Here is a 72,089-nt window from a genome sequence, read left to right as displayed (position 1 = left end):
GCATGAGATGAGTTGTTGTGTTTCTCTCTTTGGGGAGGTTTTGATTTTTGCTGTATAATAAAATGTAGCTGTAGTATTGTGAACACTTTAGTACATGAAACGAGAGTATGCGGCATTACCTTGTCATAAACTTCTGTTGCATTATGAATAATGGGTTCCATGGGAATGTTTTTGTACTTAGTCTAATAAGACAGTAAGTTTTATTGCTTTCGTGGCGTTACTTTTCTTTACAGTGTCACATTTTGCATCTTATTCGTAAAACCAAGAAAAAAGTGTTTCTAGACAGGACAGTTTGACGGAAATGGTGCGATGGCGCTTTTTTTGTCTTTTTAATTCTCAACACACCTGTCACTAGTTACTATTCGTTTTATTTAGTACTTTGGGGCAAGTGTGAATGTGGGGTAGATGTCATTTGCTTGTTCATGATTGGCTCTGCAGCTGTCTCCACTGAAGTAGGGAGGGTTATCTTTGCGTTTCCCCACAGAATTGCAGACTGCATGGGCTGGACAAACACGAAAACAATAGACCGAGCGAGGCGGGGGTACCGGGTATTTAAGTGATGCGCGCACTGACCAGCTCAGAAACAATTCTCTTTTTTGGCCGACCTCTTTTTACTTTTCATAGTCCTTTTCATCCAGGTGCATTGTCAGTCAATTCCGACAATTTAATGTATCACCGCGGTGTTTTACTGCAGTTTCTCTTATCATTTACACTACTTTTTAGATACATCATTATTGTTATTACTAACATTGTAAATGTTATCCACTGTTTATTATATTCGCTTTCGTGTCCTGCATGGCCAAGGTCCTCTATGAAGGACTGAAATGTGGAATTAAATTTTTAAATTCAATCAAAGTGGGAGCGACACATTATTTCATATTGTTTCCCTCAAAAGCAAGTTATAACCACCCCACACCGACGTTGTTCAACCTGTGGAGTTTGTTTAGTCAACAAACTCAAACTTAATTTCCCATCCTTGTGTTTTACAGCAAACTTCAGTCATTTCTGTGAAAGGTCACTGACTGAATTTAATCTCATCGTCGCCCAGGCCCCGACCTCACTCTCGGGGAAGGGCAGGAATAGCCAGGTTTTCACTTTTGAGCTTGACATAATGATTGCATAATATGTTGTTGTTGTTGTTGTTGTTGTTGTTGTTGTTGTTGTTCGCCGCCAATGCTCAAGTTCAAACAAGTTTCTATGTAAACGTCCAAACTTACATTGCATCATACCACTAATATAGCCTTCTTTCGTTTTTTCTTTCTTAACTGTACTCTTCATGTGGCATTTCGTTGATTCCACTTCATAGACATACGCTACACAACCTTCAGTTTTCCCGCACAGTTTACAGCATTTCTTCTCTGACTTCACAAGAGTGAACGTCTTCCCTTCGGCGTTATTTATTCCAGATCCTTTATATAGTACACCTTCTTGGCCTCCCTTGCACTTGCCACCTGCAATAAAGACACAAATTCTAGAGATTTGTTTTAAGGTTAAACAAACCAGTGAGAGTTGAAACACGTCTTGTCACTTTGGAAAGCAACAAGAGGCGACGGATATGTGTATATATACAATTCGAACTTAGTATGTATTTAAAGCGAACAACACTAAGGGACGATCATACAATTTCACACAAGCTCATGCAATAAACGAACTTCGTTTAGTGGGGAGGGGGTCTGGCGTCAATGTAATTGCTGAACTTCATTTTCGCACTTCTAACCAAATTTCTAAACCTTTCACGCCTTGATAACCGGTTCTGTATGTACTGAGAGGATCAATAGTAAATTTATTTCTAATGTGAGATATGCAATACTGGGTTTCCTATAGTATTTTACTGTGTTTACCATCATGGTTTTACATTGCATTGCTCGTAGTGTTGTGACTGCTACAACCATGGTTTCATCATGGTTTACATCATATAATAAACGTGTCGATGTTTCACTTATGAATGTTTATTTAGGAGAAGGGGGAGTTTTATACACACACACACACACACACACACACACACACACACATACATAGTATACATACATACATATATACATACATACATACATACATACATACATACACACACACATACATACATACATACATACATACATACATACATACATACATACATACATACATACATACATACATACATACACACATACACACATACATACATACATACATACATACATACATACAATTCAGGCCATCCGGCAATTTACACATACATATAATTATCTTTTCCGGAATTTATAAATATAGTGTTTGACTTACTTCTTTTACCTTCAGCATCTATCAAACACCACAATACCTGTAACGAAATGATAGAAGATATATATATATATATATATATACATACTCGCAAGGCTGCTGAAGTCGCCAAACAAAAGATCAAACATTGGACTTGTTGACTTTATCAATCGATAAAGTAGTAACTTACTAAATAAACTCTTGGAAGTAAACAAACTCGTAATATTATCGTGTTCGTGTTATTAACATTACAGTGTTATATTACCTTAGCCGTCAAAAAATATAGAATCAATAATTTTGATGGAGTTCTTCTCGCGGCCCGGAGTATGTCGTGAATTACATTTATTGATTAATATTTTGTGTTATACGTTGTTATTGTTAATATTGTTGCCGTTTCTAATGAACTCATTATATAGTCATACGTCATACATAATCAACCAATCAGCACGCAGCCCGACGATAAGACAGACGATCAAATCAAAGTTTCTTGTGTGATGTAAGTTTCAGTTACAAGTTGGAATATTGCGCGTGCATTCTTATGTGATGTAAGTTTCAGTTACAAGTTGGAACACGCATACATTAAAGTACAGAGTTCACAGAGTTCCCAGTGTATCTTACTACTTGCTTGTATCGTCATTTCTATTACTGCTGTTTTCGGAACCCCTTTACTATTGTGAATCATCCACAATTTATATATATATATATATATATATATATATATATATATATATATATATATATATATATATATATATATATATATATATATATATATATATATATATATATATATATATATAACTCGGTGAGTATCAATCTGCTAAGACAGTGCTATATACCGCAGTGGCAGAGCGCAATAGTTTTGGTAGTTCTGGAACTCTTTCTTGGTTGTAACTCGGAGTTACAACTGTCAGATCTGATGATCGCACGATGCGTGCTAAATGCATATATATGGAGATCGCTGTTGCGATCATCAGGGGACTGACTGAAGGTATAGTTCTCTGACATTTCAAATTCAAAATTCAAAAATTCCATTTCTCTTGATATGGTTGCCGCAGTAGAAGTTGGTCAAGATGTATGTGTCGGCACTTTGAGATTAATTCTGAACGTTTATTAATAAATGTGTGTGTCATTAAAGTAATATAATTTATCAAATTTTAGCCTACGTACAGCTTCACATATATTTGGATATACATATGTTAAGTTGGAGTATGGCTAAAAGTATTGCTGTCATAAATGAAGCTTGGTTGTCATTAATCTTCTCTTTTTTTGAATATTGTTTCATATATAGCACATTGTCATTTTGCTAACGATTCACTGAACATTAATTGTTGAGTACATTTCCTTTTTCCATATATAGTGATATACTGTCCATACATGGTGATATCCTGTCCATACATGGTGATATGCTGTCCATACATAGTGATATGCTGTCCATACATAGTGATATAATGTGCACAATCTGTAAGAATGGAGGTCACTTTTCTTTTATATTGCGACATCCTTACCTCATCCACAGAACAGAAATATATTGAATTTTGTCTGGAATGATAAAACAACTCTACTATGCTTTTGTACTTGAAAATGTGAACAACATATATACCAAATCTCATAACTATCCATACCATAGTATAGTATAGAACAGATCATATGTGACGGTATGTTCTTTTAAGTGCGCTTTGGTATTTGAGAATATTTAAGTTGTTATATATGCATGTGTTAAGTATTTATTACAATATGGTACAACAGTCTATCAAAAAAGTACTAACACAAATACTGCAATCTCACAAACATCTAGTACTACGTAATCTTAATAAAATTGTTAATACAATAATCTGACCAAAAACGTGACTACAATACTGCAATAACACAGAAAATTATTAATGCAGTATTCCTAATATAATGGTGTGTTAAATTACGAGGGTTTATTTCATCAGACTTTACTTTGGACTTCCATATGTTAGTTATAGAACTTCTTCTTCAAAGATAACTTCTTTTTCAATGTTCCTCAATTGCCACACAAAACAATTCAATGTAGTTATATCAAATGTGCATTGGACAAGTTAAGTGTAGGAATGGTATATACTCACCAAAATTGCAGTGACAAATACCAACTTCTGTGCCAGGAATGCCATACTTTTCAGTCCCGAGTCTCAACCAGTGTGTACGTGTGGACAACAGTAAAATCAAACTATTTGTGAATTTCAAGTTGGATGTAGTGTCTCATATATGATCACAAATGCTAAATAGTTTGAAAACTGTACCAATGAAAAATGCCTTTACATATCAAATATCGTAAGTATATTGAGTTGTGATTGGTCAACGTTTTATTTATAGTAATAGTTTTTTGGCATGTTTCTTTTTCTGTAGACAGCGTATGGTGTCGTGACCTTTGACCTATTTTAAAGAGATTTCAGACACAGACATGGTGATTGATTGATTGAATGATACCGGGTCAAAGTTCGTGGCGTTTTAACATGGTATCACATCACGTCACATCACATCATATCACATCACATCACATCAGTTAGAAAATAAACAACTGCACCCATTAAAATCATCAAGTCCATGTGTATTGTTTTCATAAGAAGCCTGTTTTTACTGCACTGTGAAAGAATATCAATGCGTCTCATGATTTGGCAGAGGATCCTGCTGTGTTTGTCGTGTCTCTGTTATTGTTAGTCTAGAGTTGAAATATGTATACCTTTGTGTGAAAATCGTGATGTCCTATGAGTGAAACGCCAAGCCAATATCATTGTAGCTAATAACTTACAATAGGGTGTCAGCACTGAATTGGTTAAAGTTATCTCCATCACCCTTATACGACTTGACCACTAATTGAGTCAATTCCAATGATATATTATTCACCATTAAATGGAGTTTTTCATCTCATAATGTTCTCTGATGTCACACCCTGCTGTTTCAAGTCATACGCCATTAATATACCACTTACAAGCCAAGTTACACGGGTTCAAGAGAAAATACAGGATTGCTTTTGAAGTCTTCCTATCTTACGACAATGCACGTGTGCGTCAATGACACATGTAGTGCTCGAAACTAGAGTCAAAGTGTGAGATATCGCCGCTATTTTCGAAATTTGCTCTAAAAGGCTGTTGCTGGTATAATTACAATATTCATAGACTACAATGTTCTGTTTCGGTCAACAGGGAAAAACTCATAACATGAGGGGTTGTCACTACGACTGCATGTGAATAAAAAACTCCCTATGTCACTTGTATTTCACATGACTGAACACAAATTGGTATTTGGAAATAATATCTAAAAGTTTCACATATTCTCAGAGAGCCATGCTATGTGAATGTTCTCTGAACTGTATATGTAATTACAGAGTTTACGAATATTTAGACTCACAAAGAGTAGCTTTAAGCCAATAGAATAAGAAATTAATATCTTAACAGCCATTACCATTTCATATATATTGTTTTGATTGATTGATTGATTGGTTGGTTGGTTGGTTGGTTGGTTGGTTGATTGATTGATTGATTGATTGATTGATTGATTTTTTAAATTTTGTTTTGTGTACAGCAATTTAAAGGTAGATGAACTGCAGACACATCTAGTTCTATTTTTTGGATCATTACATCATCAATTGACAGAAGCAAACATGTTGATCATGAGTGTGTATATCTTCAATATGAAATGATAGGATCTTGGAGTAAAAATCTTACAGTCACTAAACATATTTATAAAAATATGTAGTAAATTATACAAATGTTTGGCCTCCTAAAACACATGTTAGAATTCATTTAATAAAGCCAAAAAAAATCTACTTAGTTCGTGTTCATTTGGAGTATTGTTCACCTGTTTGGTCACCTCAATATAATTCATATTAAGAACGTACGTATTGCAAAATATTCAAAAGAAATTTTACGTTATTTGTATATCAAATGTCAGTGTGGGTATGTGTCACACGACAAGGATTGGCTGTCATTATAGAGAAGACAAAAACTAGATTTAACATTCCTGTATGGTATTTTGAATAGGAAATATCATTGTTCAGCCTTATTGTCTTGTTTTATAATTATTTTTACAGCCAAAATGTAGAAATGGTTTTATTCGGAAATATTAATCTTTTATACCAAGGGTTGTAGTAGCTTATAGTAAAATTATCAAGAACACTGATATTTAGTAAAAATTCTTTTACCAAGGATTGTAGTAGCTTATAGTAAAATTATCCAGGACACTGATATTTTAACAAAACATTCTTTTATACCAAGGGTTGTAACAAAATTAGCCAGGACACTGATATTTAAGGCAAATTGCAAATGATTAGAACAGCTTTAATGATTTTGTAAGTTATTTTATTTTATTTCTTTTGGCTTGTTTTTTGATATGTCAACAGTAAATGTTCGTGATATTAATTTTCCCAGTCATGTATTTGATAATGTCATTGTCTTAAGTTTATATCTGTGTCGATTGTATATGGTTATTATATGTACACTTGTCGTCATTATTTTGGTAAATAAATAAAAACAATAATAAAAATCCAATTTTCCTGTGTGTATGGTTTAGAAGATTGGACATGTCAGTGAAGTGTGTGGAGGTGTACCAATTGTATGGATTTGTAGACTAGTGTTACCATCTGGTGTTTCCACCTAATTTGAGAATTGACCCAAAACGATACTTCAAACACCCATGTCCATAAAAATGCCACTCCATACAATTACTCATAGGTTTAAAGAACCATCTAGCATTTTAACCCTGTAGAAGACAATTTAGTATCACTACTACCACCGACTTTCCATTTCGAATTCATTAGTGTATATGCAAGACAAAAATATTATTATTGTTTATGAAAATAGTATGTGCGAGACAAACGATGCAGTATTACTGGTATCTCTAGTTTACAGATAGTAATACAAATTTGTAAGCTGGTATAAAGCACAGTATAGTCTTCTATAAACATACAATTGCTGTTTTACCAACACGAGGAGCAAAGGTTAGGTTATTATATGTGAATGAAATGTTGTACAATAATTACTATGGTACAATTGAATTTATACAAAATTGCAATTTAGATTCACTGTAATTACTACAAGGGTCTTCAAAGCTACATACAATAAAGTGTCATTTTATTTCCCCAACTACCATCATTTTTTAATAATACCCATTTCTCACTTTTTTAGAGATTAGATAAGGTAACATATCTCTCAGACTGAATTAATTTACCAGGCGCATTGCCTCGTGAAAAATAGTCTATGCGAGAGATAAAAGATTTACTGGTATCCACCTTTCAGTTAAAATTCATTTCTCATTTTAGTCACAATTTGACGAATATGATGACGTGTCGTGTACAGAGTATCCTCCACCTAAAATAACCATTCTGACTGTATAATCCAACATGGCTCTTTTGGTCATGTGATTATTGTATTATCATAATGAACATTTGTCTCTCGTTCAAGATCTATCGGATGAGACAAAGAACTGTTACTATTAAAGTATGGTTTTATGAAGGGGGGGGGGCGTGCGCATCGCTGTCAATATTTCGGTTATAATTCGTTCCACATTTTAGGGAGCCTTCAGTAATTACAAGGGGCCGGGAATGAGGGATGTGGGGTAACTTTTTCAAATCAGTTGGGGGGGGGGGGTAAAGGGGAGGATTATCACATTTTAGTTTGACTCATTATAATGTCTAATTTTGGGAGTTTGGCATCCCACTCGACTCCCTGCCATATCGGTTAAGGATAGCGTTAGGGTTAGCAGTTAGGGTTATTAGGGTTAGGTACCTTATCATCAGACCAAGTCAACCAAATCGCTACAGACATATGGTAATAAGCCAGATGGGATGTGAGTCACATCATGTGACGAGAGAAGTCACAGTTGGTCTCACAGGAACAGTTGGGTAAGATACATTAAGTACTACGTCATTAGGAATAATGTTGCCTCGGTACCGACAATATCGGGAGTGTGCCCATGTAGTGTTTAGGAGTTACTGTTTTGGCCGTCATCTGAGCCAATGAGATCCAAACACAGGTACTGATTAATACAGTGCCGATTTCACACAAATACACTACGGTGGTAGTAATTCGGAAATAACCAATACCTTTAAAACTTTCAACGTGGTGGCAGCGGTGGGATTAAAATCAGTTAAACCATCGATTCTGGGACTAGTGTCCTTCTGCATATCTGACACTGAGCATTTAAACCATTTTTTTGAAATATCTAATAGGGAGAGGGTCATGTTTTACAGAAAGGAAATTGAGGGATGGTCACTTTTGAGTAGGACAAAATCGGTGGAGGATAATATTTTATCACTTAAATACCTCCGCTTCGGTCTATTTTTTTCGTGTTTGTCCAGCACATGCACTCTGCAGATCCTTGGGGAAACACAAAAATAACCCTCCCTACTTGAATGAAGACAACTGCAGAGCCAATCATGAACAAGCAAATGACATCTGCCCCACATACACACTTGCTCAAAGTACTAAATAAAACGAACAGTAACTCCCATAAATAGTAGATTCGGTGACAGGTTTGTTGAGAATTAAAACTAGAAAAAAAGGCGCGTCGTCGCACCATTTTAGACAAACTGTCCTGACCAGAATTTGTGCCAGAAACAACAATTCTTTTTTTCTTGGCCTTTATCATAGTTCCTGTCCTTTTCATAGGTATGCATATGCCATCTCCTAGCCCATTTTACAACTGAGAATGTGAGAACACATTTTTGAAATGAAGATTTTTTACTGAATACTATATACCAGTATCGATTGTGAATCTGCAACCTAATACCTTATAACACTAGTATTCTCGTTCGTTTATGCAACCCTGGGAGTTATGGGGCACCTTAAGTTGCACCAAGTTTGCACACGTACACTCAGTGCGATGCGAGTCGCCTCGTCATTGCGAGCCTGGGGATTGACCTGACCTGACCTGACCCGACCCAAGATGGGGACGATATATGATTTGAATACTTTTATCAAATCCGAAATAATTCTACCGTATTTGTAGGAGCTGTCGCCATATCAAGTAAGGAAATCATTTTTCACTTCAAAATTGTCTAAAATATTTTGGGAAGGTGCACCAAATTGTTTATGAATGGCGGATTTAACGCGTGTAGCTCATCATAGTCGTAACGTTCCAAACAAAGTTGACAAATCCATAAAGTTTTTGTGCTTTTTATCGTTCCTATGTTTAACTGGTGGCAAACCTACAATTCCTGTAACGTAAACGCAAATAGACGGAAGCAATTCAGATCTGAATCGCAAATTTGGGTGAATTTTTCTGCTAAAAAAGTAAAATTACGCCGTACCTGCCAAAAAATCGAAACATTTCCTACGGAGCCTTCAAGACCAAAGAAAAACACGTCAATAGTATCTACATTTTATTGTAAAATTTGTATTCTGATAGAAACATATCTTGGGAAACAAATACCTGTGGAAAAACTCCTCAATATCACAGCACACGCTACAATTTAGTATTGCAGCTAGACCCAAGCCTGTGGTAGTATAGTATATTATAATATACCTAGTCCCTCGAGTGTAATAAACGGTAGTCCTGCTTGCATACGGAGGAATTCGGGACTCGATTCTGACAAATTGTCCCTCCAGAGTCAAGTCAGTAATACAGACTCGTGCACCGTCATGGAAGCAGGACTAAATAAACGGGTGCTATAGCCCCGTGGCCAGGCAATATGTGTTCACTATAGACTATAGTACCCCAAATGCAATGAAATGCATTCGATTTTCACAAGTCCTGAGACCCCGACCCAAGGCTACCCGGATATAATGCACCCCATGATATATTTATTTATTCTACTTCTAACGAGATAGTTGGATCAATCTATTTAAAAAATCTTCATCAGGACACAGATACGAAGTACATACTTTGCCTAAAGATCATTTTTCAAACAAATATATGGCTGCCCTTCAAACAAAAATATCAGAAAAGATATGTGCTTCACAATCATTCATGGCCAATAGTATGTATGCCACTAAGCCACTCGTATTACAATGAGTATCATAACAAGAACGGAAATGGTTTTGCTGTTTCCTGCCTTTCCAAGGCACTACTATATACTAGGTCCACATCCGTGCACTCTTATTCATTGTATATACTTGATGAATGACATATGCCACTATTAGTGTAAATACAAATGTTGATGTTTGCTGATGATACGACTATTTACAAATAATTTAGTGAAATTGGTGCTAAACTCGGGGGAATTGAACAAAAGCTAAACACAGCTATGAAAAATGTAACCACCTGCAATAGAATGGTTGAATGCAGATGAAAGTCCAGACTGCATAATGTTAAGGTACCAAAGACTTGCCAGGCTTTGTTAATGTTGTTTCACATTCATTCTTCAAGTAGGAAGCCATGATAAAATTGTTTTATGAATTTGAATCCAAAATAAATTCCTAATCCGTATCCATATTGCCACTTTAATATAATTGACAAGTACATACATTCACACAGTTTGAGTACTGATGCCCTGGACTGAAGGTTAAAGACTGTACAGAACCACTCCATGGAATTGCATTAATTTAGTACCTTCACAGTTTCAAGTCAGAAATCAAAGGTCCTGCCCTAATGAAATGCAATTTGAACAACAATTGGGACCACTGTTGATTGAGAAGAGGGCTGCAATGCTCTGTTCAGAGTAAATGAATGAATGAATGAATGAATGAATGAATGAATGAATGAGTGAGTGAGTGAGTGAATGAATGAATGAATGAAATCAAGCAAGGCACTGAGACTATGCATATTTCTGAAGACTTAAGTCACCAAGTATTGTTTTATTTACAAAATAAACAGTAACATGTACTCTGAACTTACTTGTGTGATATATTAAATTCACATTTCTGAAGCTGTTAATATAAACAGACAGGAAATTAAAGGCTAGTAATTATATCCAATGTTCTTGAAAGTTCCATTTAGTGATACCAATTTCCTTGCATTATTGATTCCTATGTCGGGGGGGGGGGGGTATTGGGGGCAGCAGAACTTTGTCTTGGTGCAATCATGCATTTAAAATTTGGAAAGGTGGCTAATTTACAAAAATTAGCATGCAATTATATCCATTTTATATGTAATGTCATATCTTTTGAAAGTAGCTGTCATAAAGATGTCAAAGTAAAAAAAAAAAAAACTTATAAATAAAAAAAATTGGATGGTGCTTTCTCAAATAAGCAGCACAACAAATAACCCTCTTCCTTATCCAATTATTTGCCCTAAAGTCTGTGCAGTTACAACAGAAAGTAGAACTAACATTTTGAACAGATTTTTTTTCTGCCATTCCCACAACTTTTATGGCCCTACTTTATGTCTGAACTGAGCTTTCACATACATTCCTACAAATTCAAGACATGTAAGGTTACTTTTAAAGATCATCATGTACATGTTTTGCATTTGAAAGCTTTCCTTTTAAAAAGTTCACCACTTCCCCTGATAAGCTGTCTTTTCTCTTGTCAATAAATTCTGCAATATCTGTATCAGTTTTATGTAATCTCAATAAGAACTCTTCAATGTCTGGAGACAATCTTGTATTTAGTGATTCCAACAAGTTTTCAACGTCCTTTTGTTCTTTAATGTGTTCACCAAAAATATTAATGGCACCTAATATACAGGAACAAAGAAAGAAGAAAAGTTTCAATAAGTTGTCCTACTTCTCAAAACTTGTGCAATTCTAAAGCATCTTTTACACGATAGTAAAGAATTTTGAAAGGTTCAAATCAAACAGAAATCTTGTCATTCATGTTTATTTTGCTACTAGCAATATCAATATTTTAACTGTCTCTGAGATATATATATATATACACACAGTATAGATTTTTACATACACACACACTCATATAGGGCTGGGAAGTTACTTTCTATTTTTGTCTGTTATTGCAATTTATTTTTCAAAACCTCATGTCAATATAATAAACTAATTAAGTAACTAACTATATACATACTAGTATGTACACGCACACACACATACATACATACATACATACATACATACATACATACATACATGCATGCATACATGCATGCATGCATGCATACATACATACATACATACATACATACACACACATACATTACATACACACACACACATACATACATACATACATACATACATACATACATACATACATACATACATACATACACATACTGTGTACACTATACAAGTAATATTCATGATGGATTATTAATGTGTTCACAATCATACAAGTTACATGGATAAGATTCAGATTTGCAGAATGACTTAATATAGACATTTATGAATGATGTACCTGACAATAGTCTTCACAACATTTATATAATCAGTGTCTCCTAATTGGTGATATATTACCTGTTTCAAATTCTTCTAATTCTTCATGAAATGTTTTGACAGGAACAATTTTCAAGTCAGAAACAGTTAGATAATTATCTCCATCCATATCAAATTTTGAAAAGACTTCTTCATCCATTAACGGTGTCCCAGTATGTTCTGACTGTAATAGAATACAGTGATCCCTTGTTCAATTCTATATGGAGTTAACACACAATGCTAACTTAACTTAGTGTCATCATTGTGAGACAGGTATAGAAAAAACTTCTGAATCAGTAAAACCACTTAAAAATGTGGACAATAAATAATCATTGGCTAGCTCACACACACACACACACATCCCCCCCACACACATCCCCCCCCACACACACACGCATGCATGCACACACACATACATGTATGCACAAACACACCCACACATGCATGTATACATGTACACACACACATACACAGAGACACACACACGCATGTATGCACACACACACATACACGTATGCACAAACACACCTACACATGCATGTATACATGTACACACACACATACACACAGAGAGAGAGACACACACACACACATGCATGCACACACACACACACACATACACATATGCACAAACACACCCACATGCATGTATACATGTACACACATACACACACAGACACACACACACATGCATACACATACACATATGCACAAACACACCCACACATGCATGTATACATGTACATACATACATACACACACACAGACAAACAGACACAGACACACATATAACATATGCCACAAAGAATAGTATGTTGTACTAGTCTCAAGTACATTTGCTATGTCGTAACTATTATTTTTTCAAAAAGACAATCTTAGGAATTGGTAATGTGGTTAGTATTGAAGGAATTTATAAAATATTATAACAAGAATATAAGTACTTACTATCAGTAATTTCTGTACTTCCTTGAAATCTACTTGTCCACCATTGTTTTCTATCAATTTGATGATCATAAATCTACAGAGAAGTTCCAAGAAAGATCAATGTTATTTCATTTCTCAATAGCAATGATCATAACTGCCAGAATATGTCTTTCAAGAACATAGACTAGACTGAAAGATATATCATGTTGCTCCGCCCTCACCAGCCTGATTGATGTGTAAGGGCACCCAATCACGGCGTACCTCACAGACTATTTTATAAAATGTATCATTATATATGCTTGCCTGCTCTCAGTGTCTGTATTTTGTCTCTGTAATTTTTAACTAAAAACGTTGTGTGAGACATAAAAAAAAACAACATCATGCTGCCTAATTGAAACACTATAGTCACTCTGGTTTGTTAGCAAAATACAGATTTTAAAGATTAAATTAAAAAATGCCATGTAGATTTATATCACCTGAATTGTTCTGCTGGAGTAAACTGGAAGTCGTCTAAAGATACACCTGGTCCGGTCTCCATAGCAACTTGACAGTCACTGTCATTGAACTCAAGGTCAGGGGTCCACCATATATTTACTGCAATATTTCTTGATATTGATGTCACTTGATGGATCCAGCTAAATTAAGAAATATTGTTATATAGAACACAAATTAAGTGTACATTTCAGTTCAGTACCTCCACTGTTGATCAGTTACCCATACTTTTATACTCATATGAAATATATATATATACATACATACATACACACACAAACACACACACACACACACACACACAGTGACACACACACACATACATACATACATACATACATACATACATACACATACATACATACACATACATACATACATACATACATACATACATACACACACACACACACACACACACACACACACACATTACACACACTATCAGTTTAAGGCAAGACAAATAACACTTACCCATATGGAACATACATACAGTCACCAGTATCAAGGTGAGCACTCCACCATGGAACATGTTGAAGACCAGGATATGCATACATATCAACATGATCTACATCTACAGAACTGTAGTCACCCTCTTTATGATCTAGTTCAACATGATGGCTATCTCTCTGAAATGTTTACAAATTATGTACCATTACTGAAATGCACATTTACAGAACTATTGTGACTGCAAAATATTTATTATTTGAAATTTGATATGTAAGTCAATGTATTTCACTTACCCTATAATAGTGTGACATAAAAGTCAATTCATATCATCTAAATAGTAAATCCCAATCTTATTGCTTACATTCTCATATTATTTTAAAATGTATTTTTGTGCAAAAATTCTTCAAACAGTGGGTAGGAATATGGAAAAATATGTTTAAAAAGTTCACAGTGACAGTGTTTTGTGATAGAGGAAAGTTTGGTAAAGCCGGCAAAGACCCTCATCACTATGATTATTATAGAGTAACAAAAGCATTTTAGGGGTTAATTGCTGCCGTATGTTGAGATAGTGAAGACTTGCATGGCACCAGGGTCTTCACTGCCATGGTAGTGTGTACACTAGCATTGACTTCTAAGGTTTATTAGTTACAGTGTGTTGTGAGTAGAAAGACTTGCATGGCACCAGGGTCTTCACTGCCATGGTAGTGTGTACACTAGCATTGCCTTCTAAGGTTTATTAGCAGCAGTGTGATATGATAGTGAAAAGACTTGCATGACACCAGGGTTTTCACTGCCATGGTAGTGTGTACACTAGCATGGCCTTCTAAGGTTTATTAGTTACAGTGTGTTGTGAGTAAAAAGACTTGCATGGCACCAGGGTCTTCACTGCTATGGTAGTGTGTACACTAGCATTGTCTTCTAAGGTTTATTAGTTACAGTGTGTTGTGAGTAAAAAGACTTGCATGACACCAAGGTTTTCACTGCCATGGTAGTGTGTACACTAGCATTGCCTTCTAAGGTTTATTAGTTACAGTGTGTTGTGAGTAAAAAGACTTGCATGGCACCAGGGTCTTCAATGCTATGGTAGTGTGTACACTAGCATTGTCTTCTAAGGTTTATTATTAGTTACAGTGTGTTGTGAGTAAAAAGACTTGCATGGCACCAGGGTCTTCAATGCTATGGTAGTGTGTACACTAGCATTGTCTTCTAAGGTTTATTATTAGTTACAGTGTGTTGTGAGTAAAAAGACTTGCATGGCACCAGGGTCTTCAATGCTATGGTAGTGTGTACACTAGCATTGTCTTCTAAGGTTTATTACATGTAGCTGCAGTATGGTGTATGTGAGTGAAAAGACTTGCATGGCCTATGGACTGTACTGTCATGGTAGTGTATAGTACTAGTGTGTTGGAATAGTTTAAAAAGATTAAAATGGCCCCATGACCTTTACTCATAAACACGAGCATATAGCATTGAAGGGTTGAAGTATTTTCTTATTGAAAGCATAAAATAATTCTAAATGTTACATGACTTACAATATCAACAAAGAACCATTCTTTGGTGCCACTCATCATACAGTTAATGTTCTCCACCGTGTCCATGTGAAGAAATGACTTTGTTCCACCACTGCTGAACCAAAGAACAGCATCCTGGGTAATTAACAAAGAAAAAACTAATTGATTTATTTATCCTTTTACTGAGGGTAGTTCTCTCAACCTAATGACACAAAAACAAAAATAATGGAACTGAAGCTACATAAATGGTTGACTTGTTAATGTTATATTCCTAGAGTGTATACAGATATTTCCTTCTTTTTTTTGGGGGGGGGGGGGGATATATGAAATTCTAGATAATGGTACCGATCCTATTGATTCTTACTTTGAAAAATTTCCCTAGGGTTAAAGTTTCAGAGTATAGCATACATGTACACAGAAACTTCCACAGACACTCTTTTATTAGGTTCCGTCTACAATTTCAGCTTTAAACTGTGACACCAGATGTTGATCATAATCGTTCAGTGAGTGTACACCCTTTTAATGTATGTGTAGTATCTGTTTTAAGTCATCTTATTGTTTGTAATTTTACATATCCAGAGTAACCAAGAGACAAACTTTCATTTATTTTTCATAAAATGAACAAAAAAAAATATCTTGATTTTTGCTGTTGATGGCTTTTTTGTTAGAAGTGTACTACTATTATAGGAGCAGTGTACCCTCTAAGCCAATTTGACACACAATTTCTAGTGACGTACCAAATATCATGTTCCCCTATGATCTCTTATCATATGGTGACCAGTGTGCCCTCTAAGTCAATTTGATGTGGCACTGACACACACAATTTCAAGTGACGCACCAAAATTTGGTGTTCCCCTATCTCTTACCATATGGTGACCAGTGTGCCCTCTAAGTCAATTTGATGTGGCACTGACGTACATAATTTCATGTGACACACCAAAATTTGGTGTCCCCCTATCTCTTATCATATGGTGACCAGTGTGCCCTCTATTCTAGTCACACACCAAAATTTGGTGTTCCCCTATCTCTCACTATGTGGTAACTCACAAGAAATGTCAGTTTTTATCATTTTGACTCACAACAACAAAATTTGGCTATCATTAGAGGACACACAGATAATTATAGGAGTCATTTTATTATTATTATTATTATTTTAATTCTTAAACAAACATGCTACACTTCTGCCTCTACACACTTTACAACAAACTAACAACAAAAAATGAAAAATAATACAACAGCTACGAAAACAGAAAAAAAGAACCACCACTGGTCAACCGTTCTCTCAATGTGAAAGATAATATTTAAGAAGACAGCCAGTAGATTATTAGGCCAAAAAATGGAATTGTTTCTGGTCAGAAAAGTTTGTTTAAAGTGGTGCGACGATGCAATTTTTTTTTTAATTCTCAACAAACGTGTCAATTGGTCTACTATTTATAGCAGTTACTGTTCTTTTAATTTAGTACTTTAAAGCAAGTGTGTATGTGGGGTAGATGTCATGTGCTTGTTCATAACTGGCTCTGCAGTTGTCTTGACTGAAGTAGGGAGGGTTATTTTTGTGTTTCCTAAAAGATCTGCAGGCTGCATGGGCTGGACAAAAACACACAAAAAAAGACTGATATGGGGGTATTTATGTGATGTGTGCAATGACCAGAAACAATTTCTTTTTCATTTTGCCCTTCTAGTGACATGTGATATAAATACAATTTATAAATAGAAATGAATAGACAACGACATATTACCCAAACCATGGGACTTACAGTTACACGTCACTATTATACTGTTAATCTACATATTTTTGCTAGTAGAAAATTTTGCAATTTATAGTTCTCAGACATAATTTTACTAATTAAAAGAGTGGTACATGTGTGTTCATGTTTTAGAAGGCAGTCACTACATATTTTTACTAATTACCAGACTGGTACATTGTGTTCATGTACAAGAAGGCATTTTAGTCACTACTTATTTTCACTAATTTTTACTAATTACCACACTGGTACATTGTGTTAATGTACAAGAAGACATTTTAGTCACTACTAATTTTTACTAATCACCAGACTGGTACATTGTGTTCATGTACAAGAAGACATTTTAGTCACTACTTATTTTTACTAATCACCAGACTGGTACATGGTGTTCATGTACAAGAAGACATTTTAGTCACTACTTATTTTTACTAATTACCAGTCTGGTACATTGCGTTCATGTACAAGAAGTCATTTTAGTGAATACTTATTTTTACTAATTACCAGTCTGGTGCACTGTGTTCATGTACAAGAAGGTGTTTTCATCACTACATTTATTTTTCCATACATACATCACAAACACTAAGTAATTAACATATTATCATCTAAGTGCACCTGTAATTAACATATCATCATCTATTAAAGTGCACCTGTAATTAACATATCATCATCTATTAAAGTGCACCTGTAATCAACATATTATCATCTAAGTTCACCTGTAATTAACATATTATCATCTAAGTTCACCTGTAATCCTTTTGTAAATCCACCGCATGTAATACAAGGAAGTAAGTTGTATTCCTTCCATAGTTGGTCTGGTAGAGTGTCAACCAGGTAGCGATCAGACGAGTTGTACAAGTCCAGGAATTCTGCTAGTGGCATAGGATCGGCAGAACGTTCTCTGTTCTCCTTTTTACCATAGTCCACTCTAACGATGACATCACCATACTGAGATCTGAAAAAAAAATTTCAGTGTTTACATATACTTAATAGAGGAGTAGAAATGTGTTTAATTGATGTGCAATGGCAGTTGAACTTCTTTGTTTGTTTTTGAGTAGTGCGCCCTCACAGGCCTTACGCATACATAGCATTTTATTTTTGTGTGCATTCCAATAGCAACTATATTACATGTTTGATGGAAAAATCTTGAATCAAAAATACATTACAAGAAGCATAGTCTCCAAAATATGATTGATGAATATTTCTCACTGACATTATTTTTAACCAAAAATTGGTGCTTTCATTTCCCCTACTATTAAGTGAAGATGAAAGTTTTAAGAAGACAATTACAGACAAGCTTTTTCACATAATACACCATAGAGGGCGTCCTACTGACTCGTCTGCTTAGAGTCAGATCAGATTGTATTGTGACACCAACTTGCCCCTTTCAGGTTTTTAAACGACCTCATTTTAGACGATACCTAGTTCTACATTAAGGAAAGGGAATTAGGCAGGGAAATTACAGGTGCAAGTTGGGAACTAGCTAAGAATTATGATGTGGATGTCATGTCTCGATCTGAGACCCCCATTTTAGACCAAACAAAATTGAAAAATAGTGAGAGTGGACCCCATTTTAGACTCTTCAGCACAAAAAAATCCACATCTTAGACCATGTAGGGCAAGGAACACATTCCAAATGTATATCTAATGAGTGGGAGTACCCCCCTCCCTCCCTCCCAGCAGATATAAGCCATAGCTGGCTAGGGCTAGTTCTGTGAATACAGTATAGTATACCTTAGATAGTCATCACTCCATAGGTTAAATCCTGGTGACATTTTAGCAGCACCTTTGAAAATAACAGGTTTGCTGGCTTTTACATAATTTTCATAAAACTGTTTTGGACTGGGGATCACTTCCAGTACTTCAACATGACCCTCGGCTGGTTGGTGTGATCCTAAAGGCTGCAGGTGTCCTTTAGGATGGCTTGATGATGTGTTACCGATTACACACAGGTGGATATTTAGGGCAAGAAAGATGGCAGTTGTGACAACAAATTTGGAAATGAACATATTGATGAAATTTCGTGCGTTAGAGGTGATTAACGTTCATTACAGCACGACCTTGGCAGTCTTTTTTCTTTCACATCGAACTGTAAATGTAATAAATCATGAAAAGAAAATAATCGATGGTTAAAATAGGTATTATTATATATGTACTGGAGATACTAGTGGTATTTGCACTGCAGTGCAATACCAAAAACATTACTGCATCATAACATGCATGCAAATGATATGAGGCCATGATCACTCATTGTACACAAAAGTGTGTGATTGTAGTATCATTTTTATGGAAATTTCATCCTGCTAAACATAATAATAAAAAATAACAGAATCACACGAAACACGAGTTCCAGTGTGGGTATATTTGCACTCATGCTTGTAGTGTTTTCTAGCAGTAACTTTTCATGGAAATATGATCGAAAGAGCTTTCTTTTGAGCCAGTAAAGATAATTATAAAAGGGTAACATTCTGACAACTGCTTCAAAGTTTCATTGAAACCATAGTCTAAAGGTTATCCATGGCAAGAGAAATCTTGAGATTGAAGCCATGGATAGCCTCTAGACTAGTGTTTACAACTCCTTTCAATATTTACCAATCTATGAACAAAAGATTTTCATTTTAGCATATATTTGATCAATGCTGTTTTGCCTATCACTTGATATCTCATTTATGATTTAAATCAACAGAGGAATTCAATTATAGATTTTCGGTTGGACTGCCGGCTATATTACGGTATACAGAGTTGTGACCATTGTGAGATCAATGGTTTGACTGCAGACATAGTTTATCGCCCTCTAGTGGCAATTGATAGATTGACTACCACTCTTTTCAGGTCACTTTGTTATATGCAGTATTACTGTAAAAATTGTCTTTTAGGATAGGAAAGAACTGAAAAATCTAGTATCGCTTAATTTCAACAATTGTGATATGTGGAGAAGCAAAGATTTTACACATTTGATTAATCTTTTGCAATTCATTGAGTTACAAACAAGGACTTGGTATATGTTATTTCACATTGATTTTTCAAGTAGGACGCCATGATAAAATTGTTTTAATCCAAAATCCAAAATAAATACCCCAATCCTCATCCATATGGCCACTTTAAATTAATTCTCAGATTTTGATAATTGTATTAAATTAACGCTTGCACAGTTCCTTGTTGGGTTTAAGTGGAACAAATAAACAAGAATGTACAACAAAATTATTGTACATACGGTAAATGTAAGAGTTCTGCCTGTGACTACTGATGCTTCAGTAGTAGTAGTAGTAAAATTTATTTAAGAACAGGGTAGCCAGGAAACAACAGAAGCTGATTTCCATCTGGGCCCTGTTACCACACACACACAAAAACAATGCGAAAGCAACGTTTAACAAAGACAAGATGAAAAAGTAACAATATCAGGAAGTAGTAAAATATAAGAAACAAGTTATTTTAAAACAAAAATGATGAAAATCACACAAACCATGTTGCACTGTAGCTACAAATGTTTTTTGAAACTGCATGTTTTGTCAGTATAATGACCTATATCATAATTCATCATTATACACCCTGGACAGTATTCAAATACATGTGGGTATATACATATTTGTATAGCAATACATGTAAGTATGGTAAAATATATCCAATCAAATTGACTTTGGGGTTTGCAACCAAAAATCAGCACCCGGTTGAATCACAATTTCAACTTTAATATGAACAGATGTAATTATGTGTTATGTAATGCAAGTTACAAACCAGTGTTTTCCATTACAATTGTTATAAATCATTGTGGCCTTCTGATTGAATTGCATTGTTTTATATGACATTGTTATTTTGGTTCAAGAACCTGTGAATATGTATTAGGTGGCTAGGTATTACCACGTTCCATGTTGGTGAGTGGTTGGTACACAGTCACACGAGGTATAAGGATGGTCAAACTCGTATTATAATCCAAAATAATGACGTTATTAGCATATTAGGTATTTGCGGATACTACGGTCTTCTCCACTGTCTATGCTGGAATGGAGTTAAAATTGTACCTAGCACGTGTGCCGCGCTGTGACCGCGATCGACGTACCAGATCAAAACACTGTCGACTCGTACATAGAAGTATCACTTCCATGGTTGACATTAAAATCGAATTCTGTCGAATCCTACCTGATGTTGTTTGCAAATCTGCGGGTCATCAGTCAAGCTCCACCGGTGCTATCGTCACACACGACGATACAGTGTATCAAAGCATGAACAATGAAGGAAAAGTTTAGCATGAGACTACGACACTTTTATAATAGACGGGCGAAATGGGGTTTCGCTGCATGCAGACTGTTGTTGCGATCACAGTGGATCAGCTTGACCCAATAGTCAAAGGTACAGTTACATGTATATATTTTAATAAATATTTTCCTTGTTCTAGCTAGAAATTTATTCTTGCCACAATAAACCCAATTTTGATTGTGATTTCCGGTTTCCCCATCAGCTAAGTGTTATCGCCCAGTGCACCCCAAGTGCTTAAAGTATTTTAGGATACTAAAAACATCACCGGTCTAAGGAGTCAATCTGTCAAAATGGTGCTGACGTGAAGATCTTACAACGTATGTGTACCTAGCTCCGTCGTAACAAGGGTTGGATACAACGTCTGCGTCTTTCGCGCATGGGATTTGTCTTACAAAGGATACCAGGTAGGTTACAGTATGTGAGATACTTCCATGGTGTGTAGAACATACGTATGTTAGGGGTGATCTATGCAGTTACAACGTGTACAGAGATGCATGACTGATGCCCAGGGGACTGATGTGATGATGTGTTGATGAAGAGTGAGCATTTCTGAGACTGGACCGAGTCTATTTGAAGACATCGAGGTCTTCCCATAGATAGCTTATCGACCAAGGTGTAGTGCCAGGGTCCTATGATAAAGTATGTGGACTGATCAATCAATCAATCAATCAATCAATCAGTCAGTCAGTCAGTCAGTCAGTCAGTCAGTCAGTCCGGAGTCAGTCAGTCAGTCAGTCAGTCAGTCAGTCAGTTAGTTAGTTAGTCAGTCAGTCAGTCAGTCAGTCAATCAATCAACCCACCCAAAACCCACCCACACTATCAGAAAGTTGGATATTCCGGTACAGAATGTTTGCAATAATTGATTTTGTAGCATTTGATGTTGACTTTCTTTTCTTTCTGTTTTTGATCTCTTTTTTTTTTTCGTTCTGTTATTTAACTGCAGTTAAAATGACAGAATGATAAAAGATCAATTTTAAACAGAAAGAAGATGAAGATGGCAATTAGTCGTAGAAATATTGGAAAACTCTGATATTTTGTTGCACTATTGATTGATGAAATTAAGTTTAGTTGAGAATTCTACATGGTGAATGAAACTTTATGAGCAGACCGAAAAAAGCCTCAAAATCAAACAAACACTACAATTATTGCAGCTAGGTACAGAAGGCGTAAAACTGAAGTATGGATTGTGTTTTGGAAATACATGTAGACTATTGCAACTGTTGAAAGTCTAGTACATTAGTATTAGTTTGGTAGTAATAAAGAGTAACAACAACAAATAAAAGGGAAATTGTTGGGTGACATGTAAGTGTGTAAACATAAAATGGAATATATAAGTCTTATAGGTTTATGCTACAATTCATAATTCTAAAGTTATTTGAATAAAGTGACCAACATCCTTAATTACATCATTAGTTTAGGTATTAGCTCAGGATCACAGCACATAATTTACCAATTGAAAGACTACGATACCAAGGAATTCCCCCAGATAAAAGAGTATGTCATTTACGTAATACTAATTACTATTGGTGATGAAATTCATGTATACTGGATTGCGGCAATACATCTGTAATCGAAGCTAAAACTAATTTCAAAGAACAATCAAAATTTATGATCAAAGTCATTCAAAATTTCTCAAAAAGAATATTTATCTATTGTTTTTGTTGTTTCTGTATGTTGTATTTGACTTTAGATAATGTATTTTTGTACATTATTTCATGTCAAATAAAATATATTATACTATTATTAGGAATATAAACATCTGGAGACAGCTTTACGATGGAAATGTTATTATATTCTTGATAAGAACTCTCACTCCTTCAACGATAACAGCTTTTGTGTTTACTACTGAGATGTTGATAAGTTGATAATATGAAATATGGTGCTGGGTTTCTGGTAGTATTTTAACATGTTTATAATCATGTTTCATATTTTCACGGTTAGGATCACATTTTGGACATTGCAGTAAGAAATGGATTTTATTTTTAATTTCATAATGTGGACATTGTGTACAAAGCCTATTCTCTATTGGAGTTTATGGTCAACTATGTCTACCCTTCTCAAATGCTAAAGTGTGATTTGCTTGTTCTGACACAAGTCATAGAAATTCTTTGTTTTTGAGTTAAACATGAACAAATACTGTAAACCTGCATATTTTCACAACTAGAAAATTTTGCGATTTTACAGTCTTCATGTAGTTCACAAAGATTAATTTTCACTAATAACCATACTGGTACATTGCATTATGCAGAAATATATTTTTTCGCTACTACTTATTTTCGCGTTTTTGTTTTGTAGCGAAATTAGCTAAAATAAATCTTACGCGAACATTTCCAGGTTTACAGTATTGTTCATAGTGTAACACTGTAAGAGACCATAAATGTTGGATGTGTTCGAATAAGCTTTCATGTACAATGAAATGTGACCAATAAGTTAGTAATGGTGAAATCAGGGAACAGCAGGATAACCAGTAAGTTGTTGTGTATTTGTACAAGTAAACTACGTGATTGCTAAGTCTCTATGGGGTGACAAAATGAAGTAGTGACTGCCAGTAGCTATAAATGTAATATACATGTAATGGTGTCAGTTGAAATATTTGGACTCATATTTCAAGCACTACAGACCCAGTGGTGTAGACATGGGTTGTTGTGACTCAATTAATTACAAAAATAGGCAAAATATATTTTAAAACGTTTGTTATTGTAACAAATATTTTGCACATTTTTTCATGTTTTGCAATTTATTGAGTTACAAACAAGAACTTGGTAGATGTTATTTCACTCTCTTTTTTTCGAGAAAAGCATAGTAAAGTTGTTTTATGAATTAAAAATCCAATAATGGCCAATTCAATAACTGAATTCCATGTAGATGTGATAGCAATAATATAGTGTACGTCATTATCCATACAAACATAGAAATTCATGTTTGGTTCACCAGACAAAGTATAACATGTACAATGTACATCACGGCATGAACAGAGGACAAGACAAAGAGAGTATAGATTTTATGCAAACATATTGAGTGCTGCAAAAAGATTAAAACATATCCCAAGGTCATGAATAACAATGACAAAAATGTCTGTCTTATCTAAATGTGTAGTGCTATCCTGCATCAATCTTGAAGATGATAGGGTCAGAGATGATTCAATACAGTGTTACAATGAGTATGTGACTGACGTAAATCACTTTCTCTATATGCTACACTTGTTTTATAGCATTCATGTTATAACACTGAAGTAAAGCACTTTCTCTATATGCTACACTCATTTATAGCATTCATATTACAATGAGTAACACTGATGTAAAGCACTTTCTCTATATGCTACACTTGTTTTATAGCATTCATATTATAACACTGACGTAAAGCACTTTCTCTATATGCTACACTCATTTATAGCATTCATATTACAATGAGTATTACACTGATGTAAAGCACTTTCTCTATATGCTACACTCATTTATAGCATTCATATTACAATGACTAACACTGAAGTAAAGCACTTTCTCTATATGCTACACTCGTTTTATAGCATTCATATTACAATGAGTAACACTGACGTAAAGCACTTTCTATATATGCTACACTCATTTATAGTATTCATATTACGTATTAGCAAATAAAACAGTATACTTTTACACTTGATATGGGTGCTATAAACAATTGTGGTACACACAGAAAATGCATTACTTTGGTGTTATGGGTTGTATTAGCAAATGAAACAGTATACTTTTATACTTGATGTGGATGCTATAAACGATTTTGGTACATACAGAAAATGCTTTACTTTGGTATTATGGGTTGTAGCAACCACAGCCTCTTTTACAGCACTGTCTAAGATATTCAGCAGCTGTTATTTCGCAGTGTCGTGGAAGACATAACAGCTCTGGTTTGTGAGAATGGTGTATGAGGATAGAGCAAAATATTCCGTGTTCCAGACACTTTCCTAATTCAACAGATAGAATCGAATGATAGGTGATTGATGCCAAGCCTGAAATAAACCATTACAGAACACATGTACATTGGAATTGCCTCATCCATCACATCTCATCATTGTTTCCATGACGACCATACAGAAATGACCTTTAACCCCTACATGGATCAACCAGACAACTAGTCACATTTCCCACCTACAAGTGTAAAGCTAAACAAAATTTTATTTTCTAAATTTCTTTAATCTCAACTTTAATTTATATTAGACTGTAGTCAACGAAGAGGTTTTTACGGTGACATGATGTAAAAATTTTCATTTTGCCATTTCATTTATTTTTTTGTCAAAGAAATAATTTCAAATTTTGATATCAATTTGTCTACTGAAACTACTATCCCCATGCTGACTCTGTTGCAGACGTATTAGTATACCCATGGCAAACACTTTCTGTTAATACAAAATGCTGTCATTATTGAACTAGGTTCACATAGTCAGTTATTGAAGTCGTAAATAACATGATTCCAGCTGTTCTGTACATTTTCAATAATGGGGGGAGGGGGTGGGGTGTTTGACCCAATTTAGTTCTCATCCTACAAAATCTGTTTTACTTTCATTGGATGTTTTGTACCCCTAAATACAGATTTTGCTTTTGAAAATGTCAAATTAAGATTTTGCTATAGTAAATGCATGGCATTAAAATAAAGTAAAGTGTCAACAAAAGAACTATATTTATTCACTACATACTGGCTTTACATATTCACAGCACTACATACTACTACACACTGATTGGAAATCGATTGGGTGTTTTGAAGTAATTTTCAGTATTGGCCAATTTAGTTAGAAGGGAGTGGAGGTGGGGATGGGGGCTGACTGAGGCCTACATTTGTAAGTATAAGAAGTTAGGTTTTTTACTACATTGAACTATTGATCTCACCCCTAAGACAGTCACTGCATTCTGCATGTCTAATATTACAAAGGGTTAACTTCATATAGACAGATGTTTGTATGACCTTTACATAACAGCTTCAATATTTTACATGTATAAGTTATGGTGACATGTTTTGGTCATAAAAAACATAACAAACATGTAAGTCTTTAAAGGGACACAAGCTTCATATTTATATGTTTTTGGTAGCAATCTTTGCTTCATGTTTTAAAAGGTATTTGCAGTATTGTACTTACTAACATACTTGATTATCACTTGCACTTGACTGAAGTCAACTTATATAGTATAAAAATATTCCTGTATCTCATAAACGAACCGATGACGTAATTTATCAAAAATTGTTTGCTACATCATGTTTAAAAGATATATACAGTATTGTACTCACTGAAACATACTTGATTATCACTTGCACTTGACTGGGAACAGTGAGAGCAAAATCCCCCAAAATGATTTGATTCTAGACAAGTCTGTGAAATACATGTACACTCTGTCTGGGCACCCTCACAACTTGGACTTCTACATGCTGTATCCAGGCACCCTCACACATTGGTCTACACATTGCCGATAAGAGTAATAGGATATTCTACAGTCTAAAATATTAAATATACAAGGGAAAGAATTATTAAAAAAAAGGGGGATCAAGACAACTAAGCTTTCAGAAAATCTATGTGTATATCCCAGGGTTTAATATCAGCAAACACAGTTTCCATCTCGGATTTCTAGGTTTCATAGTTTCTGATACTATAAGCTGTATGTTTATCCTATCTAACTATCCTTCTATGATATGCATAGTACCAGATATGGAAAGACTTAGTAGTCAGTGTTTCTAGTATGGTTGGGAATCCGGTAAGGAGGAAGGGGTAGAAGTAGCAGTGTTTCATATCTCCAGTCATTTTCTTTGCGAACCGTGGTAATGTGACTGGGGAAACCTGGTTATTGTATCCTCAGCTCAGACACTGCCATGGTTAGATTTGAAGTAATTATTATTTACTACAGTGTCAAAAACCTTTAGACGAACATTGAATATGGTATAAGGAGACAAGATAGTGCAAAGTGTTGATTATCCTGACATTTAAATATCTCCAGGGTGGCTATGTAATCAGATACAGTTATGAGATGAGTTATGAAAGTGGAGGTGTTAGACACTCACTTGATGGTGCGTTGCTATAGCAACCTGTATAGATTGCACAGGATACAGAAAATTCACGAACCATGTATTATGTACAGCATGTTACAAAAGACAGATTTTCATTTAATATGTCAATATTTTATATTTACACCTGTTGGAAAACAGACTTATTGTAGAATTGGCCTTGGAAATAAGGCCTTAAATTCTTATTGTTAATTTGGTCATGAAAACTCCAACCTATTCTCAGTTAAAATTTGAAAACAAATCAGGGGTCACCATATAAATTTCAATGTAGAGGTCAAAATGTTATCAAAATTATTCCATTCCTTTCATTTTAGATCCAATATGGCTACTGAATCCAATATGGCCACCATTCAATATGGCTGCCGAATACTGTGTTATAACTCTGTGGGAAAATAAAAGATTTACGATTTCATTGAAAACAAGACGGTGAACCCACAAATTTCTTTTATTACATGTATTTCAAAAGGACCAGCTTTCTCATTGCAAAGTTTGGAGAGACTTGAAAAAATTTGATTTTCAGAGAAATTTGCCCCAAGGCACATTCTACCTTAACAAAGACACTCTGTAGGATCTGAAAAGTTTTACCCCATTTCCTAAAGATTTAACCTTTATGGTTTGTAGATATTAGACTAAACGACATGCTGTAGACAAATTTCTGCATTGGAGCAGAAAATCATGATTTATCACCATGGTGATACATCGCTATGTCATATTCTGTACTTTAAAAATATACAGGTTTCCTTCAACTTTTGATACTGTATGTTCATGAATGATGCAGCTTTTTTGTGTGTGTTTGCCCTGACATTAAGCAGGTAAGCTACTTTAGGTCCTCAGGCTTTTTGAATTTAACGCTCGGCGTGCTTTTCACCGATTTATTCCCTTGACTATTTTGACATTTTCTTATCCAGAGTGTTGCCTCCACCTAACAATAATTTCAATCAATTCAGTTGGTATTTTGAAGTCCCTGGTTGAAGTTTCATGTCAGTTGAACGGTAAAGTTACATCGGAATGATCTGTGAAGTCAACAATACACGGTCACTGAACAGTTTCACTTCACTTTTCTGTCACACGATCACATCCACATAATGACACATGTAATGTACACCACTCATAAAGTAAAAATCATTCAGATGTTTTCTACTATTATACTATAACTTCGAAACATGTACTAACCAAACCTTAGTTGATTTAACATGCTTTCTATGTTCCTCTCTGTGATACCAGAGATACTATATTAACAGCTAGAGTCAACCCAGCTGTATAATTGGGGACCTGGTAGGATAGAGGTCACAATGTGAATACTCTTATCGTATGTGCTTACAGAGGCTACAGTGGACTGTATTCTCCTCAGAGCTGAGGAAATATAAATGACCATTGTGCCACTATAGATCTGTACCAGGCAAAATAATCATAAAGTGTTTTAAGCAATGTGGGAAAGTGATAAAATATAAAGCATAGTTTATTATATCCATGCGCAAACTTGTAACAATGGGTGAATGCTATTGTTTCAAATCTTTTTGAAGAAGAACAATTCATTTATTTGACAAAACAAATAATAACAATGAGAAATGATAGATCAGTTACTGTGCAGTGTATAATGTACACACAGAAATACTGACAATGATATTGGAAGTGATTAACAATGTACATTATGTAACTAAAAAGCATCCAAAATATAATCGGTACATTCAGTTCTTCTACTTTTACTACAATTTTGCGAAGTAATACATGTAGGCTAGATCATGAACAACAGTGTTGAAGACCAACAATTTATTTCCATAGGCTTATAGATTTCATAATATTGTTATAAATCATACTTTATTACTCAGTTTCACCCGTGAAGGTGAAATACTCCAAAATAAACTGTTCATTAATGTTGCTGCTACTCTGTTCAAGAAAACTTCAACCGATTCTCAGTTACAATCAAGAAAAATAATCTGGGGTCACCGTACAAATTTTTGACATAGAGTTTAACCGTTAAAATATTACCATTTCAGAATCCAATATGGCTGCCAAATACCTATGTTAACTATTTTAAAGTCTGTGAAAAAATGAAAGATTTCAATTTCCTTGAACAAAAACAAGACGACAGATGTCAAATTTCTTTTATTATTTCAAAAGGACCAGAATCAAGCTTCCACATTGCAAAGTTTGGAGACATTTCAAGAAGAACTTAGATTTTCAGCTAGTGCAGCCTAAAGAAAGATAATAGGCCTTTCTCAAAATTTGCCATGGTGGCGCTCTACTTCCTGTCTGTGTGTACCATGGTATTAGTTACTCGGTTAATCATAGAGCACTGCTGCTTTCCTTGATGTCTGAACAATACAAAAAACATCCCTGATGTACACTTCTACAGAATACCAAGGGACAAAGCTCTAAAGAAACGGTACTGTGAGGTGATGATCCCCCAAATTTGAATGAGGTCGATGTATTCTCAATTTCCTGTTTGTAGTCTGCTATGGTCTATTCCAACTGAATTATTTATGATGGGTGAACTGTATTTCATACTGGATATATGTGTGGTGGCCTTGATGAAGGTGATCAATACATGTATACATGATACCTACTCTATCTCTTGTGTTATTGATGTCTCTATAACATAGTAACCGTTATAATTAGATGTTCTCCAATATTTTCCTTCATTCAGCTAAGGAAAATACAAGTGACCTAAGGGGCCCTGTCGCTACAAGTCATGAGATGAGTAGTGACAACATCCTTTAGTCATGGGTATTTTCTGGCTGAATGTAGAAAAATATTGGAGAATAATATAATTATACAAATGTACCTCCTCATGATACATGTATACAATCCATATATTCTTTTCAAAGATAATAACTTGGCTTGTGCATGATATAATAACACATGTAATTCTCAGTTCAGATCATTGTAGACAATCATGTTCAGATCTGGTCCATGTCTATTTAAGTGTGTATTCTACCTTCTCCCCCTACATATACAGCATTTCTAATTACATTAATTTTGTGCTCCATACACACCGTACATGACACCCACCCATGCACACATGCGCGCACACATGCACTCACACACGCATGCATGTGTACACACACATACACACACACACATACACACACACACACACACACACACACACACACACACACACACACACATGCACTTTTTTCTGTTTGATGACTATGAGTATCCTAAACCCATACATGTACATAGTATTTTCTACCCCGCAAACCCAAAGAAATAATTACTGTAAAAAATGTATGAGGATATTTTACTAGGAATCCAGTGCCTTAAGGAAAACAGTGTTTATTTCCCTGGATATATCTCAGAGCTGCTGTTAACTTATATATTATTTATAGCTAAGAGATCAAATATGTCAAACGCTGGACATAATTCATATTTCATATGTAATTGATATACATAATGATATGTACTGTACATGTCAGTGCATACATCAGAAAAATGCTGTCTAGGGAATGATTTTCTTATAAACAAAAGGTTCTTGAACCCAATAAAATTCTCCCCATGCATGTTGCTAATTTTGAGTAAAAAATGTGAAACTCGCTGTGGCTAGAGTTTGTTGGCTAAGGTCTGTCAGAAATCATAATGCATGGAAATAAAGTATTTCACAGTACATATAAAGGAAAATGTATAACAATCAGTGTTCTCTCTAAGTTTTTTGAGACTGGGCAACTTAAGGAGAAGGGAAAAAATGGAAAGGGTAACATGGTGGCTGTGCTTGCGTGGACGCAGGGAAATGGTCCATACCATGCTTGCGTGGCTGTGGGGGATGGTTTAAGTTCTAGTCAAAGGCCAGAAACAAAATCATATGTTTATTTGCAATATGAAGCTGACACTTTTTACCTGTTCTTGGATGCAGAATAGAGAGAAACATAACTCTAGACTATGACACCACTTCATTTACTCATTATTTATACTTTATTTGTATATATATTTTGGTTTCACTCTTGATACTTGGACATAGGGTTGCACAAAACATGAAGCAGATGGCGACAGAGGCAAATACATGTAGCCTTAGGGGGCACACTGACAGTGTCGTCTAAGCCAATTTGACGAACCAAAATTTGGTGTTGTGTTCCCCTATCTCTTACTATGTGGTGACTCACAAGCAATTCCAGTTTTTCTCATTTTGACTCATAACAACAACATTTGGCAATCATTAGAGGGCACAATGACAACAATATGATAGTGACTCCATCTCTGACATCAAAATAGATGTTGTCAATAATCGTTGTTGATATTAAGTATGTAGGTGTAGCTTAACATCTCTGTTGTAGCTTACTTAACCATAAACCGTACACGAAAAAGACACGTCTCTGCCAGCAGCTCTTTGAGACAAAGTCGGTAAGAATCTGTTTAACCCCTCGCCAGGATTATCAAACCTGACAGACTCTCTGGCTACGATTAAAATCTTGCTGATTCATGCAAAATGCGTTTAGGGTCTATGACTTAACAGAATGTCATACATATAAAATCAGATTGTCATTCTCTTGGCCATCTAAGTAATCAGTGTAATATAGCATGACGTCACCATATCTCAATTCAAGTGCCAAAAATGTGTTCGTTGTGCTAAAAATCCTCTTTTCTCAAAATACATATGTATTCTAACATTTCATAATCTGGCCCTTATGGCAGTAAGCCATTCACATGTTATTGTTATATATGTGTATTACAGTAGTCTACAAAGACAGTGTCCATTATTTGTGACCATAGAAGCATTTCAAAATCATCAGTGTGGTACATTTACCTGAGACATTTATAAGAATCTTTAAGTTCATCTTGGCTTAAGGCACGATCAAAATGTCTTGAAAGTCTCAGGATCTGATCAATCTCCTTCCCTCCACTACCATATATGGAATAACACTGAGGCTGTTACTGGGGATGTCATTAAAACTATAAGGTCTTTGACCTTAGCCTAGAGTGATAAGAGACGTGTGCACTGTAAATTACTTTCCATTTCAATATTGCAAGGACAGTGCTAATGTTGCACTGACATTTAACCATGATTAACATGTCTCTGTAATGAAATAAAAAACCGATATCAGTGCTAGCACCAATTTTCATAGTTGAAACAAAAAAAAAAACCCATGCCCTTTATAATATGTTTGTCTTATCAAGGGGTACTTGTGTAACACTCTTTTATTTTTGCACACAAAAAATTTGACAGAATTGCAGTTCAGGATGTATCAGTCGCACTTCAATATATAGTAGACCGTGCAAAGAGAAAGTAGTCACTACTAGGAACAAATGACTCATCAAGTCGGCTGTATTCAGTGTAACTGTCATTGACACCTTTCACAACATTTGAAGATAGAAATATTACAACTCATGAGTATGTTAATGAGATTTATTTCTGTGGAGAAAGCTTTGTTGGGTCACGTGTGTATGTAGCTAAAATAAATCCAGAACTGGAAAACACACAGACAAACAGATGAGATGGATGGATGGATGGATGGATTGGTGGGTAGGTGGGTGGATGGATGGATGGATGGATGGATAGATCAAATGATCATTCAAATTGTAGGTTGGTAGATAGGTTGATTGGTTGGTTGGGGAATGATTAATAATTGATTGATTGATTGATTGATTGATTGATTGATTGATTGATTGATTGATAAATTAATTATGTCTTCCAGATTCCATGTGATATTAAGATGGAAGACAGTAACAAAGTATTGGAGATAGACCAGGAGGAAAGTTTGACAGAGAAAGAGGAGGAGATACTAAAAGAGAACGTATCAGTCAAATCTATGGACTTAGAAACTGATAGCAAGGCTTTAATCTCAGCAGATGTCAGTCAAACACAGAGAGATGAAAGTAAGAAAGTTACCAGTGAACCAGACAAAGATAAACCAAAGAAATTCTTACCAAGACAGCTAAGTCATGAGAAATATGCCATAGGTTCCACTTTGAGGATGGCTGAGGAATGTGATGAAGATGATGATGAGGAAGATGTTGATGACAGAGATAGAGAGGAAAGAGAAGAGAGGAAAGAAGCCGATGATGTGTATGCTGAGGCCGTAGAGAATGTCATTCAGGAAACGTATGGATTTGAGATAAATAACAGTGATGATGAAGACAGAGTTACAAGGAATACAGAATTACTGATCCAAGTCATGGAAGAGTCAAAACGGAAAAGACGGAGCAGTTGGAAGAGTGCTTGGGATGACGATGACGATGATAACCAGATTGATGAAAATGCTGAGATGAATGATGGAGAGCAGTTGCTATGGGCAGCGGAGAATAATCACTTAGAAATTATCACAGAACTACTTGGGAAAAGTCGCAATCTGATCAACGTACATGATGGTGATGAGTATACGCCATTACATAGAGCATCATATAACGGACACATTCAAGCTGTTGAGTTACTCCTGAAGAATGGAGCCAACGTGAAAGCACGAACTCAAGATGGCTGGCAACCATTGCATTCAGCATGCAAATGGAACAATGCTGAAGTGGCGTCTATCTTACTGCAGAATGGTAGTGACATCAACTCTCAAACAAACGGAGGACAAACCCCTCTTCACCTCGCTGCATCGAATGTCGATGGAAAGGAAACATTAGAACTACTGCTCATGCATCGGTTCATAGATGTTACTATCAAAAATGGGGCTCATGAAACACCGTTTGAAATTGCAAAGCGTTCTGGACATTTTGGGTACCTTTTTGATATCCATGCAAAGCAATTCAATGATTTTGGACTTCAGGAGTGAAGCCACAAAAACACTGAAGTAAGTAAACTGTTGGTTGGCTCAGTCCAAAGCTAAACATGGCTAAGTTACAGTATGTGTTTCCCACCTATCGTAGTTGAGAAACAGAAATGGTTTTCCTATGAAAATGATGCGGATAAGATGTATGATTGTAATATTTATGTATTGTTCACCTCTGCGAGATGGTGACCTTTGTCAGGTGAGCTGTTTGATGGTGACCTCTGAGATATTGATATCTGACCTGAGGTGACCTGTCTGATGATGAACTCTGACCTCTGTGAGATTGGTACCTTTATGTGATGATGACAAGTTTAAAGCGACACACCTAAGTCAGTCAGAGTTCTTGTACAGCACAAGTCATTTTTCCAGCAATGCCTTCACAACTTTTTTCATCTGCGCAAAAGCAAAACAAGAAAAACAATATGTGTGCAAGACATATTCCTTTACATGCCGATGAAGATGAAATATCCTATTCCTATCTATATATTTTCTTGATAAAAAATATCCATCTTCAAATGCATTGAAATAAAAAAAATGCTTTTCTTAAACACTTTTTTCAAATATTGAGAAATAGATGTGAATTAACTCTTTATTACTCATTTACTTCACATTTCCAAGTTTCGTATGTAAACTCTAAAGGTAGTGTCTGATATTCAAATCTGTGACAAAACTGACTTTTGTATAAACAGTATCACTACTATCACTTTTACTGTCCGTCCATCTTTGATGTTTTGATCAGTTTTTCACTTTAAAGGAAAAGTCCAGTCAGACCTATTTCTGCCTCTAGTTCACTTATTGATACCTGTTATCAACTCACATATGATTTGGAGTGATAGAATAGTACTTGATAACTTATTCAACTTTGAAATCTTGAAAAGAAGCTGTACTGCACTTGACATATGTTTGCCCATTTCAGGGATTTCCTGCAAGGGTTTATGGGAAACCCTATGGTGATGACATTACATTTACCCCAATCTCTTGTCTTGGAACTATGTCTGACTTTTTACTTCTTTTTTTTTTTAAATTTTTGTGCTGGGAATTCCTCCCAGCGATTTCCTGTTAATATGCAGACAAATACACACAAACAAACAACCAAACACAAATGCTATAGAGAAAAGCCTGACTTGACTTTTCCTTCATATATATCAAAATTTCATATGTATGAAATCTTAGTGAAATTATTTGATATTAACCATCGATAATTTGCCACAGAATTGTCAAGCCCAGCTGCTAGACCCCTCGGCTATTGTCTAGCCTAGCTGCTAGACCCCTAGGCTATTGTGCTTACTTTAAAGGGGAACACCACCACTCCAGGAAATAGACACATTTTCATAAACTATCCAATCCAACATCACCTCCAATTACTTGCAATAGGGAGCTTGCAATCCAGACTGAGCATGCTCAGACGCAAAGGACTGTATGTGATTATCTGTAGTTATCGTAATACCTAATCTGGAGCTACCAATAAAATAAACCCCCCACAATAGTCAGGATGACTATGACTTGATTATTTGTGGTTACAAACAATGTATCAACATTGTCTACAATACTAATTGATTAGTATTTATGATCACATTTCCCACGATGCAACATTCAACATGGCGGGTTTGCAAGTTCCGTATTTCAGAGAAACATCTAGTTGATCTTGTGCCTGTACAGGGAATATATACAGTGGGTCATTGCATCATGGGAGTAAGCAGAAATAATATGTTCATGGTTGCAGAAATCACAAGTAATTGTAGGTGATGTAAAATCATGAAATGACTCTCCAGAACCTATATAGTTCATGAAAAATGACTTTATTTTCTGGAGTGGTGTTCCCCTTTAAAAGAGACTGAAGGTTGCCACTGAGGGCGCTAGCTGAGCTGCATTAAATTAGAGGTATGTATCACCTTTCAGCTTTATTCAGCAGTCCCAAAAGTGTATAACTGAAGTCTTACTACAAGACTAGTAAAGGATTGTCATGTATTCACCCTGAGTAATGTGTCACATTTACAACCACACTGTATAGCTTCTAGTTAGCATACTAATCGTAAATCATGGTTGTTTGCGGAATACCTAAAAGTTGACTGAGTTTACGGCTGCTGGCATAGTAGGACTCCCTAGTTACTATGTTGCTGGCACAGTAGGACTCCCTAGTTACTATGCTGTTGGCACAGTACGACTCCCTAGTTACTATGCTGTTGGCATGCATGGTTTCCACATGGACAGTTATTTATACTAATGGATAAACAAACATTTAGGGTTTAACCATAAACAGTATTTGTTTTCCGTTTGAATATCTCCAGCATGTTTACCACTGGAGATTTAAACCTTTTGCAGTTCCAATGGTTGTTTGCAGATTTCATCATTGAAAGCAAAACCCTTAGCCTTGTGCCATCCTTCTTCAAATCTAAGGATCTCTCTTTAATAGCACGTTGGCATCCAGACTACAACACCTTTAGGTCATCTAGACTATAAAACCCTAATTAGGTCATCCAGACTATAAAACCCTAATTAGGTTATCCAGACTATAAAACCCTAATTAGGTCATCCAGACTATAAAACCCTAATTAGGTCATCCAGATTATAAAACCCTAATTAGGTCATCCAGACTATAAAACCCTAATTAGGTCATCCAGACTATAAAACCCTAATTAGGTTATCCAGACTATAAAACCCTAATTAGGTCATCCAGACTATAAAACCCTAATTATGTCATCCAGACTATAAAACCCTAATTATGTCATCCAGACTATAAAACCCTAATTAGGTCATCCAGACTATAAAACCCTAATTAGGTCATCCAGACTATAAAACCCTAATTAGGTCATCCAGACTATAAAACCCTAATTAGGTCATCCAGACTATAAAACCCTAATTATGTCATCCAGACTATAAAACCCTAATTAGGTCATCCAGACTATAAAACCCTAATTAGGTCATCCAGACTATAAAACCCTAATTAGGTCATCCAGACTATAAAACCCTAATTAGGTCATCCAGACTATAAAACCCTAATTAAGTCATCCAGACTATAAAACCCTTAAGTCATCCAGACTATAAAACCCATTAGTCATCCAGACTATAAAACCCTAATTAGGTCATCCAGACTATAAAACCCTAATTAGGTCATCCAGACTATAAAACCCTAATTATGTCATCCAGACTATAAAACCCTAATTAGGTCATCCAGACTATAAAACCCTAATTAGGTCATCCAGACTATAAAACCCTAATTAGGTCATCCAGACTATAAAACCCTAATTAGGTCATCTAGACTATAAAACCCTAATTAGGTCATCCAGACTATAAAACCCTAATTAGGTCATCAAGACTATAAAACCCTTAGGACATCCAGACTATAAAACCCTAATTAATTAGGTCATCCAGACTACAAAACCCTAATTAATTGGGTCATCCAGACTATAAAACCCTAATTAATTAGGTCATCCAGACTACAAAACCCTAATTAGGTCATCCAGACTATAAAACCCTAATTAGGTTATCCAGACTATAAAACTCTAATTTGGTCATCCAGACTATAAAACCCTAATTAGGTCATCCAGACTATAAAACCCTAATTAGGTCATCCAGACTATAAAACCCTAATTAGGTCATCCAGACTATAAAACCCTAATTAGGTCATCCAGACTATAAAACCCTAATTATGTCATCTAGACTATAAAACCCTAATTGGGTCATCCAGACTATAAAACCCTAATTAGGTCATCCAGACTATAAAACCCTAATTAGGTCATCCAGACTATAAAACCCTAATTAGGTCATCCAGACTATAAAACCCTAATTATGTCATCTAGACTACAAAACCCTAATTGGGTCATCCAGACTATAAAACCCTTCGGTCCTGAGTATTCTCCAGCTGAATGAGGAAAACTATAGAGGAATAATATAATTGTATAATAGTACCCCCTCAAGCATAATTAATATAAAAATTGGGAAAAACCAAGATGCATTGCCTATCGCTCCATACAATGCCAGATATTGTATACGCACTGAGGATTTTGCATGTGCTACTCAGGGGATGGTTGTCACACGACTGTACCGACCTGTAAAATCCCTCTCTATGGCATTTAGTCTTTGTTATATAAAATTCATAAGCAAAGAGGTCAACATGTCTTTCCATCATTTCCTAATAACTATATTATTTCAAATGAAAAGACAAAAAAAGACTAGCTGTAACCACATAAAAGCCATCCGCTGGCGCAATGCATCTTGGAACCGGAAAATCGACTATTGTACAGTCTACATTACACCTCAGGATTATAATTTACATTTTCTTACAAAGTATTTTTTTATCAAAGTTATTTTGCAAAAGATTTGCTTTTTCTACAATTTTCAGTTTTTGAGATTTTTATAATTCATATGAGACAATGTTTACATTCATGCATTATCACTCTGCATGTTGTACATGTACATGTTGCATCAATCTCATTAAAATCTGATGTAGTGTACATGGCGCGATTTCTTTTTGGCTGTTACATTTACTGTCATTTGTTCTTTTGTGAGCACTCATTACATACATCTGACACAATACTATAGGTTTTCCTGAACCCAATCTCATACTTATGAGTAGCCATGCAACCAGAATTCGTCTTACAATATAACACTGAACATTTGAAATTGAAAGAAAAAGAACCACCAAATAATAATGATAACATCGTTGTCCCTCCTCTGTGCTTGTGCTCTTTTTGAATGCTCATAAGTACTGTACTCGTATGTTTCAGCACATTACACATTTTCATCGGTTGAGTGACTTCACTCAGTGCTCTCATGTGGCTTAGTTAAACCTATGGTATTGTGTCAGCTGTATGTAATAAGTACTCACAAAAGAACAAATGACAGTAAACGTAACAGCCAAAAAGAAATCGTACTGTGTACACTACATCGGATTTTCATCAGATTGCATGTACCATGTGAATTCCAATTTTCAATCATTGACAAATGCAGACATTGTGATAAAACTGGAAAAAATGTATCATTTTGTGCACATATTATTTGGGCATTTTGTTGCATATCTTCCATGGTTTAGTGGTTAGTGTATTGCCATGGTTACTAGATAATACCAGGCTAGGCTGACCATCATCTGTCTTGCTAGTTAGTCATAGTCCAGCAACTTGTCTTGCTATTACTATCTCATTTAACCAAGATACTTGTCTTGGTGTAATTGTCTTAAGAAGCTCTTCACATCAAATCAAGGCAAGATGCATTTAGAAGCACAGGAATGAGTTTTGTATTAGAAAATGGCACCAACAGCTCTGTTAACATCTAAGTGGGTCTCATATTGACTGAAGCACTGTAATTGCCTATCCTCCTACAGGTCTTTTCCCAGATGTGAACCAAAGCTATTAAATGAATTATCAAGAGCAATGAGCCTGATCACAAGGTTTCATGTTGAGATAGACACCATAAAGATAACTTTCAGACTACTACACAAAGTGTAATCTGTTGAAGTTGAAACAAAGATCTATGGTCAGCAGCCAGTGAAAGTTGGTAGAATCTCAAGCCCACACAGTGTAAATGATGTTTGTGTGTTATCTTTATGGTGTCTGTCACATGAAACCTTGTGATCAGGTTTACTGATCTTGAAAGTTCATGTAATAGCTTTGACTAGGTCTAATTTAAGTCACATGTAGTCTTGTAGTAAGCTCATGGATCTGTGCTTTGGGGGTTGCTGAATAAACCTTGATTAGTACCTCTGTGTGGGTGCCCTTAGTGGTGACCTTTGGTCGCTTTTAGAGGGGGGAGGGGCTAAGCAATATAACTTGAGGGGTCTAGCAGCTAGACATCACATGTGGCTGCGATGACATCATATGTATACATTTTTATTGACAATTTCAATTCCCCATCCAAACTAAATATACATGTACTTCATATGAGACCCACCCCTCCCTTCCCCTCAGTCTTTTGCCCCCCCCCCCCCCCCCCATCCCAACAATCATGCGAGGTCTTCTGCAGATAGTTTGAAATAATAACAAGACTGGTATATGTTTTAAACAAGCAGAAAGACAAAGCAGAATCACATGAATGCTCTAGATTAGACTTTTTCTATGTACAAAAGATGATAATGCTGTTATTGAAAAGTATTCAAATTATGTGGTGTTCACTATTTGTAAATCATGTTACTTATCTTATTGTTACATAGCTATAGTCAATAATTTGTGATGTATTTTTGTCTTTTGAGACAGTGTTGTTTTATATATATCAATGTAATAAAAGATTTCATTGCACAGTGTCTCTTGAATCATTCTTATAACCCACAGTATCTCTCTCTCTCTCTCTCTCTCTCTCTCTCTCTCTCTCTCTCTCTCTCTCTCTCTCTCTCTCTCTCTCTCTCTCATTCTCTTATGATTATCAACTATACATGAGAATTAAGACAAAGCACATCTCAACTTTACAATGCCATATATTTTAATGCAATAATATATTCATAAAGTCCCATTAAACAGTAAAGGCAGCCATAGTAAAGAATATATGAAAGAAACCTTTGAACAGTGAAGGCAGCCATAGTACAGGATAATATCATAACTAGGCAAATCCCATATAAGCTCATGCAGGGTAGATTCATTTGTGACCAGCTGCCTCATGATGATATTGTAGATAGTGCCCTCCACGTGGACAATGCACATAGTTTATAAAATGCGCATGCATAGTCATTGCGCCACAATGCATCCTTGGGTAAAACCACCAAAAAAAATCACAGTATATAGGATGCGCATGCATACTAGTCATTGAGCCACTACGCGCGAGCTTTTACATGTAATAAACTTTTGAACATTAAAGGAAGCCATAGTACTGAATATATGTAATTTGGACAGTAAAGACAGGCATATTGTATTACATTGCCACATTGATTTAAATAAAATGCCTATTGTATTACATTGCCACATAGATGTAAATACAATGCATATTGTATTACATTGCCACATAGATGTAAATACAATGCCTATTGTATTACATTGCCACATAGATGTAAATACAATGCATATTGTATTACATTGCCACATAGATGTAAATACAATGCATATTGTATTACATTGCCACATAGATGTAAGTACAATGCCTATTGTATTACATTGCCACATAGATGTAAATACAATGCATATTGTATTACATTGCCACATAGATGTAAATACAATGCCTATTGTATTACATTGCCACATACATGTAAATACAATGCCTATTGTTGTATTACATTAATTGCCACACAACAATGCATATTGTATATTGTAACAGCTGTAATCTGTCATCAAAACTAAAATTGCTAGACTGTTTGCGATTGCTGAGAAAGTCTACACTTGGCACATATATAAACAAGTTGTGTCTGTTGTTAATTTCTGTTATCTTTGCTTATTTCTGTTATCAGGTGAAATAAATTTCATTCATTCATCAGTACTAATAAATACATTGTAGCTTTACGTAATGTTGATAAAAACATTGTAACTTTGTCAATGCTGGTAAACAGAGCTGATAAAATACAAGTAATTTCTTCCTATTTAGTAATTTAAAAATTCGCATTTCAAATACTATCTCAAGTGGCTAATATTGTCTTTCTAGCTGTATACGTTACATAATCCATTTTGGCTGATCATGACAAAGATATATCTTAGTACTGATAAACAGAAATAATTCATTACAAGTAAAAACTGCCATAAATTGATCTATCTATGTCTGAAACACATATATCAAATTAAAGTTAAAATCTCACTCAAATTCTGATTAAAGCGGCCATATGGATGAGAATTTGGTATTTATTTTTATTTTCTCCTTGAAAAAATAATGTGAAAGAACATATACCAAGTCCATGTTCACAACTCAATAAACTGCAAAACATTAAACAATGTGTAAAATGTTTGTTATTGTATGTACAATAACAAACTTTTTACACTTTTTGCAATGTATTGAGTTATGAACATGGACTTGGTATATGTTCTTTCACATTATTTTTTCAAGGAGAAAAACATAGTGAAACTGTTTTATCAAATAAAAATCCAAAATAAATACCAAATTTTCATCCATATGGCCACTTTAAAGTCTTAAACCAGCACCAGCTGTATCTTAAGTATTACTTTTTTGATCAGACACCCAAATATACATTTACTGAAAACTTGTTAAACACCACTAATCAGACGTTGTGCATGTCAATTAGGCCAAATAAAAAAAGTTGTTTGGTTCCAGTTACCCGACCCCACCTAGTTTTCATGTTGACACTGAACTTTTTTTACGTATTCGAGAAAAATAACAATAAAATCGTGAAAACCGTGAAGTCTCGGAAGTAATAGTGGGTGCGGAAACTGACATCAACTTAAAAAGACAATATAAAACTATTCTTCCAATCTGTAATGGCTATACATCTGATAGGAAGAAATAAACAACACAGAGACCATTTGGAAAACAATGGAAAACCTAGACACTCGAGTGAAAAAAAATAAAATAAAATAAAAGAATCTAAATACCCCACAATTATGTAATCGGAACCACACAATTTTTTTTACGCCTTAGAGGTCTATTTTATCTATAAGTAGTATAGTACTTACGTACTTTTATGAGAAAGACAAAAAATAAATGACCATATATGGTAATTATTGTGTAAGCTTATAGGACATTATACTCTTAACAGAAAGACAGAAACATACAAAGGACAGACTGGTTCAACACAAATATATTTTCATACATTAGTTTCCCTTGAAGACAGTAAAAATCATATTTATGAAAATTCTAGGAAAAAGTTGGAGACATCTACCATTTGTAGATTGGGTGTAGTATTCCCTATCATGGAGATAAAAATGTAATCTTTTTTGTTATTTGTTAAACAATATGCTAATTACCATTGCCATGGAAACAGGAAGAGCTACTCTGTTTACCTTACTTTGAAAACTTTGACCTTTGACACAAGAACAATCCTGTCCAATAATGCTTAATTTTATCAATCAGGTTGCCATGGTCACCATTACATATACACCTGATGCAAAAAAATGGCAAGATCAGAACAAGTACTTTTGAGATGTCTATCGCCATTCAAAAAATCCGATCTCGTCTAAATCTTTCTTCAAATCGCCAAGTTGTTCAGGTGTCAGATTTTGCATAGGTAGACGTGCAGGTCCTACATTCATGCCACTTAGACACATTGTAGATTTGTTAATACTGATGAAGTCTACACCTGTAATCAAGGAGAATGAAAAAATTATAAGAAATAGTTTTGATATTCAAAGTGAAAAAAATGAACTGTTTCTGATCAGAACAGTTGCCTAACATGGTGTGATGACATGATTTTTTTTTTTTTTTTTTTTTTTAGTTCTCAACAGACCTGTCACTGAATCTACTATTTATGGCAGTTACTGTTCTTTTTATTTAGTACTTTAGAGCAAGTGTGTATGTGAGGCAGATGTCATTTGCTTGTTTACGATTGGTTCTGCAGTTGTCGTCACTGAAGTAGGAAGGGTTATTTTTGTTCTGCAGAGTGCATGTGCTTGACAAACAATAAAAGACTGATGCGTGCGCTGACCAGAAACTATTCTTTTTAATTTTTTTTTTTTTTTTTTTTTTTTTTTTTTGGGGGGGGGGGGGGGGGGGCCCTAAGGTCATTTGTTGCTTTTAGGTAGATACTGCACCTTAGGGACCAGTGTCCACATTTTGTTGTTGTGATGAATCAAAATGATAAAAACTGGCATTTCTTGTGAGTCACCACATAGTAAGTTACAAACAGAGGCTTAAATAATATTGTTTCATATTAATTTTCGAAGAAGGAATATAATAATAATAATGATAATAAAAATAATAATCTTTATTTATACTGGATAGTTCTTTAAGCATATAAACACTTATCTCCCAAGAAGGGAAAACCTGCATTGTTCAAACTGAACGACACTCTTCTTACTTACAGCGTGGTAAATTTAATCAAACCCTGAATGGGGTTCGAACCCCGACCACAGTGGTAAGAGGCAAGTCGTTTGACCACTCGGCCACTGACAACCCGTTAAGCCATGGTAAAATTGTTTCATAATTAGAAATCCAAAATAAAATACTCAATCCTCATCCATATGGTCAATAGGGAACTTGCAAACCTGCCATGTTGAATGTTGCATCATGGGAAATGTGATAATAAATACTAATGAATTGGTATGTAAACAATACTGTTACATTTTTGGCAACCATGAATGATCAATTCATAGTTACCCTGACCATCGTGGGAAATTTTTTATATCGGTAGCTCCAGATTAGGTATTACGATAACCACACATAATCCCATAGTCCTTTGCATCTGAGCATGCTCAGTCTAGATTGCAAATTACCTATTCAACAAGATCATGACGTGAATGCATTATTTTACCTGTACTGCTGCTGTGCTTCCTCATTGTCCGTATAAATGCATGACTTCGGAACTAAAAAGAAAATACATTTGAAATTGGTTAAAGACGACTTGTTAAAGTGTACATATTGGTGACGATTAGGTATTTATTTTGGATTTTTAATTTATAAAACAATTTTATCATGGCGTCCTACTTGAAAAATCAATGTGCAACAACATAAAAAAAGTCTGTGTTTGTAACTCAATACATTGCAAAAGGCTGAAAATGTGTAAAATGTTTGTTATTTTACGTATATATATTTATTAATCTTCCACAATTTATTGAGTTACAAACAAGGCCTTTGCATAATTATTTCACATTGATTTCTCAAGTAGGAAGCCATGATAAAATTGTTTTATAAATTAAAAATCCAAAATAAATACCCAATTCTCATCCATATGACCACTGTAAGGTTTATAGTGGTCAAGTTGATCTACACGTTTGGCATGGAATTCTCATTTCCCATATGTGATAGAGTGTGGACTACAACCAAGGGTCGATTAGCCTGATTCACACTGTTATACTGATACTGGGATGGTTCCATCTTTATACTCAACTTTCCTTCTCAGAATAATTTTTTGTAGAAAATACAAAAATACACGAGTATAATACTTACATTAGCTAGACAAAAATTGAACATTTTCTATTTTCAAATTAATGGCTTACTGTATAACTTTTAGGTGTGAGAAATTATGGTTATAGAAAAAGTGGTCCAGAATAAAAATAGAATCATAGAATCCTTATTGCTCCACTGATAATAATATACTAGCGTGGGAACCTGGGATTGAAACCATGGCCTTTAAGTTGAATTATGTGCATTGACTTGTAAACTGAATTCAAACAGTGTTCAGTCTGTGTATCTGATTTTGATTTAGGCTTGTATTGTGCATGTCAGCATACACTAACACTGGAACCTAGGATTGAACCGTGGCCCCTAGGTTGAATTTAATATCACAGTGCACCAGTAAATTGAATTCAAACAGTGTTCAGTCTGTGTTTCTGATTCTCGTTTAGGCTAGTGTTGTGCATGTCAGCATACACTAACATGGGAACCTGGGATTGAAACCCTGGCCTTTAAGTTGAATTATCACAGTGCACCAGTAAATTGAATTCAAACAGTGTTTAGTCTGTGTTTCTGATTTTCATTTAGGCTTGTGTTGTGCATGTCAGCATACACTAACATTGGAACAACGTGGGATTGAAACCCTGGCCTTTAAGTTGAATTATCACAGTGCACCAGTAAATTGAATTCAAACAATGTTCAGTCTGTGTTTGCGATTTTCATTTAGGTTGGTATTGTGTATGTCAGCATACACTAACATTGGAACCTGGGATTGAAACCCTGGCCTTTAAGTTGAATTATCACAGTGCACCAGTAAATTGAATTCAAACAGTGTTTAGTCTGTGTTTCTGATTTTCATTTAGGTTGGTATTGTGTATGTAATGAATCAAAACAACCCTTATACTTGGGATGACCAGTTCTTAGTAAAGTATATGACCTTGTACTCTTCAATTGCAAAGAATGATGCTATAGATATAGTGATTTACATATAGTCAATGGTACGTCACATATACTATGACATGTACCAACATGTTGTGACAATAGTTTTAATGTGTGTCTATCTGAGAAAACAGAAGGCTCAATTACCAGAGTAATAATTGTAGTTTGGTTGTTTGTTAAAACTTTAAGTTAGTTGCTTGTTATAATCTTAAATGTGTATCTCTAACCTAAAGTTGTACAATACCTCAGACCACTGAGACAATACACACTACTAGTGAATGGGTGTTTTCTTATTTGAATGACTTACAACAATAGAGACAGTTGACAATATTTTTTTAAGGGACGTTTCCTAGCATGCACCTATATATGTCACCCCCACCTAAGTTCTCATTGATGCCAACTCCATACTGCTAAGTGAAAGTGAATGAAACCATTGCATTTTTTCTCATTTAAATAATACAATTTTATAAACAAGCGACCTATCGGTCAGAATAGCTCCGCTGTTTGTTTTTTTTATTTAATTTTTTATTTTGGTGACATGTAGAAGTGGTTCAGGTCTTCAGCTCTTCACTATGCAGTTTTGTTTTAGCGATGCAATAAAGTGGTTAGTGGTTTCATATGATGTCTCACTATAAAACACATTTTACACAGAAGTTGGTAATGTATTGTACTTTTATACCATAGTCACCATTTTATAACAAAAATCTACTGTTATGAAAAATTGCACAAAATCTCAGAAAAAAATGACTGGGAAATGCACACAAGAAAAAGAAAAAAAGAGGATTTTGAGGTTGGCTATAAATAATTCCAGTGTCTTACAGCTGTAACCCTGGAAAATTTTAATGATGAACAATTTTATCATGGCTTCCTTCTCGAAAAAAATATGAAAAACATAGACCAAGTCCTTGTTGTAACTCAATAAATTGCAAAAGATTAATAAATGTGTAAAATGTTTGTTATTGTACATATAATGACAAATTTGTTATACACTTTTTAGCTTTTTACAATGTATTGAGTTACAAACACAGACTTGGTCTATGTTGTTTTACATTAATTTTTCAAATAGGAAGCCATGATGATAAAATTGTTTTATAAATTAAAAATCTAAAATAAATATCATCCATATGGCCACTTTAATAATGATATCAAAGCCTTGATCAAGCTGTCCGCACTGAGTTAGATAGTCTTACAAGACCAGCACAAATCATCTCACCTGTTCTTGTTTACATTTCGCGATATTACCCTTGGCGTACTCTGCTATGATCCGGTTGTACAGTTTACCAGCATAGTTGAATGTACTGCAATACAAATTATCATACAAACAGTTTAGATCAAGTACACAAAACTGTAAATTATGCAGCATTCATATGTGAAAACAAATTCTAAACTAGAATTGGAAGATGTATGTTCTCAGAATTCGGATATAAATATTACAACTGCAGACATCAGACTGTGAACGAATGGAAAATGTTACAAACAGGGAAAGTAAACAAATGAATTGGATTAATAACACTTGGGTCAGCATGTTGGAACAGCAGAGACTTGTACAATAGATTACATTTCATGGTTTGATAAGAACAGTTTACATAGGGTAAAGATAATATAATTTTAAATTTGTAATCAGTTAAATCATTAGCAGTTTACATACCTTCCAATAAATGACGTTGTATCAAATGTCAAAGCTGGTAGTAGTTGCTGTAAGAATATACAGTGTCATGTTGGGTGAATAACTTTCTAAATCATCAAATGATAATCAATCAATCAATCAATCAATCAATCAATCAATCAATCAATCTATCCATTGATCAATCAATCAATCAATCAAGTCATTTCTAAGGTGCCAGTATCCAATATAGTTCAGAGGTGCTGTATACTTCTATGTATGGCAATATATGCAAGTCTTCATCGAGGACCCCCCCCCCCCCATTAAAAGTAATGGGTCCACCCAGTACACAGATAGATCACTTTGAAAGGAGGTGTGTGTTTAATTGAGTTACTGATATTATACTACAAGCAGGAGAATAACAAATGAAGGAACACAACACATCTAAAAATACATCCAAAACACACTTGAAATATACTACAGTTGAACCTTATGCACAGTGTTTAGACATATTTCTGGTGCACCTTTAATACACCTACCACACTCCCTTCAAAATAAAATAAAATACACCAAGCCCCCCCCCCCCCCCCCCAAAAAAAAAACAACAAAAAAACAAACAAAAAAACTCGCCAAAAAACTAACAACAGCAACAACAAACCTTGCAAAGCACACTTGATATTCTTTTTGGTTGTATATAGTGTTGGTGTGTTTTTGGTACAGCCTGGGTGCAGCTCAAGTTGGGTATGCAGATCAAGACTTGTGTATTTTGAGAACATCTGATACATGGTAATAATAGATTGAATAATGATTACTTACCTCATCCACTCCATAAAGCATGGAATATTTACCACCACCATAAACCAGACATCGACCAAAATCAAACATATTAAAAGTGGAATATTTAACACCTTGAAATGATGGTATTGATACTTTCTGATCAATAACTTCTAAAAGTCGTTCCACCAACACTATAAAAATAAAGCAAAATATGGAACATAATGTGATATAATGCTACAAAAAGCACTGAAACTTCGGATAACTCCAATAAGGTAACTTATGTTATCTAATATGTGATGTAAATTCATGATAAAAAGGACATGTTTCTTAGAAGGCACATTCCCTGAAATACTTTGCTCCTATATGCATAACTGAATGGAGACATGATTTGGCAAAATTGGTGGCAAAAAATAAATACTACGAAGTGTTTGATAAATGACCTTGAAGGGCAAAGTCAAGGTCACTGGTCAAGGTCTAAAAATGAAAACATATACCTGGTGATATGGGGTAGACACTTGAATGGGTTTCTATATACATGTATTACAGTTTTTGACTTATGCAGTAAATATTGATTTTGACCACAAATATGGCCTTCATTCAGTCAAATTTCCATATCATGAAACAAAGTAATGTGCATATATCCCTTATGATAAGTCACCCATGTGCCAGGTTTGATTGAAACTGGATATTGCATGTTTGAGAAATGGCATATTATGAACGGACGGACAAACCGATCGATGGACAGACAGACAGATAAATTGACGGAGCCCACACTGTAATAGTTCCCTCTTTGGGACGCTAATAAATAATACTAAAAAAAAGCACTAGAAACTTAGCATATTGTCATGTCGTTTTATGTAATATGTGACGTAAATTCATGGTAAAAGGTAAAAGTATACTTACTATTGACTCCAGTCAGACTGTCCACATGGTAGTAAAAGAATGGAACACTTGGTGCAGCGTCTGCCACAGCAGCTAAATACTCGGCTAAAACCTCTGTATTAAGTGTAAAATTATACAAAAAATTACATTATCGTACTTGAGAATGTTTTCCCAAAAATAATTCTTGAAAGCTAACAAATAATGTTAAAGGGAACGTCATTCCACAAAATTAAGTCATTTTCACAAACTATGGGTTTTGGAAAGTCATTTCATGATGTTACATCCCCTACAATTATTTGCAATTTCAATAAAACATCAAGTTGATCTTGTACCTTTATAGGGTATATTTGCTATGGGTTATTGCATCATGGGAGTTAGCAGAAATAATATATTCACTGATGATTGAAGAATGAATATTCATGAGAGGTGTCTTACACTGTTAGGGTATAGGCACTCAAGACTCATGAATTTTGATAGAAATGGTTCTGAATCAAAGTTTCCTTCTGATTTTAATTGTCATTTCTTGTAAGTAATTTAGAATGTTGAAATATAATTATGAACTGAAATTATCACCAACATGTACACATGCACTTACTTTTTTTAATTTAACCAACCAAGCCATCATTTTTAAGGTGTTTATAGACTAAAGTATGGGTGCACTAACAAAAGATGAACACACTGTATTACAAATAATGAAATTTATAATTATAGTATTTGTTAGACAATCACCACACTTTGTATATTATTACAGTGTCATGTGATAGTTCTTCACCAATCAACACTACCTACAGTGTGCAAGTTGAAAATAAATCATAGACTAGGTGTCATGTGATCAGTCTTCACCAATCAACATTGCTGTACACCTATTTCAATTGTACTGTACCTTCAGATGATGGTCTAAAGTATGTAGTGGGTATTGTAGCAATAGCTGATGCACCGATTTCTTCTGCATGTTTAGCCTAGAATTGATGACAACAATGGCAGATTGTAACTCCTGATTGCATCTTTTTAGTTTGTGAAATCTACCAAATTGTGTCAATGTTACCTGGCAAGTAAATGACTTGGACTAATAAAGTTGCCAATGAAGAATTTTAAATGAATTCCGACCAAATACTTCACTGAAAACACTCAGCACAACATATATATTTTTAATTTTTTACACACACAAGCTCATACACACATACACACACATACTCACACATACACACACACACACACAAATATATATATATATAAGCACATGTGTGCAAATGCACACGTGTGCACACGAACACACACTAACAAACCCATACATATGCATGTGCTAGCTAGCACACATACAGACATGTACATGCACAGACACATGCATGTGCTAGCAAGCACACACACACACACATGTGCTAGCTAACACACACATACATACACATATACATACATACATAGAGACATGCACATACTTCGCAGGCCTATCATGCTACCAAACTAAGCTCAGTTCTGCCAAAAACTCTGGAAAATATTCTCACCAATGCTTTAGAGTCCTTTAAACTGTGTGCCCCTATCTGTACTGTAACAGTCTCAAGTCTGTAACAAAGTTATAAAATAATCATATTAAAGTACTGGTGAAATTATGTAAAATTGATCGCTTTGGCGTTTCATTCACATAAATATATTTGTATATAAACAACCTCACCCAAATCCCACTCTGTTAGCAGCTTGTATTCCCTTGAGAGTCTTCCAACATCATCCACATACAATGACACATCCCATTCAGTGTGCCCTCTAATGATAGCCAAATTTTGTTGTTGTGAGTCAAAATGAGAAAAACTGGCATTTCTTGTGAGTCACCACATAGTAAGAGATAGGGCCCTGAGAACACTAGAAATTGTATGCATCAGTAGTGTGTCAAATTGGCTTAGGGGCATACTGATCCCATTACATTCTCCATCCACATATATGACACATCCTATTACATTCTCCATTCACATGCATAATTTTAATCTTTCCACAAACTTAAATTCCTCTCAGGACACTCAAGTGCTTTCTTATTAATAAACAAAACTTGACATTGTCACTGACAGATAATGTTACAGGGTGGGATGGGTGGGGGTGGGGGTGGGTTGGGGGAGTAGTTGTATGTAGTTGTAATAAACTTTAACTCTAGGTGTCACAACAAATGGCCAACAGTAGTAGAGATATGCATATTGTAACATGAGTTTTAAGCTTTTCCTTTTGTACAAAGATAACCACATGTTTTTGCTACAAATATTTCTCAGCATTTTTCTATATTAAATATGACACTTACTTTCCTTTCGCAGCTTGTACCCATTTAGCAGCAACTTGTTTCCTTTCATCAGTTGTCATGGAAACGCCTTCACCTGTTGTACCACAGACTGTAGAAAGAACAAAGATGATTAGAGTTTGCACTGCTTTGAAGTAATCAGTAAGGTATGTGTTTAATTGTAATTTATAATATTATTATATTTTCATTGCGTTTTCTAGCCCCTTTTGTCTAAAATAGAGTCCACTTTGCATTATTTTGCTTGGTCTAAAATGTGGTTCATTGTCCTTTACCTAATTATAACTGCCATGAGGAAAATTTATTTAGATCTAAACTTTCATCTTTTAGCAACTTGTAATAGTCTAAAATGGAGTATTGATTTTTTGGTCAAAGTGGGTCTAAAATGGGGCCTGGGGAAAGCACTGGCCACTGGTACCCCCCCCCCCCCCCCTGATACACTGTACATGCATGCAACATATTTTCAAGCAAAATAAGTCCAACATCAGTTTATATAGATTATGCACATTTCTATTTCAGCTGCAATTGTGAAAGGTGTCAAAAACAATTGCACTGAATACGGTAGGTGGACAGGATGAATTATTTACAGATAGTGTCAGTTTTCCTTGCACTGTCCGCCAAATTAAAGCATACCTGACACATGCAAAATAAAATGGATTTCTGCCAAATTTTTGTACACACACTACTAAGCACTCACATTCTAAATTCAAAATTGTCAAAATCAATAAATCAATCAATCAATGAAAAGAATTTGTATATCGTTGAAATCAAATACGATGTAATGCTCTATGGCACTGAACAGGAACAATAGTAGATCATTGTAAAAAGTTAGAGGAAGCTCTTGCAAACAGATGTACAATACAACGTATTATTACATTATATTGCATAGAATTAGTTTTAAAACATGATATTGTGAGAGCTATTTAAAGATAAGAACTTACTGAATACACTGTTCACACCATCTGCTTTCAGTCTGTCTGCATATTCATCAATGATATCTAGATTCAGCTCTCTGTTAACAAACCAAATCATATGGCAATAGAATTATAGATTTGGCCAAAAAATGAAATTGTTTCTGGACAGGACATTCTGTCTAAAGAGGTGCGACAACATGTTTTTGTTTGTTTTATTCTCAACAAACCTGTCACTCAGTCTACTATTTATGGCAGTTACTGTTCATTTTATTTAGTACTTTAGAGCAAGCATGTATGTGGGGCAGATGTCGTTTGCTTGTTCACAATTGGCTCTGCTGTTGTCTTCACTGAGGTAAGGAGGGTTACTTTTGTGTTTCTCCCCCGAATATGCAGATTGCATGGGCTGGACAAACACCCAAAAAAAGACTGATGCGAGGGTGATGCGTGCACTGACCAGAAACAATTCTGTTTTCTCTTGTTTGGGGGGCCTTTAAGGGAAATCGATTTCTACATGTCATTCTTATATAAACTGACTACTTTCAGTAATAACGACATAAAACCAAGACATCTGATTGCTGCTTCTTCTTGTAGGTCTTAAAACAGTACTAGCTGCAAATAGAACGTTTTTTGAAACTGTTTTGTTAGATTTAATCATAATATCGCACACCCTGAACAATATCGAATCACCCATGGCAATATGGTACAATAGATCCAATTAAATTGATTTCTGGGTCAGCACCCTAACATCACTGCTTAAGTCCTGATTTCAATCTGTTACCATACTAATTATGGATTCAACTGACCTCTAATTAACATGTACAGTGTCTAATTAACATGTACAGTGTCTAATTAACATGTACAGTGTCTAATTATTGGTATTCTAACAATTTTCAGGGGATAAATTGATTGTCTGATCAACACAATAATAACCAAGTTACAATAAGTACAGCTGTAAGTTTTATATAACATACTTATAGTATGGTAATAGGCGTTTTAGTTTTAATATCAAACTTCTAAACTTTCAAACTCCAGAGAATGACTGACTCAGTAATCATCAATTTTCAATATATCAAAGAGGCTATGACTGAACCTGATGACATGTTAATTAGTGCAAGTCTGGCATAATGGCAGAGTATTTAGGGATGATCGCACAATGTCACACAAGTTAAATAAGCAAACTTCTTCCATTTAAGAGGGGAGGGGGTCTGGCATCAATGCGATTGCTGAACTTCCACATTTTCACACTTCTAACCAAGTTTCAAAAACTTTCACACCTTCAATGATAAAAGCTTCTGTATTTACAAGTGAGATGTTGATAAGTTCATAAAAAATTTACTTCTAATGTGAGATATGGTGCTGGGTTAACGGAAGTGTTTTGATGGGTTTACCATCATCTCAGTAAACAGGTTTATAAGGTTGGAACTTCATGTTTACCAGATGTCATATTTTGTACATAGCATGATAGCATCTATCATAGTGGTGTGACCACTACAGTTTTCATCATGGTTCACATCGTATATATAAACCTGGGATGTCACACTTGTGAACGTTTGTTTACGAGGAGGGGGGGGGGGGGGGGGGGGGGGGTGTTTTACTCTAAATGAACTATGTTCATTTATTGAGCTTGTGCGACATACAATGTAGTGCAATCATCCCCTACGCTTGTAGTGTTCTGTGCTGGCATACTATAATGAGCATAGTGAGTGAAAGCACAGCAGAAACACTGCAAGCAGGAGTGTAAGACTCTCAGAGAGTACACCATACTTGCATTCATGTGTTACAGGTTTGTTATCTCATATGTTTATCAGAAACAGCAAATTTCTGTAAAAATCACAGTATACAATCACATGATCTTGCGTACAATGAATGAACGAATGCATGCTCATTTACATATCATTTGCATACAGGTATTGCACCACAGTGTAAATACCACTAGTATAAGTGTGCACCAGCCGATGCAAATAATCGCTGGTACATTTATAGTAATTTAGTGCATGATTTCAATTTATGACTATTAAAGAAAAAGCTTTCAAATTGAGAGTATATTTAGTATATTATTAGAACACAAAAGTACAGAAATTTGACATGATTTATCATGGAAACTATAATTGTCATTGATATCATACCAAAAAAATACTTAACCTGGTTTAATAACCAAGATAATGTATATGCAAATTATATATTGATATGCAAATTAGGCTGATCAATCAACCTACATATAAAGTACTATTTTTAGACTTAACTCTTTCTGTAAGGGTTGTGGGCTAGACTAGTTCTGTAGAACTATTTCTACAACCCCCACCAGATCCATGGAATTACTGATGTATTTGATTGAATATTCTTTGACTTCATTTAATTTATATATTTTGTTAATTTATTTGTTATGTATGTTGTTTTTTTTATTTCCTGGTGAAATCAATAAATGAGAGAAATGAGAGTTGATAAAAAGAATCAAAAGACAGCTACAGCTTTTACACTGTACACGTTTATAAAGTTTCCAGTCCAACTGCCGACATACACGCTGCCGACAAACGCGCTCTACTTAACTCGGCTATTCAGTTGAAAATGTAGGGCACCCAATAATGGAAAGACTGTATTTGGTGTCAATTGCATTTCAAATATAATGTTATAGTAATAATAATGTTAATTTTTATACAGTGCTTTCCCACTCTGTGCTCAAAACGCTTTATAATTATCACCCTTTGGCTCGGATCTATAGTGGTACAACGGCCCTTTATACTTCCTCAACTCCCTGGGGAGCATACAATCCATTGCAGCCTTTATAAGCACATAGGACTATTCGCATTGCAACCTCTATACTACCAGGTCCCCAATTATACAGCTGGGTGGACAGTCATGGTTCAAATCTTGCCCAAGGACTTTAGCCACTCAGAAACAAATGGCAGCAATGGGGCTCGCAAACTTGCAACCTGCAGATTCCAAGCCGGCCACTCTAACCATTTAACCCATCATGACTCCACAATGTTATAAATATGTATGTGTCCACAATAAGTAATAAACAACAAAATAATCAAGAAGTTGTTTTGAAGAATGTAAACAATGTAAACAAACTAACACACCCCTTCTATTTGTATTCAAGACTTTGTACGACCATAGAGCCTGACTCAGTAAAACTAAGGTTACTTTATATGGAAATAAAATAAAAATCTCTAGGGCAGTGTGGTAAATTCAAGATGAGAAAGCCTGATAGATGTATTGTTATGACACACTTCTACACCTACACAGTTCCTTATCTTTGTACTCTTTTGCTTTATGACACTGCTTTTCAGAAAATATGTCAAGGTCATGACATGACAGTTTTCATTCAAAGCAATTTCCTATGAGATGATCACAGAACAATATCAGATATGGTCATGAAATAAATCTCCTTAGTGAGATGATTTCCTGTTACTACAAATGTGGTACCACTCTTTCCTGATCAGGATACACAGATTGTTTGCTTGCGACTGCCACTATAATCCAGTTTATGACAACTGTATTTATTTAAAATTAATGTACACCTGGCAAACTGGTGGCATCTACAATCGTTTTACACAGTAAAAGATTCATTCTTAAGATAGTGCCTTGGGGTCAAATTTTACTGAAAATCAGAGTTCTTAAAACCTCTCCAAACTTTGCCATATGAAAGCTTCATTTTGGTTCTTTTGAAATAATAAAAGGGGGTTCACCATTTTGTTTTCAAGGAAATTGTCAATCTTTTATTTTCCCAGAGTTTTGGCGGCCATATTGGATGGTGGCCATATTGGATTAAAAAATGATTTAATTTTGATAACAGTTCAAAAACATATACGGTGACCCCTGAATTTTTTCTTGATTTTAACTGAGAAAGGGTTTGCTTTTTCTTGAACAAAGTACCAGCAAAAGTTTATACAGTTTATTTCTGAGGTGCATTTCATGTTAGAGTGAGTTCTATAATACTTACCCATCTTCTTTAAATGGTGTGAATGGGGCAGCTACTAATCCCCTGATTTCAATCTTCTTTGGTGGCTGTCAGTACACAGGAAAAGTATAATTCATTCACAAAAATATTGAAAACATATGGATTTTGACCTGAACAGATTAACAACCATTCTGTAAATTCCATCAATGGCAGTCTATAAATAACACTTTGTCTTGCATGTGTTTCAAAACATATATATCAACTCTTGACCCCTTTGGTACTAAACAGATGTGGAAACATATACAAGCCTGTTTTTCAACAATGTTTATTGTTATATAGTACTATTTTCAACCAGAAAATTGTAAGAACAGATTAAACATTACAAAAATCAAGCCATTAACTAAGGAAGTGGGGTTTCTGATCTTTCTTATCACTGAATAATGTTTGTTGGCAATATTTACAAATGTGATAAAGCACTATTACATAACACATCAGGCAAAGCTAAGCTCAATATCTAAGTGTGAAGCCCCTAATGTCATATCAGTTGTTATCAGTTTTACTGACCCATTATCAGTGACATTGTAAATAGCTTTAGAGATGCAAACAATTTTATGACACCCGACTTGCTGGCTCACCAAGTCGGGAAAGTCGCACTTGAACCACTAATGCAAAAATCCGTCATGAAATCATTCTGTAAACAATTTATAATTCACCAATATGGCAGTCTATAATGGCAATTTGTCTTCAGTATGTTTCAAAACATCAAAACATAAATTAATACAAGTCCATTTTTGACAATTTTTTTTAGGAAATATCACTTCAAAGTTCATACCAAAATGATTATACACATCAATATAAATTAATATTAATTGTAATTGCAATAAATTATGTAATAAATTTGATAAAAATTACAACAAATAACAATTTTGTTCACAAAATGTTTGATGGGAAAAAAGCTACAACAATATTCTAAATGATAAGTCCATGTATTTACTTGTGATGAAATTCTAGATTACAAATTCAACCTGTATGGAAATTTTAAACAATTTACCTCAACTTTGTCTGGACCATTCATTTTTTGTCAGTAGTTGTAAAAATTTCAGCTGGAAAAACAAAATCCATAAAATTACAATTAGGTAAGTTACAGGTTGAAAAACAAAAAATAATTTCAGATAGTCATGTACCAGAAAAATACAATAGAATGAATCTAGGTACTACAAATGTAAAGTTCACTTTCTAGCTATACCATAATATACATATCAATACTCCATTTGTGAGAATAATCTGATTTTTTCACAAATTCTGAGAATCTACTACAATAATAAAAATTTTGATAAAATTTAGTCTACCTGGGTTATACTTCTCAATCCCTGGCAGTCTAAAAATTGATTTAGAAGTGTCAATAATTACAGGTAAATAAAAATTTATTCACCATTGTTTTAGCTGGAAAATATTTATTTCTTGAAGTAGCCTATACACAGTGTCAACAATGTCTGTACTGTCATCTCATCTTATGACCATGTTATGAAGATGTCCATAATATACTAATTTGCATATTAAGCATTGTATGCCAATGGCATCACAGTTGTTGGTATTTCCAGTAAACATCTCAATCTCAGGTTTCCATAAAATCTATGTTTGGAATTCATTTGGAGTGACGAGGACACTGGTAGCTTTTAGCAATTTAAGTTTCGTTCATTTTACTATAACATACCATTGCTAGCATGGAATCCATGCTATCTTAATCTTTATATTAAGAAAGTTAAGGTCCTATAAGTGTGGATACAGGTACAATTTTCTGAATTATTGAAGAAAAAACACCACATCCATTTCTATATATCCACACCTACTAAAATATCAGCTCAGGGCATGAAATAGCAGTGAGTCTAACTAAACATTGTATCCAGACTACTAAATTAATAAGGTGATAGTCTGAGAGTTACAGCTGAAACAGTTCACTGGGTTAAAACTGACTACCAAATGTAGAAGTTAATTAAATTCAAACTCTGACAAGGCTCAAAATTAGCAATAGACCAGGGCACATAGACTACTAAACATCATATCCAGACTTCCAAATATAAGGTGGTTGTCTGTGTTAGATCAATGGAAATCGATAGAAAACTGAAGTCCAGGACACATAGACTACTAAACATTGTATATAGACTACCAAATTAGCAGTAGTCCATGGCACATAGACTACTAAACATCGGTACGTAGACTACCATTAGCAGAGGTCCAGGGCACATAGACTACTAAACATCGGTATCTAGACTACCAAATTAGCATTAGTCCAGGGCATATAGACTACTAAACATTGTATCTAGACTACCAAATTAGCAGTAGTCCAGGGCACATAGACTGCTAAACATCGGTATGTAGACTACCAAATTAACAGTCTAGTAGTTCAGGGCACATAGACTACTAAACATTGTATATAGACTTCCAAATACAAGGTGGTTGTCTGTTAGATCAATGGAAATCAATAGAAAATTTGTAGCTGTAATACTAATAGTTCACTTGGCTAAACCTACATAATCAATCTACACCACACTACTCTATGAAGCTGAAACGGTGAATTTATTTTAAACTCTTTGTTTACACTCTCCATAGTCTGAGGTTCACACAATACATTTGGACGTCACGAGTGCACCGGGGTCAACTTAGGTCACCTACCGAGCTAGCTGTTATAATCAGAGAACAATGCAAAATGTAATGTGACCGTAAAGTATAAACACAATATTACTAATATCATGTAAACATATCCGTATCTCGTCATCGGAAAAAGTCTAGCATGTATGTAGTAACATTCACTTGTGAGCTCAGGATTAGTCCTGTAGTATAAATATTACAATTTCGGTGAAGATGAAACAAATTCCGTGAAAGTCTCTACATGTCTGTATATCTGTATATATATAATAATTAATCGCTTAGATTCAATATCAAATTACTCACGTATATGATAAAGTGTTAGTCAGGCGATCACTCTCCGAGTCAACAATGTATACTAGTACAGCGATCGTAGAAACCTTTATGACACAGCTGCTAGCTGTGTAGTTGACGATGAAATTGAAAACAACATTGTTCTCGAGCGCCTGCGCGTCAGGTTACTGACATCTACGTCATCTGACCTTGAAAGACCTCGACTGATTTCCGGATAACATATCCGAATCAACCAAAGGGATCTTTGAACGTAGTGCATATACGGATTTTCACCTTGTCTGTTTCCGTTCCATACACTCAGGGAAAGGTGCACGAAACTCCTGCTACGATATGAAATAGCCAAAACATTTATAACATTATCATTAACACTTGTATTTCCGCTAAAAAAATTATGATAACATATCGTGTAAAACTTGAAAATCGTCAAATTATTTCTCTCCCAGGAAAGAAAACAAGACTACAGACTTCCTACTTCCCTGTGTCATTTTCTGTTGCGTCAGGAGAAAAATATACCCTGACTTGTGGGAATGAGATAGAAATAAACCAAAAACGCCTATTATCTTTATCATTATAATATTATATTAGTTCTTTTCAAAATTAGGCAGCTGGCCTATAAATTTAAATTTTCTTTATTAAACTTAAGACTGCTTCAATCAAATTACTCAATGCTTGTTCCCATGATAGACTTCCGTCATTGTACAGTGGAGATGAACCTGGTTGTAATAATCTATACTAAACTGTATCATACTAATAAATAAAGACAAGACAGAATATATGCGGTAGTATGCGGTGGTTGTCGAACACCCCACGATGGACACTATGTATCCCCGAAATCATCCACCACTTTTATTTCATGATTCCCCCCTTACAGAAGCAGTTACAAATAAATTACAATTGAATTATAAACTGAAATACAGCATCCATGAAAAATCTGATATTAATACTTGAAGGTGAAGGATTTACAGTTGACATCAAACTTTATAAGATATTACATAAAGGGAAAAATTGCTGTTGTTGCCATCGTGCAGAGACAACCGAGACTGACGAACAAAGGACTTCTAAACACATATATACCCCAACACAACACCTGTGAATCACAACAACCAACCAATGACAGGAATTCACTTACGTAACGAATAGATAGTAATTATATGCTAATCTTTGAAACGCATATAATTATCCATTAGGTAAGGGGTCAATTTTGGTGACAACTTATACTGCCACCTACGGACAAACTACTGAACCAATTACAACACGACAACTTATACTGCCACCTACGGACAAACTAATGATCCAATCATAACACGTTTTTTTGTGCTCCTAAGGTATGACTATGAGTAAGGGTATACTTTCAGCATGCACAGGTATCGCAAAAGGTAGGGTTTTACCCCTATAAATTTAGATAAAACGTTAGTTTTGATTCAAATTTTACCTCGTATTATTAATACCTCGACCAGAGAGCATTCTTTAAGTCCTTTAATTTCAAAAATCTCCAGAGCGGAAGGGCTGACCCTCCCGTACCCACCCCACCCCCACTTAGCTCCCTAAACCTCCTATTCAACTTTTACTGCCTACTTTCCAATTTTCTTCTTTTTTTCAAAATAATTTTAAAAGATGAAAACATCATTATATTATCACAATGTTCTCGTAAGTGGGACACTTCAAAGTAATCCTTATTATCTATGTTGTATATACAGTTAGTATCAGAAAGAATATCTTGGCCCGGGGGGGGGGGGTATGAGAACAGTTTGGGAGTGGAGGTCTCAGAGGAGCTCCCTGTACCATTTTATACACAGTTGCCCCCCCCCCCCCCCGTGTAGGGATTATGACTTTCGTCTGCTACCATGTAACTCCGATGGAGCCGACAGTCAAAATTATCACATGGCTAGATACTAGAGTGAAGCGATTCTGAGGTTGATTTTATTTTAGCTGTAGTTGATTAGGGGACCAAGTAAAAGTCGCTACCACCAATTCTACATCGAGCGATCGACAACTCTAATGGATGGTATTAATTCTAGAATGATGTGTAAGGGTTAAATTGTGAACAAAAAGAAACAACATCAACCCAGTAGATACAGGGGAACAGTACATGCCTAGACTCTCTCACAGTTCTTGAAGCCTCGCATAAATAGCTAAAACTTGGGTTGTTTTGTATGTATCTACTGCATAATTGTACTCGTTACTAGTATCTCAGTATCCCTAACACATCAACAAAATGTTAGCCCTATGTGATCGATGAGGGCGCACAGTACAGGGCTAGGGATACTAGGGTACTCATATACGAGTACAATTATGCAGTAGATACAGGTGCATACAAAACAACCCAAGTTTTAGCTATTTATGCGAAGCTTCGCGTACTGTGAGAGAGTCTAGTACATGCCATGCCGTAAAGTTTTGAAAGATGACGTTCTTTCACTTCACTGTGTTTACCTAATTTATTCGAAGATAATTTTGTTTTCATTTTTAATTAGAACAGGGTAGAACGTAGACTGTAAGATACGTCGTGACGTTTCGCCCTCACCGGCCTCCTCTGTTTGAGGGCGCCCCGTCACGGCGTACCTTACAGACGAGGTAGAACGTGTTCTTACTTTGTCAAAGGGCGTCATTTGCTGGCAGCTAGTTCTTATAATTAGTGTACTTTCTTTACATAAGTAAATGTCGTTCCAGACAAGGGTGTACGATATGGATGATATCACACGGACTCGTAATTTTGCATGAACTGAGTATTTATACCAGCGACGGATACGAACTTTTGAATAATGTTGCTAGGAATAAGCGTACTCTGTCTCCACGCACTTTGTATGCTTCCTTGATACTATTGGAAGAAGTATACTTTTTAGAACGTTTTCCTAGTATGCTGTAACTACGTCATCGGTCCTGGTCACCGTCAGGGCTTACATTATAATATTAGTAATCATGGTATTTTTGTGTACACAAGCAAGATGCACGTTATATTCTAAGATAAGATTACTTTTATTGTTCACTAAACATGGAAATTTGCCTTTGGCTGCAGGCGATAAAAATAACGAAACCACTTACAAGAAACATGAGTAAATCATAAGCACACTACATGTACAAAAAAGACACATTAACCAACCGTCCCAGTAAACTGGAAGGGGTAAGAACCCAGTGGTGGCAGTCCGAGACGAAGCGGGTACTTGTTAGAAATTTCACCGAAAAGGGGGTGTTTTCGTCGGCCAACGTTAAGTAGTCTGTGGAATCGTAAAAAGGGGTACTTTTTGCTATGGTAAACAATAGTATTCAAACGTTAGGGTAAACAGTGTGCCTGCAGTGTATGGATTAGTGGATGGACTACAGTGGTCTGAGGTTGTACACAGCTAATTGCATGTTGTACACAACTAATTACATTCAAGTGCCATAATCTACAAGATATAAATGTTACCCTGTCACCCTCAACTTTACACAACTCAACAAGTTTTAAATCAAGTCACTAAAACCGAGGTTTGTCAGATCTTCTTTCAAATTCTCCTTTTGGTCTTTCGATAGTTGCTTGAATGGCAGTCTAGGGGGTCCTACGTCTAAACGAGTGAGTGATGACATGATGAACTTGTTGGCAGATAAACTGCCACCTACGGACAAAATAATACAGTTTTACGTCAGTTGCACAGCCATGCCACATACGGACATCACATTCATGCAAATCACTGTAATCTAAGTTATCCAGACTCCCTGGCCTAGTAGCGCTTCATTCATTCATTCATTCATTCATTCAGTCAGTCAGTCATTCAGTCAGTCAGTCAGTCAGTCAGTCATTCATTCAGTCAGTCAGTCAGTCAGTCAGTCAGTCAGTCAGTCAATCAGTCAGTCAGTCAATCAGTCAGTCACTCAGTCATTCATTCATTCATTCATTCATTCAGTCACTCAGTCAGTCAGTCAGTCAGTCAGTCAGTCAGTCAGTCATTCACTCCTTTATGCTTGGACTATCCTATCTGTTAATGTAAAATACACACGTTTTGGCATCATCACTGGAGAACGTCATACATAAAGTACACATATTTTTTGGCGTCATCATTGAAGTACTTTATAGGTGCAGATATTGTGACGTTGTCTAACTTACCATATTTTATGATAACACTCACAACAGCTTGGACACGGAACTGAAATGAATAGAATTCAGTTAAATATTTCAATCTTGGCAGCTACCACTACTAACAATAGCATTCTCTTTTACCTTTGATAGTACGTTAGTTTACTTATTTGATTGGACTTTACATAAAACATGATGAAATATCATTGCGTCCAGTATAGTTGTATAAATAAACAAATCTGAACTGAAGAAACAGCTATGTACGAAAATTGTGTTTTGCTGAGTCGTAAAATATTTTCTAATGTTAAAAATCCACTTACTGTCTCTTTCCTGGCAAGTTCTAAATTGCCATTGTTGAATCCATCAATAACATTATTGCAGAGTCTACCAATATAATTGTATGTGCTGAAAGGTGAATAGAGAAGAAAATAACATTGGCGCCATAATAACTAAGATAAAAAGTATAGTGTATTGATGTGCTCATCTAAGGCATCCCTAGTGACTGGTCATGAAGTGTGCCATTGTCAATATTCATTCAAGAAATTGTATGTGAAATCACTTGGCATAGCACGCACTATAGAATAACCTGTTGTAAACTACCTGTCGTCCGTAAATACGAATACTAGTATGCAAGACTGTTTAATTATAAATTAGCTATTTGATATGCAATCATGTCCGATATATATATATATATATATATATATATATATATATATATATATATATATATATATATATATATATAGGAAGTGAGTGGTAAGATTTGTCCGTAGTACAGTGCTCGATACGTCTGCACGCAGAGCGGAGTATATGTTGAGGGTAGAAGAAAATCAAGTCGGGTTTTTCGTCTCTACAAGCCTGTTTCGTGAGTAAATCACTCGTCAGGAGATGTTGATGTACATCAACATCTCCTGACGAGTGATTTACTCACGAAACAGGCTTGTAGAGACGAAAAACCCGACTTGATTTTCTTCTACCCTCAACATATATATATATATATATATATATATATATATATATATATATATATATATATATATATATATATATATATATATATATATATATATATATATATATATATATATATATATATATATATATATATATATATATATATATATATATATATATATATATATATATATATATATATATATATATAGAGATGCAATCCAGGGTGCCTCGAGGCACCTAAAGTTGCCCCAAGGTGCGTTCGATTACTGCATGCATGACGTTGGGTGCCCCAAGTCGACCTCCTCATGGAGCACGCAGGGGCAGCTTGGGGGTTGACCTGACCTGACTTGACCCAAGATGGGGACGACATGTGATTGGTTATTGTTATCAATTCAGAAAGAATTATACCGTATTTTGAGGATATCTTTCCACATTTAGTGAGGAAATAATTTTTCACGTCAAATTGTCTAAAATATTTTGGAAAGACGGACCAAATTATTTATCGTGAATCACGTATTTAATTATAGGCTCCCTGGGGTACCCCAAGTGCAATAAAATACGTTCGATTTTCACACGACCCGAGGTGCCCAAGTGACGTCAGTTACCCTGGTCTGAGGCTCTCCGGGGACGCATAATCGAACGCACCCCTGGTATCATCTATATATCCGTCACATTCCCTCAAATCTTAACCAGCAACGAACGATTTATCCTCATATTGGTGAATGCCATTAATTATGTAAATTAGCTATGTAATATGCAAGTCATGTCTATCAGATCTACAAGACGTATCAATCATTTAATCACCACTATATCCCTCATGACACGCACACGGACAGACAGACAGACAGACAGACAGACAGACAGACAGACAGACAGACAGACAGACAGACAAACGGACAGACAGACAGACAGACAGACAGACAGACAGACAGACAGACAGACAGACAGACAGACAGACAGACAAAGTCAAAGCTACAACATGGTAACATAAGCGGACAAATGAGTGAAATTGCTTTAGGTAAATTATGGATTGGTGTGGGCAAAAGTATAATACATATGAACAATTTGCGAATACTTCAACCACACAATTACAACGTATATAATTATGCTTTTCAATACAGAATATGTATGTTTAGTGACCAATTTACAGGGTATATTAAGCCGATATCTTTGGCAGAATGTGAAAATAGACGTTACAGGGAAGTTTAAATTAATTATTGAGGTTGACACCAATGGACGGTCGACCATGTACTGACCTGCCAATGAAACCCGTTCCTCCCATGACCAGTGAAGCAATAATAGACTGGAAAACAAAATTATCATGTATTTAAGTATTTTAACATGTCACGTCTTGGGTTAAAAACCACATCATAATAGTCTACATCATTGTTTTTACATTAATACAGTAAGTACAATATATAAGTTATACATGTATCTTAATACTAGATTTGGGTTCATTCAATTGCCAGTTTCAGTGAGTAGAATACTGCGAGTACCTTTTAAATATGCAACTAAAATTACGCCCTAAACCTTATAAAAACAACATATACCCCTGCAACCTCTAAGGTAACTCATAGTCAGACATTCACGTTATCTTACCTCGTCGTTTCCATATAACATATCGTATTTTCCATTACTATGAACCAAACATCGACAGAAGTCTTGAAGGTCAAAGGCCGTGAACTTCACACCACGAAATGTTGGTACTTTATCACTTACAGCATCAAGGAGAGCTTCCATCTTAACTGTAAAAGATATAAATAAATAAATGATAAGACAAACACAAACACAAACACAAACACAAACACAAACACAAACACAAACACAAACACAAACACAAACACAAACACAAAAATTAAAGTGTGATCGGGTTTTGTTGGCCAAAATCGCGCAAATATCATGTACAAATATATATCTGAAACTAGCTGTACTACTACTAACCACGTGACGTAGCATTTGTATTACATATTGGGTTAAGATGTTATTATATATTGGGTTGATTATTACATATTGGGGTGATACAGCACTCGGGACTAAAGTTCAACAGATACCAACTGTATGATTTGATGTGTGTTTATTATACTTACGATCAACACCAGATAGACCCGGGTTGTGGTAATAGTAGAGGGGTAAATCTGGTGCTGCTGTCGCCAACTCCGCTAAATAATCAGCCAAATCGTCTGTGACCGAAAAAAACAACATTATAAATATGTCGCATTTAAAGATGAATGTGAGCTCAGCTATATTAGTGCTAGCAACATTATTCATTTTCGTTTTTATTTGTAATAAGTCAGTATGTCTTAAATGTTGTCTTCATCTCCACCCATATTGCAGTATCTGAGATAGAAATATGGATGTGATACACAGTTTCAGAGATGTTGATTATATTGATGACGACATTAAGTACATTAACAGAGAAATTATTGTTGTATTTCTACTGAATAATCAACCAATAATAATGTCAGCAATTGAAACAAAATATTATTATATTGAAAATTGGCCACTCTTATAAGAATGATAGAAAATATACTTGGAGCGATAGCTACTACTTGTACACGTTTGTCCTCACCTATTCTCTGTGGTCTTAAGAACACCGTTGGTAGGGTACATATAGCAGATGCACCGATGTCCTGGGCATGTTTTGCCTGTAAATTAAAACACTGAGTTGGTAGTACCCGGATGTGTTTTATATATCGTATTAAAATACATGGAATATGCCTACATGTCTCGATATTCATAAATTGGAAGAAGTAAGGTAGGGAGAAAAGTGAAGAAACTACACGTTTAACTTGGGGGGGGGGGGGTTTCTCCTTCAGAGCGCCATATTTTTTTCGTGACTCTACCCCCACCTGTGTCCTTTCTTCTGAGACATTTTATTGATGATTCTTATTTTCTGTGTTTTCGTAGCTGTTGTATTATGTTCATTTTTAGTTTTTAGTTTGTTGTACAGTGCGCTGCAATAATGCCTGCAATTCTTCCTTACATACACCAGCTACGCATTATTAGTTGACACTGTTCTGTATGTCGTGTTGTGTATTTTGTCATGCTCACCCTTCCCGAGAAGTGAACATTTTTGATACCCCCATTTGCTGTTGTGGAGAAGTAAAAGGTGTACACTCCGTTACTTACCAATATTTGTGATTCCCGTAAATTATTTCCTCCAACGTGGACCATAATATTATGTAACCTGTAAGGAAGTCACAACACGTATTATGATATATCTTCATAGATAACCTGCGTATGTAATGATTTTATGCCTACACTCCTAGGAATTACGGCGAGAAATCTTGGCGGTACATTCACTGTTTAATCTTCTTCCATAATTATGTGTTTTAACATAGTCTGCTTCTTGCTATTATGGTTATGATTCTCCGATTAACACTTTGTGAGCAGATGATATATGAAGATCTAGAATTCAGAAACTGTGTAATGCAAAATAGTACTGTTTTAATGGTCCCTTTACACGCCATTGGGTGTCATGAACAAAGAAAGCAAATCAAATCAAATAAATAAAATTTTGAACAGTGTGTTAATCACAGCTCATGTGACTGTATGACTGTAGCCAATCTAACATGATGTGGTTTCCTAAACTAGATATACCTAACTATTTATTAGTTAGGTCGGTCTAAGTTACTTACTTATCAGTACCAGCTCTAACCCATCGTTCAGCCACTAACTTCCTTTCCTCTCTCGTTAGATGTGTTCCTTCTGATGTTGTGCCACCAACTAGCAAAGACCAGACAAAACCATGCAAATTGCAAATTGTACATCTGATGTTCATTTCACTTTAAAGTGAGTGTATTTATATAATATCTCATAGCTAGTGTTACGAATATATGTCTAGGTTCCATACAAACAGACGAGTAAATATATACCGGTTAACAAACATACAAAGCCCTGCAACGGACGAGTAGGGGTTATACCATTGATTTCTAGTGGGGGGGAGGCTAGAGGATTTTCGCCGGGGGGATTGTCACCGGCCAAAAGTAGTGAAAAAATGTCCTGACCAACTCAAGACAGAATGAAAAAATTCTTTCCAGGGTATGAGCTAACAAAATTATTTCCAGGGTATGAGCAAAAAAAATTTGCAAAACTAGCTTACAATATCAAATTCCTAGGTACATGTGTTTCTGAGACTTTTAAATTTTCTTGTCATATGTTTATACTAACTGTTGGCAAATGCTAAAACACACCAAAACACTACTATCAAATCAAATTACTAAGAATACTGACCTGACTTAGTACCTTGAATGAATCCTGTAATTTTTCATAATGATAAAATAATTTTAAATGGTATTTCATGCCTCAGTATACTTTGAAGATTTTTCTTGCTATTAGTTTTCTGAATTCAAATTTCAATTGTGATCCGGAAAAAGGGTATTGTTGTCACTTTGACATGTTCAAATATGATTAACCGAGTTATCAGCGAACAGACGTACTTTAATAGCTGTCTTTTTTTTTGCAATTCGCTTATTCGCTAATAGTCTAAACAGTGTGTTATCGTATATGTCAAAATATGACGCACCAAAAATATTCCTGACGCCATCTTCGACCAGTTTATCGACGTATGTGTCAATCAAGGGTAGATTCAAATCTCTGTAGCGAATGAGAAATAGAAATGGTATTATGGGTAATGACGTCATACGAAAAAGAGTGAGAATAAAATATATGAAGGAGAAACTAAAGAGCCAATCTAATAAAATTTGTTGATAAGTGGCATGGTCGGCTGTTCAGTTCGATATGTTCTATTCTTATAGCCTAGTTACTATACTGTAGTCCTTCTCTACGGTCTCTTTCTAACGTATAGCCAAATGGACAAATTCTACCGAAAATCTATCTAAATCTCCTGCTGGGGAAAGGATGAACAGCGCTTGTCAGTAGTAATCTACCACACACAGACAGGTGGTTGTAATTGGTTACTTTGTTCAGTTTACTACAAACTCTACCTCCAGTTTGAAAGTAAGTCACTTGAGAATGTGATAATGTCATGTTTATATCAACACTCCTAATAGCATAAGCTATCACTGTTGGTGGTGAAAACAGAATTCTGAGCTAAGGAAATCCATTTGACTATACGGTGGACATGATTGTAACGTGTATAGGACCAAGATCTAACGTCCACACGAAGTACAAAAGACGGTAATACCTGTTACATCGGATTTTAATCAGATGGGGAGGGGCGAGATAGCGAAATGTGTTTCGTAATCGCTAAAGTGTGTGCGTGTTATAGTATCCTTGAAAATATTCATCAGGTCGGTATTATAACGGTTCATATTGCACGACCATCTGACAGTTTCACAAAGTCTGTCGACCAGGTCAGGCGAAACGCTACTCGCAGGTAATTAGAAAGTGTTTGGTCGTGCAATAAGAACCGTTACAATACTGCGTTTTATAGTATTTTAAATGTGAACGCCGTTACAATAATTTAATATAAAAGAGTAAAGAAAATGTGCAAAATACGAAAAGAAATGCTTCAAAAATACCGAGGGGTTACTTTGGCAAAAACGAAAAAAGTCTGAAAGTTAATACAAAGTGACAATATAATGAAAGTGAAGTAAGTTTATTGAAAGTAAGTCGAACTTGAGTGTGAAAAAAGTGTAAAGTTCTGACATTAAAGAAAGGATTTGGTTAAATAGTAAAAATGAAAGATTTGAAGCTTTTTTTGCATAATACAGAGTATTTTTGTTAAATTCCAAAATTGGTCAGAGATTTGCATCAGTAGAACAAACTTAAACTTGATACCTACCCATTTTCATGAAACGGTGTAAATGTAGCTGCTGTTAAACCCTGTATTCTAAACTTAGAAACATCAGCCTGTAAATGAAAGTTTAAAATACGAGAAACTAATAAGTAATTTAACAGTAAGTGTAACCATGGCAACGAGCGGAAAGTTTTAACGTTTAAATAGTCACTAGATTAATAACCAGGCTCCCTTGGCTGTATGACCTCAATTGACCCAAAACATCCTACTTAAAATCTACACAGACACAACTAATATCACCAACCTAGTTACTGCAGCTTACATTCTCACAGTAACCCTGGCCTGACCTGACTTTTCCAACCTTACTGTACGCTCTCAAGGGAGTTGAGGAAGTATAAAGTGTGGGAAAGCCTACATAAAAACTAACATAAAATTATTCTGTAGCGCACGCACACACGGACGGGCGCACGGAGCCCATTCTAATAAGGCCAAATAAAAAAAGTTGTTTGGTTCCGGTCACCCGACCCCACCTAGTTTTTCACGCCGACCCTAAACTTTTTTTGACATATTTGAGAGAGAAAAAAGAAAATCGAGAAAATTGTGAAGTCGCGCAAGAAATAGTGGATGCGGGAACTGACATCAACTGAAAAAGACAATATACAAGCTGAACAGAATTGCATCAACTCCTTTCAAAATACTGTAATAGTACTCTTTTATTTCATACATTCTATTATTCTTACACTTAAGCATGTTTTCAATGCGAAAGGTCATTCTCATAATTTATACTATGACTACAGCTAGACCGACTTGGCCAATCAGAGGCCTTGATTAAGGTGGTTATATTATATGGAGCCATAACCCACTCTTATTTAGGGTGTGACCAATATTGACTCCCGGACTGGTTGACTATCTATAAAGAGAGTTTTGTTCAAATACACAATATATAGAAGTAATCTATTCAAACCTATCACAATTATACATACGACAAAGCATGTTAGTGAACTAGATAAATAATTTATTTTACCTTTCAGGCTAATTGATGTCGTGTACTATCAATCTAGCATTATTATTATATTCAACTGACACTAGTCCTGACTTGTAGAGATCGTGATATGGTTACAATTCATAACGTAATTTATGTGTAACCAAAACACTCTGAACTAAGCAAGTGAGATGCCGTGCTGTGTAGCACCCATAACCCCAGACAAGTTCAACTTGATGATATCCATAACCATATTGGCGTGTGTACTATATACGAATCTGATGAAGTTGACCCCTCGCTAGCGCTGTTCACTGTATTTATCAATTGTACTAGGTAATGAAAATGACGGACAAATTCAAGGTCCACATTTGCATGGACATGGCGAGCACATGTGTATGCATAATGATGTACAATAAAACAATGTTTTCGTTCTTTAAAAAAGTTGAGTTTCATTCGTATATACACAATGGTAGACGAACTAAATTAATGTATACCTAGTATATGATATATGAGATGCCCACTTTATATACCATACCATGCATACACGCGCTGTTAGCCTGTGTTGAGTATGTAACAAATTGAAAGATTGAACTTAATATATTATTAACAAGTATATTAATTGCACATTAGAATTACAAATACGATGT

At 35.2% G+C, this 72,089-nt stretch overlaps 5 protein-coding genes across 7 annotated transcripts in view; 1 reads left to right on the top strand and 4 right to left on the bottom strand.

Moving 5' to 3' along the window:
* Positions 1-4,430, bottom strand: part of LOC144451669 (uncharacterized) — a 5,131-nt gene extending 701 nt beyond the window's left edge. The window contains exons 1-3 of the mRNA XM_078142564.1: positions 4,335-4,430; positions 2,269-2,305; positions 1,218-1,451 (exon numbers count right to left, since the gene is read on the bottom strand). Coding sequence (XP_077998690.1) covers positions 1,218-1,451; positions 2,269-2,305; positions 4,335-4,379 — 316 coding nt within the window. The 5' untranslated portion in view covers positions 4,380-4,430. The remainder of the gene's footprint in view (positions 1-1,217; positions 1,452-2,268; positions 2,306-4,334) is intronic.
* Positions 4,431-11,064: 6,634 nt separating this feature from the next.
* Positions 11,065-21,837, bottom strand: LOC144451613 (jmjC domain-containing protein A-like). Of its 3 annotated transcripts, none has more exons than XM_078142503.1 (9): positions 21,765-21,837; positions 19,362-19,716; positions 18,375-18,582; positions 15,907-16,020; positions 14,399-14,553; positions 13,909-14,067; positions 13,454-13,526; positions 12,551-12,692; positions 11,065-11,820 (listed from the first exon to the last, which is right to left on the bottom strand). In XM_078142503.1, the coding sequence occupies exons 2-9, from the start codon at positions 19,634-19,636 to the stop codon at positions 11,585-11,587; spliced, it is 1,362 nt and encodes a 453-aa protein (XP_077998629.1). In that variant the 5' UTR covers positions 19,637-19,716; positions 21,765-21,837; the 3' UTR covers positions 11,065-11,584. The 3 variants fall into 3 exon arrangements, with proteins under 3 accessions (XP_077998629.1, XP_077998631.1, XP_077998630.1); XM_078142504.1 differs by having other exon boundaries at positions 11,796-11,820; positions 12,492-12,692; XM_078142505.1 differs by lacking the exon at positions 19,362-19,716 and having other exon boundaries at positions 21,765-21,834.
* Positions 21,838-33,736: 11,899 nt separating this feature from the next.
* Positions 33,737-34,728, top strand: LOC144451622 (ankyrin repeat domain-containing protein 49-like). Its single transcript, XM_078142515.1, has one exon. The coding sequence runs from the start codon at positions 33,815-33,817 to the stop codon at positions 34,613-34,615; it is 801 nt and encodes a 266-aa protein (XP_077998641.1). The 5' UTR covers positions 33,737-33,814; the 3' UTR covers positions 34,616-34,728.
* Positions 34,729-42,546: 7,818 nt separating this feature from the next.
* On the bottom strand, positions 42,547-59,895 carry LOC144451337 (N-acetylneuraminate lyase-like). Its single transcript, XM_078142149.1, has 13 exons — positions 59,767-59,895; positions 57,866-57,917; positions 56,857-56,921; positions 52,941-53,011; positions 52,006-52,093; positions 51,227-51,284; positions 50,608-50,683; positions 49,746-49,838; positions 48,882-49,033; positions 48,111-48,157; positions 47,676-47,760; positions 44,943-44,994; positions 42,547-43,772 (listed from the first exon to the last, which is right to left on the bottom strand). The coding sequence occupies exons 2-13, from the start codon at positions 57,887-57,889 to the stop codon at positions 43,621-43,623; spliced, it is 963 nt and encodes a 320-aa protein (XP_077998275.1). The 5' UTR covers positions 57,890-57,917; positions 59,767-59,895; the 3' UTR covers positions 42,547-43,620.
* Positions 59,896-63,192: 3,297 nt separating this feature from the next.
* Positions 63,193-66,499, bottom strand: LOC144451821 (N-acetylneuraminate lyase-like). The gene is made up of 5 exons (XM_078142724.1): positions 66,359-66,499; positions 66,016-66,062; positions 64,123-64,207; positions 63,833-63,872; positions 63,193-63,344 (listed from the first exon to the last, which is right to left on the bottom strand). Exons 1-5 carry the CDS (start codon positions 66,497-66,499, stop codon positions 63,193-63,195), a joined length of 465 nt encoding a protein of 154 aa, XP_077998850.1.
* Between the last annotated feature and the right edge of the window lie 5,590 nt (positions 66,500-72,089).

The sequence above is a fragment of the Glandiceps talaboti genome, chromosome 21 (genome assembly GCF_964340395.1).
Source record: "Glandiceps talaboti chromosome 21, keGlaTala1.1, whole genome shotgun sequence".
Lineage (NCBI taxonomy): Eukaryota > Metazoa > Hemichordata > Enteropneusta > Spengelidae > Glandiceps > Glandiceps talaboti.
Note: the sequence above shows the minus strand (reverse complement) of the source record. Positions and strands in the feature narration are given on the sequence as shown.

Bases quoted from the DNA above. Each gene is read 5' to 3' on its own strand.
- LOC144451613 (XM_078142503.1), bottom strand. From the start codon at position 19,636: ATGTTCATTTCCAAATTTGTTGTCACAACTGCCATCTTTCTTGCCCTA. The intron at 18,583-19,361 runs GTATACTATACT...TTTTTTTTTCAG, and splicing joins TGGAGTGATGACTATCTAAG to ATCTCAGTATGGTGATGTCA. The intron at 13,527-13,908 runs GTGATATAAATC...ACTTCTCTGTAG, and splicing joins ACTCCAGCAGAACAATTCAG to ATTTATGATCATCAAATTGA.
- LOC144451622 (XM_078142515.1), top strand. From the start codon at position 33,815: ATGGCTGAGGAATGTGATGAAGATGATGATGAGGAAGATGTTGATGAC.
- LOC144451337 (XM_078142149.1), bottom strand. From the start codon at position 57,889: ATGAATGGTCCAGACAAAGTTGAG. The intron at 56,922-57,865 runs GTAAATTGTTTA...GTGTACTGACAG, and splicing joins ATGGTCCAGACAAAGTTGAG to CCACCAAAGAAGATTGAAAT. The intron at 43,773-44,942 runs GTAAAATAATGC...CCTTGATTACAG, and splicing joins GAAGCACAGCAGCAGTACAG to GTGTAGACTTCATCAGTATT.
- LOC144451821 (XM_078142724.1), bottom strand. From the start codon at position 66,499: ATGGAAGCTCTCCTTGATGCTGTAAGTGATAAAGTACCAACATTTCGT. The intron at 64,208-66,015 runs GTCAGTACATGG...TTCACCTTTCAG, and splicing joins GGAACGGGTTTCATTGGCAG to CACATACAATTATATTGGTA. The intron at 63,345-63,832 runs GTAAGTTAGACA...TTTTGTCCGTAG, and splicing joins GAGTGTTATCATAAAATATG to GTGGCAGTTTATCTGCCAAC.